The 71,746-nt window shown below is 42.1% G+C and overlaps 3 protein-coding genes, 1 long non-coding RNA gene and 2 pseudogenes across 7 annotated transcripts; 4 read left to right on the forward strand and 2 right to left on the reverse strand.

Annotated features, from left to right (window-relative positions):
* Positions 1–1,192: 1,192 nt before the first annotated feature.
* On the reverse strand, positions 1,193–3,330 carry LOC105046183 (peptide-N4-(N-acetyl-beta-glucosaminyl)asparagine amidase A-like; annotated as a pseudogene).
* Positions 3,331–4,051: 721 nt separating this feature from the next.
* LOC105046182 (probable serine acetyltransferase 1) lies at positions 4,052–6,552 on the forward strand (annotated as a pseudogene).
* Positions 6,553–18,403: 11,851 nt separating this feature from the next.
* Positions 18,404–24,171, forward strand: LOC105045874 (uncharacterized). 3 transcript variants are annotated; one of them, XR_012141679.1, is made up of 3 exons: positions 18,404–18,880; positions 20,946–21,123; positions 21,213–24,171. It is a non-coding gene; the product is annotated as an uncharacterized lncRNA (long non-coding RNA). The 3 variants fall into 3 exon arrangements; XR_012141678.1 differs by having other exon boundaries at positions 20,946–21,108; XR_012141677.1 differs by having other exon boundaries at positions 20,946–24,171.
* A 2,383-nt stretch (positions 24,172–26,554) lies between these two features.
* LOC105045873 (ubiquitin-activating enzyme E1 1) lies at positions 26,555–40,524 on the forward strand. Of its 2 annotated transcripts, none has more exons than XM_010924300.4 (7): positions 26,555–26,900; positions 27,101–27,423; positions 28,207–28,424; positions 36,298–37,092; positions 37,203–38,071; positions 38,638–39,070; positions 39,726–40,524. In XM_010924300.4, exons 2-7 carry the CDS (start codon positions 27,114–27,116, stop codon positions 40,320–40,322), a joined length of 3,222 nt encoding a protein of 1,073 aa, XP_010922602.1. In that variant the 5' UTR covers positions 26,555–26,900; positions 27,101–27,113; the 3' UTR covers positions 40,323–40,524. The 2 variants fall into 2 exon arrangements, with proteins under 2 accessions (XP_010922602.1, XP_073114567.1); XM_073258466.1 differs by having other exon boundaries at positions 27,172–27,423.
* Positions 40,525–41,317: 793 nt separating this feature from the next.
* LOC105045872 (uncharacterized) lies at positions 41,318–44,753 on the reverse strand. The gene is made up of 2 exons (XM_029264778.2): positions 43,408–44,753; positions 41,318–42,054 (listed from the first exon to the last, which is right to left on the reverse strand). The coding sequence occupies exons 1-2, from the start codon at positions 44,353–44,355 to the stop codon at positions 41,605–41,607; spliced, it is 1,398 nt and encodes a 465-aa protein (XP_029120611.2). The 5' UTR covers positions 44,356–44,753; the 3' UTR covers positions 41,318–41,604.
* Positions 44,754–45,711: 958 nt separating this feature from the next.
* Positions 45,712–46,422, forward strand: LOC105046181 (uncharacterized). The gene has a single exon (XM_010924702.1). It carries the CDS (start codon positions 45,712–45,714, stop codon positions 46,420–46,422), a length of 711 nt encoding a protein of 236 aa, XP_010923004.1.
* The last annotated feature ends 25,324 nt before the right edge of the window (positions 46,423–71,746 follow it).

The raw sequence follows: 71,746 nt of genomic DNA on the forward strand, positions 1-71,746 counted from the left end.
AAACTTTTTCGATACTGCACGATGCAATAGAAAGAAAGAAGAAATAAAATAGAAAGTAATTAAATACGTGGATCAGCCAAAAAGGACTCACCTCCATGGGGCATGCAAACTTCGCTATGAGAAAAAAAATTTTACAAGAAGAGATCTCGCCCTCAACCCTCGTACATCTAATTTCTTCTTCACAGGAAGTTGTCTCTCCTGAAAGCTCTCTCTCTTGGAAGATCTTCCTGAACCCCTGAAGCGATCATTATCCGCTGTTCAAAAGCCTCCTTGAAGCTTCTCCTCTCAGTGCCGCACCTTCTCTCTCTTCATGAGCTTTCGATTTTTCGTGCGAAGCTGTCTGTGTCCACGTACACGAGACCAACAGGCCACCTGGGTTCTTTTCCCGTGAGAAACCAAAACCACCACCGCATCTGCTCACTGTTTGTGGCCTTTTAAAGGCTTTAAACCCAATTAGAACCTCATCAGGAGTCCTAATCAGGCCCATCAAGCTTTCCAGCCATTAGATCTACATCGAAAACTACCCACGCCCTCCGATCGTATGTCGGTCCATGGAATAGTACCGTGGACCATGCGAAACATATGGAAAACGTTCATGTGGTCCACGCACCCGGTCGTGGACCATCCGGTCCATCGTGGATCAGAGAATTGGGCTGTTGAGCCCGCCACGTGCTTGAGCGTGGGCCTAGGCCAGCCCGCACCCGCGCGCTTGGGCTCTGGCCACGCCCCGCGCCTGGGCCGTGCCCCGCATCGGGCCACACGCTGCGGGCTGGGCTGCGCCCTGCTTGCCCAGCCCACACACTGGCCATGCCTGGGCCACGTGCGATCGTGCTGCCGCCGACCACCGACGGTCCTCCATCGCTTCGAATTTCGTGCCGACTTCAAATCTGTGTATCTCCTCCGTTCAAGCTCCATTTGAGGTGATCTTGATCTCGTTGGACTTCGTTTTTCGTTGCGGACCTCATTGTGAGCTCAATGTGGATCGAATCTCAAAACGTCAAATCCTAACAATTAAAAATATATAAAATATTTTTCAACACCAGATAAGATCCTCCGGCATGTAAACTGGGTCTTAAAATGATCAATAGCTAGAATAATAAAGATTTTTTATAAGAAAATGAAATTACCCTACCAAATAGTGTGAGGAATATATCTTACTAAACTACAAAACCCAAGTTCACCCAAAAAAAATACAAAACTCTGAATATATTATTTAACCTAACTTGCTAAAACAAACGATAAAATCCCACAATATGTTACACGGACCAGGTATCAAGCAAAAATGGACCCAATACAACACCAGCCCAATGACCGAGAAACCGATCTAACCCAAACCTCATAAACCCAATCATTTCTGGCTCGTAGGTTGGTTCAGCTCCAAGTCCGAGACCGACACGCATGAAGCCGTCTCCGCGTCATCTCTAACCCTTCCGCCCACCATGACCACCGTCCGGAGATAACAAGCCTTATCGTCCCTAAACTTGTAAGTAGACTTGGTGTCTCCGCTCCCCCACACGGCCACCCCCTCCTCCATCAGCGCCGACCCCTCCGACTCCTGCCGGTCCATCATCGTGCTGTACGCCACCTCCTTCCCCACCGCCACACTCGTCGTCTCCTGTAACTCATGGTACATCTTCGTCTTCTCGAACACCGACCCCCCGCCACCGTTCGAACTCATCGTCTCCATCATCAGCGGTGCCACCGTGTCCACTTGCACCCTTCCGATCACCTTGTGGTTCTTCTCCGTTCTCACGTTTGTTCTGGACTTCACCTCCATTGATGCTTGTTTTATAGATCCCTGGCGATGGACTTCCACCCGGCTCTTGAACTTTAGCCGTTGCTTAATGCTCGTGGTAATGTTCCCTTTTGATGAGCTCACCCAGCCAGAGAACCGGATGATCACCTGCCCGTCGATCGAGGACTTGCCGTCTCGCTCTCTCCAGTCGGCCTGTCGGCTTAGCTTCAGCGGTGGGACCTTGTACCGGACCAATGCACCCTCGACGCCGTCCGACCATGCATCGAGCCATAGGTGGAGGTTAGCCGACATGAGCCAGTATGGCTGGCTGTCTCTGACGGTCAGCCCGAAATGGTGCTCTGGTCCGTCGAGCAATTTCCCGACAAATGGTGTGAGGTCAAGGTCGTAGGACGGGTGGTCATAGGCGCCGATGGCGGCGACCGGCACCCAGAAGAAGGGGTTGATCGAGCCGGGGTATATGACAGGGAAGGGAACTACCGCGCCGGCAAAGCGCTTGTCGATCGTGACGACCACCTGGCGGAACCCGCCGTTCGCCTTGCTCGATGGGGACATCATGAGGCCGCCGCGAGGGCCGTTCGTGCGGAGCGGGTTGGCGTACCAGTACTCGTCGTCCCCGTGGTGGGAGACGTAGATCTCGAGCACCGCGCGGTAGGTATTGTTGGGGATTAGAACAGTGGTCAGTTGCACGTCAGATTCATTGTGGATCTTGAACCAGTAGCCGGGACCGCAGTCCCCGAGCTCATTCGAAATGGGAATGATTAAATCCGCGGGCTCTCTGTACAAACCTTTGATGGTTGGGTGAGCTGAGAGCCGCCCACTTCCTAACTGTTCGTTCGTGTGCGCATTTGTCGGTAGTTTTAGGCTCGGGTTTCGGCCGACGTCATCGGATAATGCACCACGGTAGAAGTGGAGGGAGACGTTGACGAAGTAGACGCCGGGGAGGGTGGCGTTGGAATTCTCGAGCATCATGGAGAAGGTGGTGGCGGAGCGGAGGAGGGCGGTGTAGCGGGTGACATCCTTGCGGACGTGCCAGAAGACGCCGGGGGCCATGGGGAGGGGGGTGCTGGTGCGGAGGATCTCGGCGCCGTCGACCCAGATGGCGGCGATGCGGTCCATCTGGACGTCGGAGGCGGAGGCGGAGAGCTCCATGATGACACGAGACCATGGGGCGGGGCAGTCGGGGGTGGGGAGTAGTCAACGGAGGCCGGTGGGAAGCCCAGGGTGTGGGCGAAGTCTTGCCGGAGGACGACAAGGGAGCACTTGGGGTTAACGGTGGGGACGAGGGGGGGAGAGTGGGATCCATGTACTCGAGGGTCATGTTCTGAGGGGCGGCTGGCGGTGGAGGAAAGGGGAAGCTTGTGGAGAGGGAAGGAGGTGAGGAGGTGGTGGAACAGCCCATGAACAATAGAAAGAAGAGCAGAGTGGGGATTAAGGAGTTGGCTCTGAGGTAATGGTGGTTGGAATTCATCGTTTTTGGTAAATTTTAAATTTGGAATGGAAACTAACGACTAATTTGAAGCTGTATCGTATGCCTACTCTGGCCTAGTGCCAAGGGAGGTGGGATTTTACTTATTGTGGGATTAATTCCACTTGGAAGGTGGAATGGGTGACAGAAATATTTATAGACTGGTGAATGGTAGATCATTGCCTTTGTCTCTTTGTGATGGTAAATTTCGACGAGGGAAGATGAAGAAGGCGCGAGTGCAGACGTTTAAAACGTTTCACTGTTTATTTTGGTACAGTTTTGATATTTTTATAATATAGGAAAATAGGATGAGGTTGTTTCGATTCTTCGAGGATCGTTCCTTTTCTGTTGGGAGACTTCAAACGGGACCGACGTGTTAGCGTATCCGGCTAGGAGGGCGGCGCCCGGAAGCTGCAGCGAGGAGGGGAGTGGGGTGGTGTTGTATCGTTCTTATTCTTTCCTTCGTAGCCGCACGTTTGCAGCTTTTGTTTTTTGTTTGGTGTATAACCAGAAGAGCAATTTCATAAAAAAATAACTTCTACTACATTCCAAGTAAGATTATAAATAAAGATTTTACTGCAGTATTCTTTTATAATATTTTATTATAAAAAATATTTTATATATTTTATATTATTATTTTTATATATTTTATTTTTTTAAAAAAATAATATTTTATTTTTTTTCTTTCTTCTTCCTCGTGGCCTCATTCTCCCCCTCCAAGTCGGACGCCCGTAGCTCCTCTGCCGTTGGCCTCTCTCCACCCCCGCTCCTTGCGCCAGTGGTCTCCTCCCTTCCGGTGGCTTCTACAAGCCCCCACCCCCGCCTCGCACATGCTTGCTGTTCCCACCCCCAGTGTCGATGGCTTTTGCAACCCCAACCCCCTGGCCCATATCTCGATGCTGGTGGCTTCTGCACCCCCATCGCCCCCAGCTCGCACTCCCACGGTTCTCCCACCATACAATCCTCGGGCATCAGTGGCTTCTGCAGCCTCCCGTTCCACCCCCCACCCCCTAGGGCCCCCTCTCGCTGCCTACGGCTTCTATGCACCCCCCCACCCCACGCGCTTGCGATTCCCCCATCCCCTGGCGTCAGTGGCTTGTGCGGCCCCTCGCCCCAAGTGCACCCAAGGCCAAGGTTCCCCCAACCTCCACGCCGACGGCTTCTACAACCCCTCACCCCACGCCGCCCAAGGTTCCCTTGGCCCACGACTTCGCCCCACCCACAGCTTCTTTGCTCATTACCCATGATGAAAATTTTTTGAAAAAAAAATAATTTAATTATTATATAAAAGTAATTTTATTTTTTGAAATATTTACGGTATCAGTCATGTACATGAATACTTTAACCAATTGAAATTCGAATGGTTCATGTTTAATCCAATAGCCAGAGATAGATAAACAATAAAAATATCAAAATATTCTTTAGAGCACCGTAGCAAAATCTTATAAATAAGAACTAATATTTTTGATTTTGTTCTCCTCAAAGATAGTTAATGAAACAAGATTTTTTCATTTAAGAAAAATAAGATATAAAACGGCGTTAGAAAGTATTTGGTATGATGTAATCTATCTAAGATCAAGAATAATGTGGATGGAATGATGCGATTATCATATTTAGTTACACCATAGTGATCATTATGACAGTAATTTTAAATTACCCTCACTCCTCAAATTACCCTCCAACTCAGTGATAGGATATCCATTCTCGATGTAGGAAATGCAAGATCATCACCAGACAGTGATCTAGGACTGAAATATAAAAATAAAAATACCCCTCTATTTAGTAAAATAATTAATAAATCAATATATCATTAATATATTATAACAATATTGTATACATAATATGATCTTATATTTGATATTATATATTATATTTATAGTATATATTATATGATAATGTATTATTAATTATATTATTGTTATATTATGATTCAATTATAATTTTAAATTAGGATAAAAATTTTTATTATATTTTATATTTATATAATAAAATATTTAATATATTACTTCAATTTACCTTATTTTTTTAATCAAAATAAATATTCATATTAATAAATAAAATATTATAATTATAAATTAAAAATATTATTTTTATAATAACAGCTAATATATTTTTATAGGATTAATAATTTATAAGACTGATAAATCTATTTTTATAGAATCTATTAATTACTAATATATTAATAAATATAGTAATATTTTAATTATATATGATTAATAAATATATTTTTATGAAATATATTATGCATATTTTTAATATTATATATCAGTAATCTTGAATTTTTATAGAATACCAAATAGGTTATTTATGGATATTTGAGGTTCTTTAATCACTAATTATGGTCTACCAAACATCATTATTTTGGATCACTGATGGTCAGATCATTATAGAATTTGAATCATGAGTAATTTCATTTGGATCACCAAACACCACCTTAAGTTATGTATGGTAGCCGGCAATCTATCCATATTGCTAGCAATTGAAAGCGGGCCCATTAGATTGCTGCATTTGGTATATTTTTTAGGTGACAATCAAGATTACATTGGCAATTTAGATTGCCTTCCATGAGGTAATTTAGATTGTCATTGAGAGAGATGGCTATCTAGATTATTACATTTTTAATAATTTTGCAATAGAATTTTGGGACAAAATTATCTTCATCAAAAAAATCAAACAAAACTCCTCTCTTCTTCTCGTGAGGTCGCTCCTCGGCTCTCTCTCCGCCCAACCCTTCGTCCACGTCACTGTCGTCGCTGACCTCCTTGCCGCCTGCCACTGCAACCCCGCCTGCTCCTCCTCCCACTTCCTCCTCAATTATCAAGGCTTCCTTTCTGTCTAGGCCCAACGCGTCGTCCACTTCCTCTGGCTTTAGCAACACCAGCCCCTCACCCTCGGCCTCTAGTCCCCTATTGCAGATGTCTTCACCGTCAACATCCATCCCACCACCTGCCTCGATCATGGCCTCCTCCTCGACCACGCCACTCGAACCATCATTGGTGAGACCACTGTCATTGGCAACAACATCTCCTTCCTCCACCACATCACCCTCGGTGAAATCAAGAAGGTCGTCAGTGACTGTCATCCCAAGATCGACAATGGCATCCTCATTGGTGCTGGTGCCACCATCTTCAGATGCATCCGCATCAATGAGTGCGCCAAGATTGGCACCAGATCCAATGTCCCCATGGATGTCCCATCCAAAACCACCACCATCGGCAACCCGGTCAGGCTGGTCGACAGCAAAGAGAAGCCCACCAGGCACAAGGATGTCCTAGGGGAGTCTATGGATTACACCTTCTTCATCTCTGAGTGATCCGACTATATCATCTAATCTGACATCAAAATATATCTTTTTTTTATCTTCTCATCTCATCATCAAAACCTTTATTTGTCACTCTTAACCATGACCAATTGAAAAGGTCATTCTCATATCACAAAACTTTGGACCCTGACTGATAGCCTCGCCTCCCGAATCACTTCTTTCCCTTGCCGGCTCTTCGAGTCAAAGGCCTTAGACTTATAAATTCATCGTCGACAAAAATATAATTATGAATTATAAGCGAAGTTCCATCTTTGAGTAAAAAATGGGAGATTCACGAAAAATATATTTGATAATATATAAAGTTAAACTAATTAATGTTTTTTGATGAATATATTATAATTAAAAAAAATTATGATCATCTGTCGGCAGCGGTGGCGACGAGGGGCAATGGTCTGCGACGGTGGTCGGGGTTGGCAGCTGCAGCAGGTGACAGGCGGCCAGGCACGTTGCTGCCCGGCAATCACGACTTTAGGATAATATTGAGTGTAAGTCATAGTATATGGATTTTTAATAGATTTGATTTAGAAATATTTTGAGAATTTGATTTTACATTACTGATAATTTGATTGTTATACTAAATATATCTATCAAGATTTTCAATAATTTTACTATAATATTATTTATATATATTAAATATAATAATCAATATTATTGATAATTTAATGATGGCAATCTATCCGAAGATAATTCAGATTATCTTTTAAGATTGCCCGATGATGCACCAAAGGTAATCTTAAGGTGTCATGGTGTTTATAGATATTTAATATTTTGATGGTTTCATAGAGCTATCAAAATGGACCGGTCCGATCTGACCCAACCCTAACCCATGTGGACTGTGATTATGTGGGTCGGGTCGGGCTCGGCCCACTTGTTAAAAGAGGCTGTAAAAATCTAGCCCAGCCCTAGCCCACATGGGCTGTGGGTTAGGGCCAGGCCAGCCTACTTTTTTTTTATTTTTTCTTTCTTTTTTTTCTAGGGCCAGTCTAGATCTAACAACAAGCCCCCGTGACCCCGTCCCACCACCCACCCCTCGAAGCCCTTTGGCACCACCGCCCCACCACCACCGGTGGCCCACACAAAATGTGCTCGACTGCACTCCAGCGCCGCTGCTAGCGCTCGCTCCTCCTTCTCTGTCAGTGTGTACTGGCTCCTGAAGTAGACGTACACCATCGACCACGGCGAGCATGCATCAAGCCAAGCCGCCGCCTCCTCCATCGGGATGGAGCTACGGCCACTGCACCTAGCCATAAGACAGGATGGGGAGATGGGCCCCACTGCCTAGATGCGGTGATAGGCCCGCTTTAGGTGGGTAAGGAAGGGGCCCTTGAGGACGTCGAAGGTGTTTATGGCTGTCCCCCAACTGCTTGTGGCGTTGGCGAGGAAGCCCTCCCACACGAACTCCCAATCTAGGTAGTCGATCCTGAACCGACACCAGAGACTGGGAAGGTGGTCAAAGGGGAAGATCGGCGAAGAGAGGAGGTTGGAAAGGATGGTGAGAGTGTTGGGGCCATCGCTATCCTTGTGGGGGGGCATGCGGAGCTAGACGTGGTCGGTGACGGAGACGACAAAGGCGCTGGAGGAGTAGAAGATAAGGCGAGAGACTTCGAGGTTGGCGGCAAGGTGGTTGGTCCAGCCGAGCATGAAGTCGTAGAGGAGGGTGGGTGGGGATGGGATCGGGCCCAACGGAGTACATCGAAGCTGAGGAGGGAGAGGGCATGGACGAGTGCAGCGGCGGCAGAGGCCTGGGGAGGGAGATCGCGTACGTGCTCGACACCAATGGGAAGGAGAAGGGCAAGGGGCCTGATGGAGGGGACGACGGATAGGAAGGATCGGTGGAGGGGAGGAGAAGGGTGAGGGACCTGACAGGAGGAGTCCGCCCACGGGCTGACCCGACCCTAACTCAGTTCGGCCTACGGACTGATCCGATCCTAATCCAGTTCAGCCCATGGACTACAGGGATTGGGTCAAAATGCTCACTTTCATAAATATATTAAAATTTTTCAATCTGATCCATTTCATTTTTAGAGTTGAATGGGCTGATGCATGGATCCTGATTTATTTTGGCAGTTTTAGGGTTTAGTATAAGTGTTTTTAAGGATTTTTTTTGTGAAAATACCAAGTTTACGGACGTTTCATATGGACCGCGAAGTATCCTTCGTCCTACGAGACGAGTGCAAAATGGCGACTTTCAACGGGAAAGTGGGCTCCAATTTCCAAATGAGTAACTGAGAACCCGCCGGATTAATATCAAACCCCTCCCCATTCTCGGCCCAAATCCTACCCCATTCCCTCTCCTCTGCCACGGACTCCGATGATGATCCTTCCTCTCTCCTACAACGGCTCGAGGGCTCCGACTACCGCGGTCTCCACCGGCGAGTCTCCTCCTTCCTCCACGCCTTCCACCGCGATACTTCAAATCCGACAGTTCCATAAAGAACATGTTGCGGCCAATCGCCTCGTCGTCCGATCGCCAGGGAGCGGACACCTGCAAAATGAAGTCCGCACAGATCGGAGGCGGCTCCGGCGGGGACCCTCCGACGGTCAAGTCAGAGAGGTGACTGGGCAACAGTGAAAACGAAGACAGAGAGCTCGATCGAAGAGAAAGAGAGGGAGAGAGGGAGCGAGCCTGTGGTTTTTCGGGAGTCGAGGAGTGGACTGAGCGTGATTGATCGATCCCCTTGCACTGTTGCCTTCCCCGGTTTATATAGTGGAGCACGGTATGGCGCCGTCATTAATGACGCGGACAAGTGAGGAACTGTCAACTCACTGTGGACTGTCAGAGTCGCCGTGAAAATGTCACATCACCGTGGGGGTTGTCAAATCACCAGGGTTGACAATGCCCCTGGCAGGACAATGTCCCAAGACGGCCGATTCGCATGTCGCTGTCAGAACTGACAAGATCTGGCGGCTGTACGGTGATGGGAGGAGCCGACCGACCCTAGGTCGGTGGCCCGTCGAGTGGCGTCGGGCCCCTCCGTTGGTCGGCGAGTTTTATATGAGTCGGCCATCGGAGCTCCGAGTTCAGTCGGTCGGGAGGGATACGCCCGACATATCCTCAGTCGGTGATGGGTCGTCAATTGGCCAGTGATGGCGTCTGCCAGTCGGTCCCTCCGACTGTTGGTCGGTCGGTCGGTCGGTCCCTCCGGCCATCGGTCGGTCGATCGGTCCCTCCGGCCATCGGTCGGTCGGTCGGTCCCTCCGACCATCGGTCGGTCGGTCCCTCCGGCCATCGGTCGGTCGGTCGGTCCCTCCGGCCATCGATCGAACGGTCGGCGGATATTCCCCAACAGTTGCCCCCCTCCACTCCTGAGTCGGACGGTGAGCTGGCCGGTGCTTTCGCTGGGGCAGCGACCCAGGGCGAACAGGAGTGGATTTGTCGCATGCAAGAGTCCGACCGTACCGTCAGTCTGATACGGTGTCAGGCGCCTCGTAAATGCCGAGCGATTCACTGACGTCAGACGTCTAGTCGGTGTCAGAGGTCACGTCGGCGTCGGGTGTCAGACGGTGCATCTCGTCAGCGTCAGACGTCGCGTCGGTGTCAGAAGATCGGACGCCACACGATACAGTGTCAGACGACCGAATATCCGGCACTGTCAGGCGTCCCATCGGGAATGCGAATCGGTGCGGACACATTAATGCGGGACCGTGGCTCCGCTCGCCGCGTGGCGAGGGTGGTTGGCCGGCGCCCCCCCGCATTTAATCCGGCGGTGCCGAATCCTCCGCCAACCGGCGGGCGCCACGCATTGTGCATCTGTGGGCCTTCGGTCGGTGCGGAAGTATCTCGGCCGTCGGTCGGCCCTATATATATAGGACCTCCCGGACCCATGACCCCACACTTGCCATTTTGCTGGAGAAACTCTGTCCGGGCGATTTCTCAGTCGTCGTGGGCAGAGCTTTCTTGCTTCCAGAGGAATTCATCTGGTTCGTGGTCCTCCTTTCCCATCTTCTTCTTCTTCCTCTTCTTCTTTTTTTCTCCTCCTTCTTCTTCTTCTTCTTTTCCTGTTCGGTTCTGGTGCAATGGCCGAAAATCCGACTCGGGGAGGTCGGTCGGAAAACCCGACTGACGACTCTCGGTCGACTCCGGAAGTAGAGGTCTCCTCGCTTTCGGGACCGAATGTCGATCGGCTTCGGGAGCAATATCGCATCCCGGAGCAGTTTCGGCTCTCCGCTCCAGGGGCCGGCGGTCGGGTTAACAGCCCTCCGCCCGACGATCTGGCGCTATATGTCGAAGACCTTCGCGCGGGTCTTCGACTTTCGATTCCGGAGTTCGTCCGAAATTTATTAGATTATTACGGACTCTGTCCGGCGCAACTGGCACCGAACTCCGTCCGTCTCATCATCTCTTTTGCGTTGTTGTGTCAGCTCTTGCCGACCAACCCTCGCGTCTCACTCTTTCGGGCATTCTTTGTGCTCCGACCCCACCCTAAAGCCCGAGGGTGGTGGCTCTTCAAACCCCGGAAGGGTCTTGCCTTCATCACTGGTCTTCCATCGTCCATTCATGGGTGGAAGAATCAATTTTTCTTCGTTTCCTCCTCATCTCCTTGGGGCTTCCCTTCCCGCTGGGGTGTGCCCCGAACCGAAGCCAACGACAACAGCCGGGTGGAGGCGGACGACCGGGAGGACTTCCACCGACTGAAAGACATGTCGGTCCCGAAGCAGAGGGAGCTTGTTACCGAACAAGCTCTCTATGATGCCGGCTTGAGTTTGGTCCCCCGACTAGGTATCGCCCGATCCCCCGGTCTTTCTTTTCATTCGGCTCTTGGTCCGGTCTTTAACTTTTTTGTCGGTATTGCAGGGACACCTCCAAGGATGCGGCCGACAGACGTCGAGATTCGGCGGTTTGCGACAAGGAAGAGGCCAGCATCGGGGGTCGGTCCTTCGCGCCCCCCGAAGAAACCTGCTCCAACGGCGTCGACCGTCGAGGCGTCGGCGACCGACCAGTCGGAGCCTGTAATAGCCCTCGCGGCTCCGACGGCTCACACGTAGGAGAGGCCGGCTGAGGAAGCGGCCGAGGGAACATCGGCGGCTTCGCCGGTGCGGGTGGAGCCGGATGTCGTTCGGGAAATCGAACATCGTCCGGCGGCGTCCGTTGGCACAACAGGGGGCGCCGGGTCGAACTCAAGCGTCCCCTCGCTACCGGTTCCGTCGGTCAGGGCAGCCGATCGAGGGAAAGCCCCGATGGACCCCGCAGAGGAGGCAAGATCGGGGAGCCGCTCTGTGCCGCCGAGCGCACAGTTCCCCGAGGGAGCGTCGGCGTTGGCCGACCACAACCTTGCGAGGAGGTTGTGTCAGGGGATCCTCCTCCCAGCCGATGTAGAGTCACTGAGATCTCGACAGGTGATCGAGATGCTGTCACGGTTCTATCCGACCATGGTCTAGGTAAGGTTCCTGTCGCCTTCCCTCTCTCTTAGGAATTTTTTCTTCATCCTGTGTTCCCGACGAAGCGCTTGAAATGGCAGCTAATCTTCACGATGTCGGAGCTCGAGGCTGGCTACCGGAGGTTCGGGAACGTCCGAGCGGCCTATAAGGAGAGGTCGGCAGCGGCCGAAGCAGAGAAGGCTATGCTGGTCGACCATTTACAACAGTCGGCCGATCGGGAGGCTAAGTTGGTGGACGAAGTCTCCCGGCTCAGGTCCGAACTAAAGTCGGCCAAGAAGGAGGCCAAACACAAGGGTCGGGCCGTGCATCGTCTTCGGCACGAGCGGGACGGCGCTACCGTCGAACTCCAAGGGTCCTTCCCAGTTTGGAGCCAACTTCCCCTGATCCAAGGGCTTCGAGACCTCCGCCTTCCTCAAGACCAAGTCACCAGGCCTGAAGAGCTTTGGTCTGACCTTGGCATTGTAATACCGGGCGACCCTCTGTTGGTATGAAGCCATTCGGATTTGAGCCTCGTCTCGTAGTTCGGGGAGGAGGTCCAGGTCGGCCCTCCGACCCTCGGAGTTGTCCGGCTCCTGATACCGCTCGACCCTTGAAGATGACAGTCCGATCTCGAGCGGGATCATGGCCTCCGTCCCATAGGCCAAACTGAAAGGCGATTCTCCGGTCGGAACGTGGGGTGTCGTTCGGTAAGCCCACAGAACGGAGCCCAGCTCGTCGACCCAGAGACCTTTGGCTTCGTTTAGTCGGGTCTTGAGTCCGTGGAGCAAGGTTCGGTTGGTCACCTCGACCTCGCCGTTGGACTGAGGGTGCCCGACCGAAGTCAGTCGGTGCCTGATGTGGAACCTGGCGCAGAAGTCTCTGAAGTCCTGGTTGTCGAATTGCCGTCCGTTGTCGGTGACGATGGTGTGCGGCAACCCGAACCTGAAGATGATGGATTTTTGGATAAAGTCCTCCATCTTTTGCTCGGTGATCTGCGCCAAGGGCTCGGCCTCGACCCACTTCATGAAGTAGTCGATGGCGACGACGATAAACTTCCTCTGATCCGACGCTGGAGGGAAAGGGCCGAGAATACCGACCCCCCACCGAGCGAAGGGCCATGGAGCGACAATGGGAGCAATTCGGCTGGCCGGTTGGTGTTGAATGTTGGCATACTTTTGACAAGGTTCACACCTCCGGACCAGCTCGGCCGCATCATTTTTCATGGTGGGCCAGTAGTAGCCTTGTCGCAGGACCTTGAAGGCTAGGGACTTGCCCCCCAAGTGGTTCCCGCAAATTCCTTCGTGAATCTCTCGGAGAGCATAGTCGGCGTCGGTCGGCCCCAAACACCTAAGCAAAGGGAGGGAGAACGACCTTTTGTAGAGTCGGCCGTCCATGATCACATATTGAGAGGCCGACCATCGGAGCCGCTTGGCCTCCGTGGGATCTTCGGGGCTGGTCCCGTCGGTCAGATACCGAACGATCGGGTCCATCCAACTCGGTTCGGCCACCAGCTGTTGGACCTCCTCGACCCGATCGATGCTTGATCGCCCGAGGTTTTCCACGAGCGTCCGACCCAGAGAGTCGAAAGCCGAAGTCGCCAATCTGGAAAGTGCGTCGGCACGGGCATTCTCCGACCTGGGGATGTGGGTGATTTCGAAATACCTGAGGCGTGCCACGAGATCTTTCACTTTCTGAAGGTATCTGATCATGGTCGGATCTCGTGCCTCAAATTTGCCCTTGACCTGCCCCACGATCAGCTGAGAGTCGGAGAACGTCCGGAGACTGTCGACGCCCAGCTCGTTCGCCATCCTCAAGCCAGCGAGGAGTGCTTCATATTCGGCTTGATTGTTGGAGGCCTTGAAGTCGAATCGGAGGGCGTACTCGGTGACCACCCCATCCGAATTCGTGAGTAGGAACCCGGCCCCGCTCCCCTGAGCGTTTGAGGCTCCGTCAATGTGCAGTACCCAGGTGGAGACCGGATCCGGCTCGGGGACCGCATCTCGTCCCGGGTCTCCAACTCCCGACCCTTGGTCGGTTGTCGGGCACTCGACGATGAAGTCGGCCAAGACCTGAGCTTTCAGGGCAGGCCTTGGTCGGTACTGAATGTCGAACTCACTGAGCTTCATCGCCCACTTGGCCAGTCGTCCGGACGTGTCCGGTCGGTGCAAAATTGCCCTCAGGGGCTGGTTGGTGAGCACCACTATGGCATGGGCCTGGAAGTATGGTCGAAGTCGTTGTGCGGAGACGGTCAGGGCGAAAATCATCTTTTTCGTCTCCGAATATCTGGCTTCGACGCCGTGGAGCACTTTGCTGGTGTAGTAGATGGGCTGATGAGTTCGGCACTCATTTTCCCGAACGAGCACCGAACTGATCGCCTCGGAAGATGTGACCAATTAGAGATACAAGGTCTCCCCGACCTGCGGCTTCACGAGCAACGGTGGGGAAGCCAAGTACTTCTTCAGGTCTTTGAAGGCCCGCTGGCACTCATCCGACCAAGAGAAACCGTTCGCCTGACGCAAAATCTTGAAGAACGGGAGGCACCTTTCAGCTGATCGGGAAATGAATTGGCTAAGAGCGATGATTTTTTCGTTCAGCTGTTGGACCTCCTTCTTGGTGTTCGGATGGCGCATGCCGAGGATCGCCTTTATTTTCTCAGGGTTGGCCTCGATCCCTCTCTGTGAAACGAGAAATCCGAGGAACTTCCCTGAGGTCACCCTGAAAGCACATTTGGTCGGGTTGAGCTTCATTCGATGTCGTCGCAGGGTGCAGAAGGTCTCCTCGAGATCCTGAACATGATCCGGGATCCACGCGCTCTTCACCAGCATGTCGTCCACGTACACTTCCATGTTGCACCCGATTTGGTCTTTAAAGACCTTATTGACAAGTCGCTGGTAGGTGGCGCCGGCGTTCTTCAGTCCGAAGGGCATCACCCTGTAGCAGTAGAGGCCCTTCGGGGTCATGAAGGCGGTGTGCTCCTCGTCTTCAGGCGCCATCTGGATCTGGTTGTATCCGGCGAAGGCGTCCATGAAGCTGAGCAGTCGAAATTCGGACGTCGCATCCACCAGCTGGTCGATCTTCGGAAGTGGGAAGCTATCCTTCGGACAGGCTCGGTTTAGGTCGATATAGTCGATGCAGATCCTCCACTTCCCGTTGGCTTTCTTGACCATGACAACGTTGGCGAGCCAATCGGGATACGTGGATTCCCGAATGAAGCCTGCTTCGAGTAGCTTGTCCACTTCTTCGTCGATGGCCCTCTGCCTCTCTGGGGCGAAGGACCTTTTCTTCTGCCTCACCGGCCTCATCGTTGGGTCGATGTTGAGTCGGTGAGTTATTGTTTCTGGGGGGATGCCCGACATATCTGCTGCCGACCAAGCAAATATGTCGGCATTGGCCGTCAGAAGCTCCGTCAGTCGTCGTCGTTCGGGGTCGGGCAATTGAGACCCGACCCAGACCTTCCGATCTGGATCTTCCACTATCGGGATCGCCACGAGCTGCTCGGCTGGCGAACCTCGTTCTTCCTCCTCCCGCTGGTCCATCTTGTCGATCGTCAGGGAGCCCTTTGACTCGTCATTTCGAGCGGAGATCTGGAAGCACCATCGGGCGAGCTGCTGATCCCCGCGCATCTCCCCGACCCCATTTTTAGTCAGGAACCGAACGAGAAGATGGTACATCGAGACGATCGCCTTGAGGGCGTTCAGTCCGGGTCGTCCAAGTATGGCGTTGTAGGCCGAAGGAACTTGGACGACCGTGAAAGTTAGGGAGACCGTGCTTTACCGTGGTTCGATGCCGACCGTCACGGGCAGGGTGATTTCTCCTTCTGTCGTGACGGCGTCTCCGACAAAGCCGATCAAGGGCATGGAGACCCTCTTGAGTCGGTCAGTTGACAGTCGCATTCGGAAGAAGGTCGAGTAAAATAAAATATTTGTCGAACTTTCATTATCAACAAAAATTCATTTTACATCATAATTCGCTATTGTCGCCGACACAACAACAGCATCGTCGTGGGGAGTCTGGATGCCCCGAACGTCATCCTCCGTGAAGGTGATTACGTCGTCCGGGAGCAGCCTTTTCGTCGGCTCCCCTCCCGCAGATGTCCCCGGGCCCAGCCGCTTGGAGATCATGTTGATGACTCCGGCCGTCGGCTGGTTGGTCGCCGCCTCTTCAGTCGGCTGGGGGCGTCGATCGGCAACTGGTTGGGTCGGCGGACCCTTCCGAAATTTGCCGAGGTACCCCCGGCGGATGAGAGCTTCAATCTCATCCTTCAACTGGATGCACCGCTCGGTGTCGTGGCCGTGGCTTCGATGGAACCGGCAGTACTTCCGACGGTCGAGGCCTTTTGCCTTCAGAGGCGGAGGCCGTCGCAGGTATTCTTCCCCCTCGATCTCCATTAGGATCTGCGTACGAGGAGCGGAGAGAGGAGTGTAGGAGTCATACCTGGGGCGTGCCGGCCTCGGAGTCTGTTGTCGGGGTGATTTTTGGATCCGTCGGGGTGGCGAGACCCGACTATCGGTCGGGGGCCTGCTGGGTTCGGCGGGCTCCCGACCCTTCCTCCGCTTCTCTTTCGGGCCTCTGGGCTCGGCCAAGCGTCGGTCGGACGCTCCTTCGTCCGCGTGCATATACTTGTATGCGCGCTCCAGTAGCTCGGCATATGTCCGGGGGAGGGTCTTGTTCAGAGAATAGGTGAATCGGGATGCCCTCAGGCCCCGCTTTATGGCTGAAACAGCCATGTCTTCATTGAGGTCCCGGACCTCAAGCGTGGCCGCGTTGAATCGCGCCACAAAATGTCAGAGCGTCTCGTTCTCCCCTTGCTTGAGGGAGAAAAGGCTGTCCGACGTTCGCGGCGGCTTTCGGCTGGTGCTGAAATGGGCCACGAACGAGTGCTCGAGCTGCCCGAAGGAGTGGATACTTTCCGATCGGAGACCAGAGTACCAGGCCCTGGCAGCCTTGCGGAGCGTAGCGGGGAAGCCGATGCAAAAAAGAGCGTCGGTTGCCCCTTGAATCGTCATGAGAGCTTTATAGCTCTCGAGGTGGTCGACTGGGTCGGTGGAGCCGTCGTATGGCTCCACGTGCGGCATTTTGAACCGACTGGGAATCGGCTCATCGAGGACCAGTCGGGAGAGAGGTTGGGCGGTCTGGAAGTCGACGTCGTTCGAAGACTTCTGGCCGTCCATCTGCAACTGGGCGAGTCGACGGTCGATTTCCTCGAACCGGCGCTCGTAGTCGTCCGCCCGTCGATGCTGGGAGACCCCAGGAGTGGAGTCTCCGGAAGATTCTGAGAGGGAGGCCGACGGTGTGCGCGGCCGCTTCTCTTTCCTTGCCCGTTTCAGCAGGGAAGGAGAGGGCTGCCGGGACCGTCGGTCATCACGCCAGGGTCGTTCCCCCTCTTCTCCGTGGGAGCGCTGTAGAGGGCGCTCAAGCGGAGGCGACGGGGATCGGCGCGGTCGTCGGCGGCTGCTCCTGGAAGGCATCGGTCGGGCCGCCGGCTGCCGCTGGAGGCTCTTGACTGCGTCGGTCAGTACGGTTATCTGCCGTACGATGGCCGCGATCTGGGCCTCCGTGGTCACCGCAGGGCGCAGAGAACTGGGCTCCGCCGCCGACGGTGGCGGGGAGGCTTCTTCCCGGCGGGAAGAGCGCCTCGCCGACCCGGTTATCCTCGATCGTTGAGCTCTCATCTTTGTCATCGTGTCCCCTTCCTGGCGCGCCAATCTGTTGCGGCCAATCGCCTCGTCGTCCGATCGCCGGGGAGCGGGCACCTGCAAAATGAAGTCCGCACAGACCGGAGGCGGCTCCGGCGGGGACCCTCCGACGGTCAAGTCAGAGAGGTGACTGGGCAACAGTGAAAACGAAGACAGAGAGCTCGATCGAAGAGAAAGAGAGGGAGCGAGCCTGTGGTTTTTCGGGAGTCGAGGAGTGGACTGAGCGTGATTGATCGATCCCCTTGCACTGTTGCCTTCCCCGGTTTATATAGTGGAGCACGGTATGGCGCCGTCATTAATGGCGCGGACAAGTGAGGAACTGTCAACTCACTGTGGACTGTCAGAGTCGCCGTGAAAATGTCACATCGCCGTGGGGGTTGTCAAATCACCAGGGTTGACAATGCCCCTGGCAGGACAATGTCCCAAGACGGCCGAGCCGCATGTCGCTGTCAGAACTGACAAGATCTGGCGGCTGTACGGCGATGGGAGGAGCCGACCGACCCTAGATCGGTGGCCCGCCGAGTGGCGTCGGGCCCCTCCGTTGGTCGGCGAGTTTTATATGAGTCGGCCATCGGAGCTCCGAGTTCAGTCGGTCGGGAGGGATACGCCCGACATATCCTCAGTCGGTGATGGGCCGTCAATTGGCCAGTGATGGCGTCTGTCAGTCGGTCCCTCCGGTTGTTGGTCGGTCGATCGGTCGGTCTCTCCGGCCATCGGTCGGTCGGTCGGTCCCTTCGACTATCGATCGGTCGGTCGGTCCCTCCGGCCATCGATCGAATGGTCGGCGGATATACCCCAACAGAACAAAAAAACCAAAATCTCTGCAATCGATTTGTCGGATTCCTCAACTATCTAATCAAGATCCTAGCGAACCCCGAAGTTCGCCGCCGAGTGGGAGGAGAAAGCCGGGGAACTGTTTGCTATCTACGGGCGCTACCTCCATTGCATGCGCTGCATCGCCCCTTTCTTGATCCTGAATCCCTATTAGGATCTCCAACGGAGGATTGGATTCGTCCACCGGTTGTGTGAATGAGGCGGTACGGAGAGGCCGAAGAAGGGGCTTTGGTGTTCTTGATGAGCTCCAGTCAAGAGCTCAGTGCTCCTCTGAGGAGGGAAAGAAGGGGGAAGAATGGCTGGGGATCCGGAGCCGTCGGCGGACTATGAGGACTCGGAGTTTGCTTTTGGTGTCGTGATCTTTGGTCTGCCGGATTGTGAGATGCGGAAAGACGATTAAGGATTATCGAAAGATCCTTGACCTTTGATCTGGTTGGCCCGTTGCTTAGGTATCGATGTCTCTCTCTCTTCCTGATCTTCGTCTCTCTCAAGCCCTCGAAACCATTTCTCGGGCAGCTCGAGTAGTCCGAGGAAATATCCCTGAGAGGCATTTTAAAATATTGAAACATTAATTAAGATATTAGCTGATAACAAGATTGCAATTGATGGTCAAGTTGTATTATTTCTGTGGTCAGTGGGAGAAAATTAATAATTGAAGTTGAATATTGATTTAGTCTAACATTGTTTCAGTAGTATGTTAATGGTGTTTTAGGTTTACAGCTGTACAATTTTCCAAATTGTGGTAGTATATGTGCATTTTTCTTTTCTTTTCTTTTTTTTTTAATTTGGTTATTGCATTCTGCAAGTCCCACAGAACTTCTATAATGATTTTGTAGATAACCAGATGGGCTAGGACTATAATTTTCTCCTTCCCCTCAATATTTTGCAGTGTTTCTTGTTTTTGTTGTTGCTGTTAGGAAGTCTTGAAGAGTCAATTTTGTTGGAACAAAAGATTTAGAAAGGGGGAACTCAATTTTGTCACTCAACGCTTCAGATGAAAGACCACTTTTATGGAAAAGATCACAAGTCATTCTCCTTATCAACTGATAAGCACCACATCCGTATGATTTCGATGTCAACTTTCTGTTTTGGGAAATTCAGAGAACTAGAACCATTTTTAAAATCAGAAAACAATATGGACCCGTTGGATATGGATGAAATCTTTACAAGGCTTTTATTACTCGTGCTTTTTCAGATGCGAAGTTATGGAGAAAACTTCTAGTTTCTTTGCTAGAGCACAGTGAATTATTTGTAATTTTATTCTGCTTCTTGATCAAGGCTTAATCAAAATAACTGCCCCTTTCTTTCGTGCTCCCTTTTGGCATCCGTTAGATTAGGTATGGTGATATTAATAGGATTTTTGGTTCTGTTTTCTATCAATTGGTATAAAATCAGGTTGGTTCATAACTATGGATGTCCTTTTAAAGCTATCAAGAAAAGCTTGCAATTAATCTCTTGGAGAAGATGATAGATGATACCTTTGAAAGGATCTTATTTATTTTAACAATTTTGAAAGCAACATAATTATAATCATAATCATCAAACCTTTTCCAAACTGTTTGGGATCAGCTTTTCAGATCCTCATTCACCAGGTATTCCTACTTAGGGCCTACCTTTAAAAGCAACCATGCAGACAAAGATAATATGACTGATGAACCGTCAAATAGGAAGGTTCTAATTGCTGGAGATCTACCTAGGGAAATTTATAAAGAGACTAAAACTATGAAGAGTGGATTTATATATGTGGGATATAGAGATGATACAATATGAATGTGTCATTATGGAAAATGACCCATGCTTATGAATTTATCTGACACGGATTTTTTAAGACTTTTATGGCAGAGGTTGGATTTAACATTGGTAAGTCAATGCAGATATTTGTGATAAGTAATCTCTAACATTAGTGCAAGTCCCTTGTATTTTGCAAATGAACCTAGTTTGTAAAAGTAGATTGTGTTTTTGTTGGACAAGATGTCATCAGTATAAAAAATATTATGACACCATATTGCAACCTGAAGACTGATTTGTGACATCTTTACTGAAGCCATTGGGTGGTACAATTTTCAAACTGTGGTGTAAGCTGGAACATGGGTTATATCCATGCTTGATCTTGAAGAGTCCTTAACACCTACATGACTGTGACTCTATCACCATATTCTGACTATTCTCTTTGCCATTCTTTTTTTGGGTCACCATCTATTTTGTTTTTGGGTTTTAAGTACAAAATCAGTAGATATTGCAGTGTCCGTTTTTACCACATCCTTTGGAAATCTTGATCTGTTTTGCCGGTTCTCCATCCTGTAGGCAAGCCTTTTATCAACTTCATAAAAAAGTCTTTCTTTTTGATTGAATGGAGCATCTATTATTAGTGTATATTGCTGATCATGATAGGGTTCATTAGTTATCTTGAAACAGCATTTTGTTGAGGAGCAGTCATGGATATATGTATAGTCATTTCTTATTAGGAGATACAGATTCTTGTAACAAAAAAGAATGCTTTTATTGTATTACCAGGGTTATCCATTTTGAGGCATCTGAAAAGCTTCTTGGTACACTTTCCCGGGAATTATATAATCGTACACTATATATGATGGAGCATTTCTCATTTTTTAATGAAGAGTTGCTGGATCACTTTTGCATGGAGACATCGACAACATGCCTGATATCATCACAAAAGGTTGAATTTGAAAAGGTCTCTTCTTATTTAACAGTGATTAATATGGAAAGGGTTTTTTCTCAGATTTCCTGAACTAAAATAACTTATTTTCTGATAAAATGCAGATTGCCTAGAAATTCTGTTACTTTTTTGACTCCAACTGGGAAAGGTCACATTTTCTTTTTTTGTTTGGCATTTTAATAACTGTTTTGATTCCATGGTTTGTAAATTGCAAGGTTTAGTTGCATATTCTGTCACATTGTTGTTGATTATAGTTGCCATTAAGATATTATATGACTGCAGACATGGCCGTTGCACACATTATGCTTTTCTTTTTTCTAGAAAAGTAATTATTATTGGTCTATGTTTGTTTTGCATCCATTCATTAAAATATTTTCCTCTTTGATGGGATTGGACACCGTATTGATTTTAGAATTCATTGGAAGTTCATTGTTTCCTTTATTTATTTGAGTGGCACTCTGCATTCAGTATTAGGCATTTGTTGCTGGAATACAAGTTCAATAGTGTTGCAGATCCCAGGAATTGCTAGAATGAAGAAAGTCAGCTACTTTTCCCCCTCAAGACATACTATTCACAAAATTAATATGTGATGTATATCATTTGTTGAAATTAAATATCGCATTCATGTATTAGTGATTGAGCACAACCTGAATAAAATATGTAGAATTAGATGCTTAAGGGGGCTGGACAGGGCTAATATGGAGCTTTTCCTTGCTGATCTTTTAGGTTTCAGCACTTGGGCTGGCATCAGTATAGGGTGATATACTTCTTGAGACCCATCTGATCATAAATAGATGGACTTATGTTGGAAATTTCTTACAAGTTCTCTACTAAATCAATTGGGTTTGTTTAAGTCTTTTATTTAATAACCTTCATCCAAGCTATGGGAAATTAGCTACACAAAACTGTTGTATATGGATTGTAATTGAAGTTAAAGACTTTTAGGCCATGTTTGGTTGTCAGGAATGGGAATCAGGAACCATAAAACCGTTCCTACTTCCTAGGAAACCCATTCCTGTAATCATCGTGAATGCTTTCTTTGATTCTTGTGTTTGGATAAGTCCAGGTAAAATTTAAGGAGTGAAACAGACAATACATATTTTTTTTTAAAAAAGGAATGCTTAAATCATTTCTATGGCTACTTTTTAAACAGTGAGGTCTTCTCTGTGGACCGGAGCATCTTCTTTCATTTTAACAAATGTTATTGTTAACTTGTACAGTTCATACTCTTTGGCTCAACCCATCAATTATCCCGTAATAACATTTTCACAATTAGAATTATTCATATCATGATGGCATTTAATTATGAAAGTTGGCTTGGTAGCTGACCCTGTTGGTCATTTATTTTGAGAATAAGAGTATAAGGTTTTTGCTTCCGGTAGTATCATTTCCTCCACTTAATGGATAATCATTTGCGCCCAACAGGGAATTGCATTTCATCTCAAATCTAGTTGATTGGATTTGCAACAATAACCATAAATTTCAACCACAATATGGATATATGATATATCTTCTCTATCTATCCTATTCATTGGTACTGGTCATTGATACTGGAAAATTGCTTATCAGAAAATTTTCGATTACTTTGTTCAGGAATGACATGAAACTCCTATTCCATGATAGTGAGCATGTTTGAGTCAATGCAGTCTGACCTTTGAAGCCACGTCAATAAGTTGATCTCTCTCTCTCTCTCTCTCTGAACAAAACTCTGGTTGATAATCTGATCTCAGGCTTTATCAATAAACTATTCTCAGAAGTGCATTACTTGTAAAACAAAATGTGATCGGTGTTAAATAAAACAACTGTTCGTATAAAATTGATAACCTTGATATTTTCCATCATCTTCCTTTATACTGTTCCATCACAAGCTCCATTTTTTTTTATAGCATAGAATGGGCTCTAAATGACAGGGTTGCATCTTTTCACAGCCCCTGCTCCAAACCGTGCGCAGCCACTTTTCCCATTCTTCATTTTTTCTGGATTTATGCACGGCAAGCCATGTCCAGAGCTCAGTGCCCCTGGATCTCTTACATCCTAATTAGGAAGTTCTGTTCTACAATACTTCTGTATTTATTCTTTTGAATGCACTTATGCAGATTTCAGTTTAATATTTTGGACTGTTTTAGTCCTAAAGCCAGATAGGATGGTTACGTGCTATCTCGAGTGAATTGCTGTTTTGATCCTTCTGATTTCTAGCCACAGATATAGAGGCCAACTCCAGGTTATAAGCTATATTAGTGGCACTAAATATTCCATTGGCCTTCCTTAGCCTTATTTTCCTTCTTGTTCTCTGCCATCTGCTTGTGCATGTATGCTTATGCTTGTGTTTTCTTTAGGAGACCTGAATTCTTTATCATTATTTGATATTGTTAATGGTGCAAAATATAGAAGAGTTCATTTAAGACCTGCTCGTCAGCTCTATAATTTAGTATTTATTAGGATAATGCCAGGCAGGGTTGATAAGCTTTGCTTTCAACAGAAGTGGAAGCACAAAATGATCTGCAACTCGCAATTGTCCTTAACTGCCTCCATTAGTGGTACTGCTGCTTCTGCTTCTACTCACACCAATTTGTCATGGATGAGTTGTATGGTGACTCAGGTGAGCAGTTCTGGTCAAGGAAGAAGATTGCAAGTTTAGAACACTGTGCTGCAACACTCCTAATGGGATGCAGCAGTGGATCTTTGATTCTTAAAGGGTGATATACCCCACAAGGGCCTCATCGATCTTACATATTGGCCAGTTGCCCAGCCATCGTTGCCTACCTCTGGTACGTCATGTGATGGACATGAGTTGATTCAGTTAATTATTACTTGATGCTTGGTGAAAGGATGACTCGCAGGGTTGCTCTAGTGAAGGGACAAAATTTGCATTGCTCATGGTGAAGCCTCGAGATTCCCATTCTTGACTGGAGCTGCCCTGGTGTGTTTTGGTGTACGTACACATTATAAACTAAGGTGCTTTGATATCTGGAGTTTGTATTTATTTTGTTATTCGACTTTGAAGTACATGTCATTGCTCGGTGAAGTTTGTGCAATATTTATTTGATTGTTTGTCATAGCCAATCATGGGTGTTATAAAATGTTGAAAACTTAGTTCTAGTCATTGCATTTTGGTGCAGTGATGAGAATATTTTGTACATTGGTTTGATGCATTATTTATGCATATGCATCAGTTTTCTAAACTTGCTGCATGTTGTCAGCATTATAAATTTTTAATGTTGGAGTTGCTTGTGTACCATGACAAACTATTGGCCATATCCTTTCGCATGTCTTCTCAACTCATTTATGTGCTATAGTGAAGCTTCTTTAAGAGGTTTTGCTGGCTATTGTTTCAGCAAGATGTTTTAATGGCAGGGAGAAATTGTGGAAAACAAGTTTGCCGTCTCTCTCAGCCTCCTGTAGACTCAGTACCATCTTGTGATGGCCGGCCGGCAACTTTTTACACTCCAGTTTCCTACACAAATACGTGCAAAAGGGGCCTTCATCTTGATCTCTGCTGCTGCTACTCTACAATACGAACTTCTTTTTGCTTCTGTCAATGAAGGCTGCGGATAAATCGAACCATATTTAGTAGAAGCTGAATCACACCTTTCCTCAATATATGAGCCCAGTATGAATCAAATGTGCAGCCTATTTCTTTAAAGGTGTTAGGCTCAATTTGAAGGCTTGTTCCGTTGTTGTAGATGGGCTGAGTTGGAGTCCGCTTCGCTAAAATCACCTTGCCTCGTTTTAGGCTGAAATCTCTTCTGGCCATTTCTCCCGTTCATGGTTCATTTGTGGAACTGACTTCTGCTCTACTTTAAGCCAACCAAATATCCCAAGTGGGCAGTTGATGGCTAATGTAACCACCAATGTTCAGTTATATATAACCAAACAAGTCTTGAGTGCAAGTGGCTTATGTGTGCGAGCCAGTTTTAGTTCAACAATGCAATGACAAACTATCTGTGGTTACTAATAACGTCATTTACCCATCCATTCAATGCCACCAATTTAATATGGTTGTTAGGAAGTGCAGTATATTTAGGACATCTTTGGAAACATCTATGGGAATATGCCGAGATGGGCAGACAGAGAGTGGCAGGGATGAGGAACATAGATACCAGAAGAACGAAGAGGGAGCTTGCGAGGGGTCACAGCCATGCCGCTGAAATGACCTCAGCCTTGGAAAATGATGCAGCAAATATGGTCTTGCTGCTTGTCAATATGACTAGCAGAAGCAACAATTGAATTTAGGATTTTGTGTTATTGGGCATTGGATCGGTCCAATCAAATAGCCGAGTCTTGGAGTTATGATATGCAAGGCTAAAAGAAGAAATCGTGGAGCCATTCACCAGTAAAAAGAAATCAAGGAGCCATTGTGTCAAGGTATAATTGTAAAAATCTAACGCGCACCACTAGTTTGATGAGGTATGATTTTGTAGATTAGTGTTGTTTAGCAATCCCGACACATTACCGCTACACTACTCAATTAAGCTTAACTTAACTAAGCATTAAACCCAAATTAGTTTGGTTGGTTACATGAATTTTTTTCCTTCACTTTGCTCAATGTAAGACGATATTTTCTAAAAGATGTTGAGGTATCAAGTCATTCCTCACTATTTTATCTCATATGATTTTCAAATTATCTTCGTTTCTTTCCATTCCTTTCATATATCTTAAAGTACTTATTCTTACTAGTACATTTTTTTAACTTATGTTGTACATTTTCAAAATATCTAAATCATTCTTTTCTCATTTTGTTCCTAATTAATACTTCTTTCATCTTCTTATAGATAACTTTATTTCTTATCCCATCTTTTCTTGTGTTACCATTCGCCTATCTAATATTCTCATTTCAATTACATTTATTTTGTGCATATACCGTTCTCTAACTATCTAATATAGATATCCTATATTTAACATAATATTTTAGTTGCACTCTTCATTTTATCCAATACTTTCAGCATGTGGACGATATATTCTCCGATCTCTCTTTTGTTACGAATAATCACTTCATAAATACCGAAAATGGTAGTCCTCAAAAGACTTTATAATTTTTATTTGCACTATAGTTCATGCATTCATGTTTTACTTTACTTAATCAAAACTTTTTTAAATTAAATATACTTCTTCATAATTTTAATATATCATGAAATAAATTATTAGCTGAGGTCCTTGAGGATTTCACATCCAAGAAACCGGCCTCTATGGAAGGAAAATGTCTTCTGGCCCCTTCCCCAGCTCCAAGCCACCTGGTAGAAGTCGGAACCGAATTCGCATTTCCCACCACCCCATGACCGAGCGCAGTCTAGAACCTTCCATGGACGATGACCATACTACCTTTAACCATGTAATATGATATATCAATAAAAGCATCGAAAAATTGTAAAACGATGACCATACTACCTTTTTCCTTACGCCTTCAATGAGCTTTTATGACAACATCACAAGCCTTGTATGCCATCATCTCTTCCCTCTCCCCCGCTTTCTATTTTCCATCGTCAATACCACGCTTCTATCCCATCCGTCGGCTCTTGCTATACATATGGGAGGAGCCTCGCGGATGCCAATCCAAGGGCATCCACGAAGCCCAGCTCGCACCCCATTCTCTCTCTCCCCGTCTCCCACATCTCTCCACCTCGTCTCATAAACCCTATGCGCAAGAAGGAAAGCATAAAGTAAACGGAGAAAAACGAGATCAATCGTGCGACGACGAAGAAGAGGAACAGGAAAGCTAAGAGCCTCTGATTCCCCTTCTCTCCTCCTCTTCCTTCATTTCTGCGATCTCTTGCCGCGCCGCAAGATCCCTATCGGTACGTTCTCCATCTCCTCCTCCTCCTCGCCTTCTCTTGATGGCGATCGGGTTACGATTAGGGTTAGTGTTAGGGGTTTTGGTGCCGGTTCTGCTCGGGATCCTGTCGGTGGTTCTGGCGGAGGATCACGATCTGTTGTTCTTTCGTCGTTTCTTGCTGTTTCTGATCCTTGGGGTGGGGTTTGTGGGGGTTTTGAGCAGCGTGCTGCTCTATATGCTTCCAAGAAAGAGATTTGTGGAAGCCGAGGTTGAAGACGAGGTCGCGGACGCAGGCTTGCGGAAGAAGACGAGGTCGGACTGCTTGATCTCTTCGGCTTCTAGGGCAGCGGCAGCGGAGGAGGGCAACCACAGCGGGTCAGCCAACGGTATGGACATGGAGTGCGACGCCAACGGGAGCAACCCTCCGGAGATCGACGAGGATCTCCACAGCAGGCAGCTCGCCGTCTACGGGAGGGAGACGATGCGCCGGCTTTTCGCCTCCAACGTTCTCATCTCCGGGCTTAACGGCCTCGGAGCGGAGATAGGTGAATTTGTGGATCTCTTGATATTTACTTCTTTCTTACTTTTCTTTCTTGGTATTGATCCGATTCTGGATGAAATTAGAGAACTCTATTTTGCCTAGAATCTGTTTTTTTTTTTTTAGTGATAAATATAACTGTTTGTCGATCTTCTTTATTTTAAGAATAACCTTCATTTCTTGATTGTTACCCTTAACACAATAGTTCTGATGGGGAGGCTATCCTTGTCCTTTTGTTTATTTCCGGGGTATTTTCTTTGTTGGGATATTTCTTCTTGGGCTATTGCCAGTCAGGGTTGCAATGAGAAGGGCATGATGTATAACAGTGTGGTTGATCATTTTTCTTTTTATTTGAGGAATGCTAAGATTTGCTATTACATGATGCATCATGGGGTTTCTTGCTCTCTATGATTATTACTGAGCTGGCCGCTGATTTCTATATTATGGTATTTCTCTTTCCATAATATATTTCACTTTCACTGATTTTTATATTATGGTATTTCTCTTTCCATATGCACCATTTTTGCGTAGATGTAGCTTCTATTGAGATGCTGCTTCTTTTCTGTTGGTTTTTGAGATGGATGCTTGCACCAAACCAGGGGAACTATTCTTTATCTTTTTGATAATTTTGATTTATCAAGATATTTGATCAATGTTACTATGCCTGATCATGATATTTATGACAGCAAGGTGTCAGTTGTGAATTTTGTGTCAGTTTGTGCCTAGATTTTGTTGGTTAGTGTTTGACCGGATGACATGGATTTCATCCAATATTATTGTTCTTCTGCAGCAAAGAATCTTGTTCTTGCTGGTGTGAAATCTGTGACCCTGCATGATGAAGGGAATGTAGATATGTGGGATTTATCCAGCAACTTTTTCTTCTCTGAGGGTGATGTTGGTGAGAACCGTGCTCTTGCTTGTGTCCAGAAGCTGCAAGAGCTCAACAATGCTGTTATAATTTCTACCCTAACTGAAACTTTGTCCAAAGAGCATCTCTCTAATTTCCAGGTTTGTCTCTTCCACTGTAAACTGCACTTTATATCTCTTTAGCTGTGGTTTCTGTTATAAATTACTACATATTGGTGACAAATTTCTCTGAAACTGCTACTCTGTGGTTTGCATTATCTTGATGACCATTTATGTTACCATACACATGCTGCTATCTTGCTTTTACTACAGGGAATCTGTATTTGTTGCCTACATAAACTTTAGTGGTGTCTAAACATTCTCTCTAGAAATTTTAATGGATATAACAGAAGCGTCCCATGCAATTGTTTGAAGCCTGAGGTAGCACAGAGATAGAAATGCTATTAGGTTGTAACTGTATGTATAGAAGTACTTACACATAATGTTTAGTTGAATAATCTTAAGGAACTGAACCTGGATTTTCAGAATGCATCTGGTAAGTTTTCATGATCTGTGCATCATATGACATCCTTATCCAGGTTACAATTGTGGGTGCAAATAAATTAGGTCTCCTGAATGGCTGTTTATTATGGATTGGCAAAACATTGAAATATGGAATGATTCTTGATATGAAGCGGTAGAGAACTTGTGCTAGATTTTTATTATAATAATATGATCGAACTACCTGTTACCTTTTGGAATTAAATCATGAAATTGGTGATATGCTAATTGTGTTTTAGTGATTACAACCATCCTGGTTGTCTTGATGCTTCTGGTGTTTGTGCATCTCCTGATCATTTGCTGATAGATGCAAACAATTTTGTGTATATTTGGCAATTAAGCTACAAAGAACTTCACTTAGGCTTTGTTTGGTTGAGCTTTTAAGTATCAGAAAACACTTTCTGGCATTCCAAAAGTATTTTTAGATGGTATAGTGATGTTTGGTAAAAAAATTGGAAAGCTATCTTAGTTTCGCTAGAAAGCTAAAAAAGGTCTACTTGAGAAAAGTTTCATTTTTGAAGCTTTTTTCAGAAGTACTTTTTAGCTAATGTCAAGAAGTTATTTTGATTTAAATAAATTTTTAATGATCGAAATGCTCACTAACAAATCTCATAATTACATCTTATATGATATCATATTATATTATTATACTATAAATATAATATAATAGATTAATATTATGATATATTATAAACATATAACATAATCTATTATAGTATTATTGTATTATAAAAATATAATTTGATATGGTATTATTATATTAATATAATATAATATAATCTGTTATATTATAATTTATTATTAGATTAGACTGTAACTCATATTATATTATATTACATTATATATTGCATCATAATTATAATAATATTATATCATATTATATTATAATGTTATATTAGATTATATGATAATAATATCATACAATAAAATAATATTTTAAAATATAATAAAATTTACATTATAATCATATAATATAATCTATTATAATATTATAATATTATTATAATAAAATGTAATATAATAATATTTTAAGAATATAATATAATTATCTTATAATGATATAATATATATGATATTATAATCTATTATTAGATTAGATTATAACCAATATATTATATTACATTATAAATTATATTATAATTATAATAATATTATATTATATTACAATATTATGTTACATTATATGATAGTAATATAATATAATAATATTTTAATACATAATAAAATATAATATTATATTGTATTATTCTCTACTATAGAATACCATGCAATGTCTTTTATTGTTATTTTATCATATCAAAAGTATTTTTTTATTTTAGTTACTAAACATATGTTAAAGATCCAAAGTACTTTATAAATATGGTTGGCATATAGCAAACTATTTTTTATAAACACTCTACTTTCAAAAGTTCTACTTCTCAAAAGCTCTACTTCCAAAAGTTTCAAAAGCTCTACTGTTAACAGCAATTCCAAACAGGATTTAGTCTTTTTTGGTCATTGACAAAAAGTTAAAATTGTTATTTCAACTCTATTCAAGAGTAGCTTTTTTTTTTTCCTTCAATGATGTGCTTTCTAAAATCATTTGATGGTTGGAGCGGTCGTCTCATGACTATAAAATATGACTCCATGGATTTTGAGAAATCAATGGGATTTCCATCTTTGATGGAACCATCTAGTGTGGATAATATTATAATAATAATGATATGTATTATTATTATTTTGTGAATGTCTTCTAATTTTTGATGGATATTTATGATTATCGATGATTATTTAGAATATAGACCTAAAGTGCTAAGAAGATAATCTATTTGAGTTATTTATAGCCATTGGATTTGAATTGATCAGATATATTTAATTACCAGCATTATATTATTATATTATTATTATCACCATTCTTTCTACATTGATAAATCATGTAGAAGGATCTGATATATAGGTTGGTTATATTTCTTTTAATTTGGTAGTGTTTGGACTAACTTTGGCTCATAAGTTTTCCTTTTTCTTTGCTTTTTTATAAATTTTATTTTTGTCATTTGATGTTTATCTTTTGACTGTTATACGACATACTATATTTTTAGTGTCTGCTTGTATATCCAATACAGTCTTGAATGAACCTAACATTCAACATTAGATTTAAATTAGTGAAGTCCTAGCCTTAATTCCTCCCCCCCCACCCACCCCCAAGCTTTTTGAACTCTTTGATTGGCCCTTCTTTTTTTTACAAGATTCGGCAAGAATTTACTACTGTTGGTGGTAGGCAAGAGTTGGCTTGGTTGTCATCCACAATGGATATGCTACCATGTAACCCTAATATAGTGACAAATCAACAATTGTTGTTTACTTGTTTAGGTTTGGCAAGTCTTCTATGGTAATGTGGCATAATTGTGCCTAAAGCAACTACATTAAATTACGCAAAAAGTATGCAAAGAAGTTATCTCTACAAAAGATGGTTAAATATGCTACTTGTAAGGCAGGAATTTTTACTTGAAAAGTTGTGTTAGTGAATAAGATGATATGTCGGATCGATATTGCTTGTTTACAGGAAACCAAATGTAAAGATTATGAGTCTGATATCTGTGTTGGTTATATATATATTTTTTTAATATTAAACAGTTGTAACAATTTAAATCGAATAGGAAAACTGAAGGATGAAGTGGATTAGTGATTGATTAGCAGCTATCAAGGAAGTTTTAGATGAGGATTCTTGATATAGACTAATAGCTAATTCATTGCAAGCAGGCTGTGAGAAACAACTTTGGGAGGAGATTGATGGAATGGTGCAAGGTATTGCAAAGAAAGAAAGGAGAATTTTAGATGGTGTCTTAAATGGACATGTAAGGAGGAATGAATGGTATGGGATATGTGATTGTATGTTAGATGTGGGTTTAATGATAGGAATTTAGAGGGAGATAGATTCTTGTGTTTGCAGTGGCTTATGTTTTATCTAGCAGTTGCACACATTTTAGAAGAGAAGCAAATATTTGGTAACCTTTCAGGGTTGATCGAATTTATGACAAATACAATACTTTCTTATTTGGAGAAGAAAGTTTGTCTTGCTAGATTGTAAGATGATATCAAGAAATGCTTAACTAGATGATGTAGGCTGGTAGACTTAGATGTATATACTAAATGCAAAAGAAAAAGAAAAGAAACTGATAAATGCCCAATGTAATGCCCAATGTGGTAGGACTAAAAGAGGGAAATTATCAGAGAAGAGAAATTGGAACTGGAGAATTGAGCCAATTGGACTGTGAGACTAGAAGGCCAATCATTTTGAGTAGCTAAAAATGTTCTATGTCTGTGTGTGTGTTTTTCTTTTTTTTTTTTTTTGGGGGGGGGGGTGGGTGTGGTGGGGTGCATAACAACTTGTTTGTGAAATTGTGAGGCACAAGAGACAATGTTATTGCTAATATTCGAGATGTATAATAATTATAGATTATTTGTGATACTGATTAATGGGAAAAGAACTAGATTAAATGCTAAATAGATGTTTTGAAGACATGGTCCCAATTGAGATTGATGGACAACTACAACAAAATGATTGACCTGTCATACGTAGTAAATTATATGTAACGATATGTGTCATAGAATTAGAGCTAGTTGGATGAAGTAAGACTTGCATCAAATAAAAACTCTATAGAACAAGAAGTTTTGTATGGTTTAGAATGTTGGATGGTAAAGAGGGTTTGAGAAAACAAGTTGAGCATAGTAGAAATTAAAATGCAATGATGGATATAAGGTAAAACCAGAAGAGAGATTGAGAAAGGAGTATATTATAGGAGTTGTGATGTGATGGATATAAGGTTAAAAACAGAAGAGAGATTGAGAAATGAGTATATTATAGGAGTTGTGATATGATGGATATAAGGTAAAAGCAGAAGAGAGAGATTGAGAAATGAGTATGTTATAGGAGTTGTGATAGTTGCACAACTTAAGGATAAAGTGTGTGCTGAGGAGGAGAAGATCTAGGTAACATGGATAGAGTTGTGAGAGCAAAATATGATAGGACTTGACATAACATTAGAAATGTTCCTAAATAGGAATGCATGGTGAATGAAGATTTGTAAAGTTGATCTAAGTAGTTGGAATAGCACTTGGTGGTAATACTTAGAGATATGAGAAAATCCCTTTTATAACAACCCCCTCATCATGAAGTTACAAAACAAAAATGCTAGTCCTAATGCATAATTGATCTCATGAAGTGTATAAATGCTTTTTATTCTTCTTGAGTAGTTCAATTTCCATTTTGAATTGTTGAAGAAAACAAGTTTTTACTTTCTAGTATCATTATAATTGTCATGTTTGGCTTGTGAAACTATTGCCTTAGGGAATGCATTTCCAAATCCATGATTAAACTATAGATGCTTCTCATCGATATTTTGATTCCCATGTTTTGTAATATAAATTTAATAGAAATTTTGGCAGTATTTGTCAGGAAACAAGTGAACTTGGTCAAGCTTGGTAAACCAGAATATAAAAATGCTAGAAATTAATAAGTGTGGCCTGATTTGAATCTAATTCAAAGTTGTGTTGTGAGCCTAATTTCACCAAGTCTTGAATCGAGGATTGTTTATCCTTTTGATGAAGGAGAGGGAGATGGTTGATGTTGAGAGCTTGAGGATTTTACATGTGATTTCATGGGTATAGTTTACATGAACAATTATGGTGCGAGTAGTAATGTGTCTGTTTAAGAGGTTAATTTTTGATGTTGTGAGATCTTTAGATCAAGTTTTGATTATTGATCAAGTCATCAATTGTCTTTCAATTTTTTCTTTGGTTACACATAATTCTGCTACTAGTGGTTTGAATCATGGTTTGCCAAATCGATCCGAACTGTCTAGTTCGAGATGCACCATTCTAAACTGGTGGAGAATCAGGTTAGAATGGCCTTGCTGTTTGAGAACCGGTGTGAACCTATCCAAACTGCTAAGCGATGGTTTACTTGGTTGTGTGTAGTTCAGGTTAGTTTGGGCTATCCTGCGACCAAAAACAGAGAAGGCCACAAGATACTACTCTCTTCTCTTTTCTTCAAGAGGGAAGCATGGGTTTCATGAGGAAAAATTGTCTATTATGTGTAAGATTAGGTTCATGATAAAACTTTTAAATCTTTGTGTTAATTTAAAGGCATTGAAAGAGAGATGGTCTTGATAGGCCCCATCCTCTTTTACATGATTGTTAGAGACTTTTGCAATCACTATTGTCTTTCTTTAGTTTTACATATTTATCGAGAAGCGAATAGTGCTGCTCATTGGATGGCTTTGTATGTGGTGAATCATACGGGATCTACACTTTGGACAACTTCAGATATTCTTTCGGTTCAGTTTAGTAATATTTCATTTTTTGATGCATTTTTTCTCAAATAATATAAATCATCCGATTTACCCAAAAGAAAAAAAGGGAGAGAGATGGTCTTGATCAAAATCAGTTTCCAAATTTGTAGAGAATGACAAAAGCTAGGACAAGTAGATTTTCTATATATCCCCATGAAAAGAGGATCTAGTTTGTTCATCTAGAGGAGGGCTGTTGAATACACAACCACAACATTTAATATTTGAACAAAAATCCTGCCAACCATTAATAACCTTTTTCATAAGCTATACGATGCCTTTAAGTAAAATAATTAGTGTTGCTAGTTGAACCATTAAGAAATAAATACACTTTTTGTAAATAGTGATTGGAGAAGGCAACCTCTCACATATTAGCAAGAAGAACAAAATGGACCTTAGCCATTGCCTTTTGGTATTTAGGAACCTTGGAGTCCTATAATGTTTTAACTCTTGGTAGGAATAATGGTTGTGTAAACAAAATGATAGTTTTCGTTAGACCAAATACCTCTGTAGTTGCTGCTGATTCTAAACCGGTCCATAACAATTAGAGAGAGATATAGTAGGAGTGAGACAATAACTAGACCTTTTGATGTCATGTCCATTTATGCATTGAGATAATGCATTCAATGTAAATCAATGAAATGAAGGCAAAATGTTAGAGTCAAAAGTAAGGGGAAGATGACAAAAGCCAAATGCAAGGGTTCAAGGAGGAGGCAGGGGTGCAATCGAGCCAAGCCGAGTCAAGCAGTTGGAAGCTTGAGCTCGACTCGACTCAAAATATTCGAGTTCGAAATTCGGCTTGAGATCAACCAAGCCTTGATATACCAAGCTCAAGCTTAGCTTGATGAAAAATAGGCAAAATTCGAGATTGACTCGACTTGACTCGAATATCAATTGAGCTATACTCGAGCTCGAAATCGAGCGTTAGTCTACTAATAATATATATATTATAAATAAAAATAATATTATTAAAAATATATATAAATTTGAGTTGGTTGGCGAGCTTGTGTATGCCATGAGTTTACCTTGTGATGTACTCAGTGATTTGGAAAAGTAATCATGTCTTGGCTTGGATATTTACTGCATTTTTTAAAATGTTCAACTTAATTTGAGGCTGTTTGAGTAAACTCTAATTATATTTTTAAAAATGTCAGTAGATACCTGGTTCACTTTAGCAAACTGATTGAGGAACCAAGATTCTTCATTCTAGGCTTATAGTGGCTGAATATTTGTTGTGATGATCGAAAGCATGGTGCTAGCTGGATCCTTGACATGCAGCCCTCATCCTTTCTTTTATATGTTTAGAATTATTCTTCTATTTTCTAAGTTCTTAGAAAATGTCAGCAACCATTGTTATCCTAAGTTCTTTAAGAAAGTATTAACCACTTCAAACAACAATCCAATGCAGTTGGTGTCCATTTCACCTTTTTTTTTTTGGCTTCCTCATATCCTTTTTGTGACTAACCATATATGCCTTGGAACTCCGATCATTTGGTAGCATTTATAAATGGATGGTAATAATTAATATAACAGATTATTTTCACCTTTAATATTTGGTTCTTGCGGAAGCAATTTTTGGGTCAACATGTTTAGGAAATGTGAATTGGTTTGGAGTTTGTGCTTAATATATTTGTTCCATATCATTATCAAAGAAAGCAAAATTTTTTATGTATCCACAAGTTTGACAGTAGTAAACATGAGACTTGGGGCTAGGCAGATTGTGCAGACAGCACAAACGAACACCATTATAGACTGCTAAGAAAATAGTTATAATCATCTTTTCATTATTTAGGAATAACTATCTAGATTGCTCGGACAGCACAAATGAACATCTATAGGTTGCTAGCACTGAATAGTTAGAATCATCTCTCATTATTTGGTCAGCGGGCTCTTGCAAATATGTTGCATCTAACTTCTATTTACCATATCCATCTTGTGCTTGATAATGTTGTTGGAGTCCTTCCATCACTAAACTGTTGTAATGATTATTCTGTCATTTGGAATTAAGGCATTCTATGGCCTTACGAAAATTGCAAACTACAATCTGATGCAACCATGCCATCATTTTTTTAAATTAGCATTGTTACTGAATTTTTGCATCGGAATTTATAATACATTGATAAGTCACCCATGAGCTTGTTTTGCAGGCAGTAGTTTTTACTGATATTAGCTTGGAAAAAGCAATTGAGTATGATGATTACTGTCGCAGTCAGCTGCCTCCAATTGCCTTCATTAAATCTGAAGTACGAGGCCTTTTTGGGAGTGTATTTTGTGATTTTGGTCCAGACTTCACAGTGTTTGACGTTGATGGTGAGGAACCACATACAGGTATTATTGCATCCATCAGCAATGACAATCCTGCACTTGTTTCATGTGTTGATGATGAGCGGCTCGAGTTCCAGGATGGGGATCTTGTTGTGTTTTCTGAGGTCCATGGAATGACAGAGCTAAATGATGGAAAGCCTAGAAAAGTTAAGAATGCAAGACCATATTCATTTACTCTTGAAGAAGACACAACACAGTTTGGTGCATATACTAAGGGGGGTATAGTTACACAAGTAAAGCAACCCAAGGTCCTCCAGTTCAAATCTTTAAGAGATGCTCTCAGGGATCCAGGGGATTTCCTTCTCAGTGACTTCTCCAAATTTGACCGTCCACCTTTACTACACTTAGCTTTTCAAGCATTGGATAAGTTTAGGCATGATTTGGGGCGATTTCCTGTTGCTGGATCTGAGGATGATGTTCAGAAGCTAATAGCTTTGGGTGTCCATATCAATGAAAGCTTGGGTGATGGTAAGCTGGAACAGATTGATAAGAAGCTTCTGCACCATTTTTCCCATGGTTCAAGGGCCATTTTGAATCCTATGGCTGCAATGTTTGGTGGCATTGTTGGGCAAGAAGTTGTTAAAGCCTGCTCTGGGAAATTCCATCCACTTTTCCAGGTAAAATTTCAGGCTGCTTATGTCCCTTTGTCGTGCAAGTTCACTTGTATGCTATGCAATTTGTTGTTTTTTTATTTACTTCCTAACACATGCTATGCAAATCCTGGCAGTTCTTTTATTTCGATTCAGTCGAATCCCTGCCTACTGAACCTCTGGAGCCTAGTGACTTAAAGCCAATGAACTGCCGCTATGATGCTCAAATCTCTGTGTTTGGATCAAAACTTCAAAAGAAACTTGAAGAGGCCAAAATATTCATGGTGGGTTCTGGTGCTCTTGGATGTGAATTTCTGAAGAACTTAGCATTAATGGGAGTTTGTTGCAGCCAGAAAGGGAAGCTAACCATAACAGATGATGATGTTATTGAAAAGAGTAATCTTAGCCGTCAATTTCTCTTCCGTGATTGGAATATTGGGCAGGCTAAATCCACTGTAGCTGCTTCTGCTGCCATGGCAATCAATCCAGCTCTCCATATCGAGGCTCTTCAAAACAGAGCAAGCCCAGAGACAGAAAATGTGTTTGATGATGCTTTTTGGGAGAGCTTGGATGCTGTTATTAATGCATTGGACAATGTGACTGCAAGAATGTACATTGACTCTAGGTGCTTATACTTTCAAAAGCCACTTCTGGAATCTGGAACTCTAGGTGCCAAGTGTAACACACAGATGGTCATTCCTCACTTGACTGAGAATTATGGGGCCTCCAGAGATCCACCTGAGAAACAGGCTCCTATGTGCACAGTTCACTCTTTCCCTCATAACATTGATCACTGCCTAACATGGGCCCGATCTGAGTTTGAGGGTTTGCTCGAGAAAACACCTAATGAAGTAAATACATTTCTATCCAACCCAAGTGCATATGCTTCTGCCATGAAAAGTGCAGGTGATGCACAGGCTAGGGATCTACTTGAACGTGTTCTTGAATGCCTTGACAGAGATAGATGTGAAACATTCCAAGATTGCATCTCCTGGGCACGACTGAAGTAAGGCTCCTATTCTTTTCTAGTGGAATGTTTTATCATATATTGCAATCATGCAATGAATGCCTTTGGACACAATCTTTTCATGTTTTTATGAAGAAAATGATGTCAAACTGCAGATAATGTTTTTCTTCTTTATAACAAACCACCAAATCTTTATAAAAATTTTAGCACTCAAATGAAACTTTATCTCCCAAAGGCTTGATAAATTGATACCAGATTTGAGCAGTTAGTTTATTTTATTTTATTTTATTTTATTTGCCTTGTTTGGGTTAAGAATGGCTGTTCATTTTTTACATTTTCAGCAGATTCCACTAATTCTCAGTGCCCCAAGTTTTTCAAGTCCCCATTGTTCTTCATATTCAACGCTTGCAACTCTTTTTTGTTTGCTTCATGTTTTTTTTTTTTAATTTTTTTTTTTACATTTTAAGCAGATTCCACTAATTCTCAGTGCCCTGAGTTTTTCAAGTCCCCATTATTATTCATATTCAAGGCTTGCAACCTTTTTTTGTTTGCTTCTTTTTTTTTTGTTTCTTTTACAATGTCTAGATTTTTCTGAAAATTCTCAGGTTCGAGGACTACTTTTCTAATCGGGTGAAGCAGTTAACATTTACTTTCCCTGAGGACTCAGCCACCAGCACAGGTGCGCCATTCTGGTCTGCTCCTAAACGTTTTCCAAGGCCTTTGCAGTTCTCATCTAGTGACCCCAGTCACCTCCATTTCGTGATGGCTGCTGCTATATTAAGAGCGGAGACATTTGGAATTCCCATACCTGATTGGGCCAAGAACCCAAAGAAATTGGCTGATGCTGTTGATGCGGTTATAGTCCCTGATTTTCTGCCCAAGACGGGAGTTAAAATTGTAACAGATGAGAAAGCCACTAGCCTGTCCGCTGCCTCCATTGATGATGCTGCTGTCATCAATGATCTCATTGCAAAGCTGGAAGAGTGTGCTAAGAAGCTGCCCCCTGGATTCCGGATGAACCCAATTCAGTTTGAGAAGGTTGCTTTCTATTTTCACAAAACTGCATGTCATTTTTTTTCTTGAAGCATGTCTCAAGAATCATACATATTTTGCGGTCAGAACTTGTAGAACTCGTTGAAATGGTGCTTGCTTATATAGTTGCCTTTCCAGCACTGGTTACTGCATTTTGAGTATCAGCTTTAAAATTTTCTCATTTTAATTGAATGTTTTGCTTTGCTTGACTGCCTCTAGTCTTTACTTTCATGATTAACGTTTTGTTGATATTTTCATATTTTCTAAATGATAAACAAGATCCATCAAGTTACTTCACCCTTCCAAAATTTTAGCTACAAGATATAGTCTTGCTTATTTGCATGCAATTTCTCCGTGCTTTTACAGTGCTAAAAATGGTTCTAGTAATGATCTTTTGTTATAACTTGCAAATAAGGGATTACTGGGTTTTTTCGTGGTTTAGTCATTGCACCTCTATATGCTCTCAGTTACAATAGTTCTGACTGGTCCCATCATTCATGAATTCTTAGTCATTTTATATAGATTCATATTTGTACTGTGGGAATGGTGTCGGATTTCCATGCATGATTAAGTTTCTTAAACTGATACATTAGTCTTTTATTTCATTTGGAAACTTCTTAATTGCAAATCAAATGATTTTCTTATCTGCTGAATTTTACAGGATGATGATACAAACTACCATATGGACTTCATAGCTGGTCTTGCTAATATGCGTGCACGGAACTATAGTATTCCAGAAGTTGATAAACTGAAGGCCAAGTTCATTGCTGGGAGGATTATCCCAGCCATCGCCACTTCCACGGCCATGGCAACTGGTCTTGTCTGCCTTGAGCTTTACAAGGTTCTTGCTGGTGGGCATAAGTTGGAGGACTACCGAAACACTTTTGCTAACCTTGCGCTCCCTCTGTTCTCTATGGCTGAGCCAGTGCCACCCAAGACCATTAAGCACCGGGACATGAGCTGGACAGTCTGGGATCGCTGGATCATCAAAGGTGATCTTACCCTCAGGGAGCTCCTTCGATGGCTCGAGGACAGGGGTCTAAATGCCTACAGCATCTCTTGTGGTACTTCTTTGCTTTACAATAGCATGTTTCCAAGGCACAAGGATCGGATGGACAAGAAAGTGGTTGATGTGGCAAAGGAGGTTGCTAAAGTGGAGGTGCCACCATACAGGCGCCATCTGGATGTCGTGGTGGCATGTGAGGATGATGAGGACAATGACATTGATATTCCACTAATTTCTATTTACTCTCCGTAATTTAGTCTTCCAGATCAAATGAAACCTGACATGTTAGAATCCTATTCTTGTCTGTTTAGTGTAATGTAGTTGGAGAAAATGGATGATTCTCAGTTTCTACCGACAATTGTATCCAGAACAAGGCGTGAGAACTTGTATCTCTGATATTCCCTGTAATCTTGTTTGCGTGAGTTAATATATACTCTAAACTTTCAAAGAGTCATCTTAGAATTTCTTTCCTGTTTCCTGTTGCATATCTGCTTTAGTGGCTAGATGTTGCTTATATCATGCGGTCGTGTTGGATGAATGCTTGTTGGTTTTGTTGCTGCATGATATTTTTCTGTTCCAGTGAGTTGTATACGTGCTTGCGAAATTGATTCTCATTGTGGTAAGACTATTTCGCTTGCATTTGTTTCAGGCTGGCCGTTGCGAGGCTTGTTTGCTCTTCCTGAATGTACATTTTAAGTATTTGAACGTTGTGCAATGTGTAGGCATGATATTTATGAGGAAGGATTTGATATGTTCCCACAGAGAGAGAGAGAGAGAGAGAGAGATGGAGAGGTGAAATGTCATCCGTTGTGCTTTATATTATTTCTGATCATTTCATCATGTGTTTAGAATTAGAGGCAGAGGCACCTGAAAGGCTAGCCGAGATTTAGAGTTTTGGCTGAATCTGATACTGCTATTTGAGAGGTGCTGCGGTTAGTGAATTGTCCCAAGAATCAACTGATAAGTTGGCATTTTAACAAATTTTACTAGGTTATGCATTCATAATCAATTTTAGGTGGGTGGCTGACTGTATACCGCGTCTGCGGTGGTATGTTTCGTTTTACACCTGATAGTATGGAATCGCAAGCCTATCGCGACGCGATTCTTTACAATTGCTTGTAAATATGCTGCCGTGATTTTAGTTACATCGCAAGCGATCCGAAGAGGACCTGTTAGGAGTTGTGATTTGTTTTATTTTCCAACTCTTTTTGGTCCTTCCCGGTTACGCGAAATTTTAAAATTTTCAGTTTATAATTTATATAAATTGAGCCTAGAGGTTGTACAATGTCCATATCCACTCACCCGCGAATTCGCGTTAATTCTGTGACCTTCCACATCATTCTCGGTGCACAAATGGGAATCAGCTATTCTGAGAGCTTGGTGTAAGCTTTGGTAAGTGGAATCAAATCACGAGCTGGAATGCTGGAAAACAAGTTTAATCTTTTGGAATGTACTCTGAAAAAAAACTAGCTTAGGGAATCTTTTTTAGTTTGCAGGGAGAACCACCCCCTTGCCGACCGTAGGATGCCGTATGTTAATTGCGTGAAGTTGATGAAGAAGATGATGATGCTATGCATGAGGAAGAGGTTGCTCCCCTACTGAGCAGCAGCTGTGACATGGCATCGTAGCCCATGGACGTCGCCATCAGGTAAGGAGTCGCCCCTCTCTTGGTCTTGGCATTGATGTTGGCTCCCATATCAATCAGCAGCTCCACGGTCTCCAGGTGCCCACCTTCCACCGCTAGGTGGAGCGGTGTGTGCCCCTCGATGTCCTGGCACTCCACGTCCATGCCAAATTCGATGAGCAGCGACACGATGTCCCGGTGCCCCTTGATCGCAGCAGAGTGAAGCGCGGTCATCCCATACTGGTCATGGCCGTGGATTCCGATGCGCTTCTTGAGCAAGCATTCGAGGCGCCTCAGGTCTCCTCTTCTTGATGCTGTCATGACCATCTCCCCACGTTCCAGCATCTCCACCACCTCTAGCTGCGTCGAAGCATGAACTGCTGTGTCAGCAACATTCTAAGGGAGTTCATTAATCAATTTCTAATTCTGCTTCTTAGATCTAATTCTGGACACTGATAGTGGCGACTGTAAATTTGAAGGGTTGTCGAAGCAATCTAGTTGTCGGGCTTGGTCAATTTACAGGTGTATTCTCGTCCTAATAATTTTCGAGTGGAATGGCTGCCTAAAGCCAGAAGAGAGCACCGCATTTCCTTTGGGGTATTGGGTGGGACGGTAGAGAGAGCTTATTGAGTTTAATGAAATGCACATTAATTCGCGGTACATTTTGTTGAGAGAGAGAAGACAATCGAGCATCATGTGATTTCGGATTCATCCAACACACCAGTGGTCCGATTTTCTTGTACGGAGGCAGAGAAAAGGTAAATGTGCCTTACACATAAAACCAAATGAAAAAGGAACAAAGCGAGGGAATTTGGAGAATAACTACTGTAGATACTGGGAGCTAATACGCCAAGTTTCCAACCATATCATAAAAACTGCTGAAATGGAGATCATTTTCTAGAATAAATTGTACGTCCGCTACAACCGCAACTTGTTGATATAAAATGACAAGTGAATTTTAAATTCGTAGTTCGGCACAACGAACGCATAGTTTACTTCGATTTTTGAAAGCACCTTTGAATAGAAAATTAAATCTGTGCTGGTCACAAACAAAATATCTCTCGTGCCAACGAGGAAAGATGAAATTGGTATCGTTGACGGAATTAATGCCATAGATATAAGAAATATAATATGCAGAGGGGTTAAATGCATGCCCTTCCGTGGAAATTAGTTTGGCTCACGGACGACTGCCGCATGACATCTCAGCCCAGAGATGCCCTTCCACTTCCTGGAGCGGGGTTTAGCTTAAACTTTACGGCAGGTGATTATGAGGGGATAAGACTTAAGAGAACACTAGCTGACATCAAAATAGACGAAGAACTGTAAAAAAATTACGGTTAATACTTGTTGAAACGGCGAAAGGCGGGCGCCAGGCCCTCGACCAGCAAAAAAACTATGGGCACTAATCAAAATTCTACTCTACCACTTCTATTAACTCTTTTATATCCAACGGTAAAGATTGATTGATTGATACTAACATGATTCGATGTCAAACATCTAGAACGTTTGGCAAGAAGGAAGTAAATACGTATACAAACAGTGGTCCCCTAGCCGGAGTGTGAGGTAATCCATCCAAAGCGTATAATGGTTCTATAATGTCGTTAGAAGGCAGGCTAAGAGTGCTTGTAATTTTTTTTTACCATTTGGCAGACCGTTAACTTGTCCCACGAAAAAATAACTGGTACGAGTATCGGGTGAAAGCGTTCTACTCACATGTCCCTTGTCTCGGGCCACGTCGAGCGGTGTCCGGCCCCGCGCGGTGGCGATGCCCGCGTCCGCCCGCATCTCCAGCAGCGCCGCCACCATCTCCGCGTCCCCGTTCCCCGCCGCCCGGTACAACGCCGTCCGTCCGTCCCCGCTCCTCGCGTTCTTCTCGGCCCCCCTCTCCACCAGCGTCCTCGCGCATCTCACGTGCCCCCTCCCCGCCGCCACATGCAGCGCCGTCCTCCCCTCCCCGTCTCTCGCGTCCACTCCCCACTCCTCTATCGCCCTCAAGAGCTCCCCGTACTCCCCCGCCGCCGCTGCCGCGTGCACCGCCGTCCACCCTCTCGGCGTCGCCGTCGCCGCCGCCGCCTCGCCGTTGGGTTTTTCTTTAACAGGAGGCTTGTGGGAGGGGGAGGCGGAGGGGGAGGGGGGGAGGTGGAGGCCGGAGTCGAGGAGGAGGGGGAGGAGGGAGGGGTCGGCGGACCGGAGGAGGGCGGCGGAGTCGGCCGGGGGGAGACGGGGGAGGAGGGAGGGCTGGCGGCGGAGGAGGTGGCGAACGGCGGCGGTGTCGCCGAGGGAGGCGGCGTGGCGGAGGAGGAAGGGCCCAACGTAGGCGACCTTAAGGCGGGTGTCGTGGGTGGCGTCGGCGTCGTCGAAGGCGGCGGAGAAGGAGGCTTTGATGAGGAAGCGATCGGAGGGGGAGCGGGGGAAGGTGGGAGGGGGGAGGGGCTGGGGGCGAAGAATGACTTGGAGGACGGCGGAGGAGAGCGGGGGGAGGACGCCGTTGGGAGGATTGACGTGGAACTTGTGGGGAGCCGAGGTTTGGACCTTGAAGGCCACGACCGCCGTCGGATGAAGAGACCGGAGGTGGAGGTCCGACCGGCACTTCACTCCCGGCTTGAACTCTATCACCACCTCCGTCTCCACCACCTCCACCAGCTTCTCCACCGCCGCCATTCATCCAAAAACTAAAACCCAAACCAGAGAGAGAGAAAGAGAGAAGAGGTTGGTGTGAGGAAAGGATGAGAGGGAACAGATCCTCAAATAAAATGTCAGAAATTTTGTCTGGTTGTATGAAAGATAGTGGATCGGGAATTGGCATCGGAAAAGTTTAGATGGAAAGCGGAAAAGAGAGGATGGTAACAGGACAAGGAAGTGAATTGAAAGATTCTGGGGTTAACCCTTCGGTAACAGTCTATAAGTTAACAGCAAGAACAGACAAAGATCTTTCCAGATATGGAGACTATACAAAAGACAGGATGCATGTTGCCAGCCAATCCTTTGTGGCAATTTGGATTCTTATCAACTTTTGATGGGGTAACTCAATTTCCTCCCTACGATCCAAGGCAGAATTTGAAATTCAGGAATCATTGTTTATTAAAAAAATTATTTGTCATTGTAATGCACGAGGTGGTGTTGGAAAATTATCATAAATCAACTTGTAGAAGTTGAAATTTCATTGTTCTAGAGACAATTATATTTATATAATTAGCAAATGGGCACTGTGATATCCAACCGCTTCCACCCTCCTCTCCTCCTTGATGGTTAGAGGTGCTTTTTTGCCATATAAACTTGGTAAGACCTAAGGATTGGCACCACTCTCTTCCTATTCAAAGGAATATATATTATTCAATGTTTAGTTGATGCAAAATATAGACTAGCATGAGTCATACTGTGCTATGGTCACTTCATCCTAACATAACATCATTAGTTGCCTAACTCTTGATCTTTAGTATTCAGTAATATTCTTTGTAATGGTAAGTTCCTTGAAGCTCTAACTTGTAAATTTGATGTCATTATCAATAATGCTTTTCAATATAGAATATCATTCTTCTCTTGTATGTAAATTTGAAGTGATGTGCATAAAGTTCAAATTGTTTTTCTCCATATCTCTCACTACTTTAAGTATTACTATATAGGATGAATGGAGTGTTGGATTATTTTAAACTTATCATTAAATGACTTTGGAAAACTAAAAGACCTCTTGAAAAACTAAAGGGTCTCTTGAAAATCTGAAAGGCCTCCTTGTAAAAAAGAATAGGCTTCTTGATAGATGAAGAGTTAAATACATAGAATTCTGTAAATGCTTCTTAGTATTCCATGCATGAATTTAATGTTATGGAATATAGAAAGGCATCTAGGCATCTATAAATAGGAAGGTGATTTGTCCATTGTGGTATGCGAAGCAAGTATTTTTCTTGTCATCTTTCCACCATAAGAGAAGAGTGTTTATTATTTTTATATTTGAGATTCTTCAATTCTATCATTTGGTATCAGAGCCTTGTCTTGTTGAGAAGACTGATCCTAAGGGAAATGGCTAGTGATGGTGTGCAAATACAAATCCCAAAGCTTACTAAGGAGAATTTTGGGAATTGGTGTATCCAGATGAAGTCATTGTTTGGCTCACAAGATCTATGGGAGATCGTTAATGATGGCTATACCGAGCCTACACCAGATCAAGAGAGAGGGTACAATCAAAATCAAAAGGAAGTTTTGAGGGTTACAAGGAGGAGAGACAAGAAAGCTTTGTTTCAATTGTATCAAGCCTTGGATGAGGTGACATTTGAAAGAATTGCTGAGGCAACTTCTGCAAAGCAAGCATGGGATACTCTTTCCATCATATTTAAAGAAGAAGAAAAAGTGAAGCGAATCCGACTACAACAACTACGGGGAGAATTTGAAGTCGCCACCATGAAGGAGACGGAGAATATCTTCAACTACTTTTCTCGGATATTGGTTATCGTAAACCAATTGAAGAGGAATGGAGAGAAGATAGATGATGTTCGAGTGGTGGAGAAGATACTTCGATCTTTGACACCGAGGTTTGAGCATATTGTTGTCGCTATTGAAGAAGCTAATGATGTGGATACTCTATCCATCAATGCGTTGATGGGTAAACTTCAAGTCCATGAACAAAAGAAGCAAAATAAAATTGAAGCAGTTAATACAGAGCAAATACTTCCATCAAAGGTGGACGCCAAAGATCAAAAAGGAAATGATCAAGGGCAATCTCAAGCATTTTGAGATGCTAGTAGCAACATAAGAGGTGATGGCAACAACTACCGTGGTCGTGGTCGAGGCCGTAGTCATGGTCGAGGAGGCTACAATGGTGGAAGAGGCCGAACTCCAAATTTCAACAATGGAAGAGGTGGTAGAAGAGGTGAACATGATCGAGGTAGAAGATTAAATAGAGGTCGTGACCAAGCAAGATCCAATGTTCAATACTATAATTGCCACAAATATGGGCATTATAGCTATAAGTGTTGGAACAATGAGCAAAGCAACTACTCCGAATCCAAAAATCAAGAAGGAGAGCCAACTCTTCTTTTGGCATGCCAACAAAATGGAGACTTGAAGAATGTGTGGTTTCTTGACTCAGGAGCCACAAACCACATATGTGGAAGAAAAGACCTATTCGTGGAGTTGCAAGAAGGGGTGCATGGTGATGTGAAGTTTGGGGATTTCTCCAAAGTTCCCGTCAAAGGAAGAGGCAAGAACATGATTCAACAAAAGAATGGTACGTCTGATTTTATTTTCAATGTATATTATGTGCCAGACTTGAAGAGTAATATTCTAAGTATTGGCCAACTTTTGGAGAAGGGTTATATAATTCATATGAAAGGGTCATCACTAACCTTAAGAGATTGGAATGGGAAGCTGATTGCTTGTGTCCAGATGGTGAAGAACAGGATGTTTCCTCTTCTCTTAAAGACAGATTATCAAAAATACTTGCAAGTGGATATCAAAAACCCTTCTTGACTTTGGCATCTCAGGCTTGGACATTTAAATTTTGAAAGTTTGAAATTGCTATCTAAAGATTGTATGGTGAAAGGTCTTCCGCATATATATTATCCAAATGAAGTTTGTGAAAAGTGCACACTAGCAAAGCATACAAGAGCTCCCTTCAAAGGTGGAAAGTCTTGGAAAGCAATGAGACCATTGCAGTTGGTGCATACTGATATATGTGGCCCTCTTCCAGAATCTCATGGTGGTAATAAATATTTTATAATATTTGTTGATGATTTTAGTAGAATGTTGTGGGTTTATTTTTTTAAAGAAAAGTCGGCTGCACTCTCTATATTTAAAAATTTTAAATCTTTAGTTGAAAAAAAAATGTAACTATAAAGTACAAATTTTGAGATCCGATAGAGGCAGAGAATACATGTTAAATGCTTTCAGGAACTATTGTGATGAAGGAGTTCGACATCAATTCACTGCTCCGTACTCTCCACAACAAAATGGAGTAGCCGAAAGAAAGAATCGGACCATCTTTGACATGACAAGAAGTATGTTGAAAGAGAACAACGTTCCCGAGCAATTTTGGGCTGAAGCGGTGGCATGTGCAGCCTATCTCATCAATCGAAGTCAGACAAAGTTCATCAAAGGAATGACACCAAATGAAGCTTGGAGTGGCTACAAGCCAGGAGTGAGCCACTTGAAGATTTTCGGGAGCATTGCTTATGCCCAAGTGCCACAAGAGAAGAGAAAAAAGCTTGATAATCGAAGCCAAAAGTGCATCTTCATAGGATACAGCGAGCAATCCAAAGCCTACAAGTTGTATGATCCAATGGCAAATAAGGTAATCATCAGTCGAGATGTGGTCTTCAAGGAAGATGATGTATGGGATTGGAGTGGCATAGATTCTCATACCAAATATGTACCACTTCATAATGAAGCTGAGGAGAACATAGAAGTAGAGGCTGCCCAACCAATATTATCACCAGCAAGATCATCTCCACCACCACAAGCTACACCAGCTTCTTCAAGTCATTCTATATCAACAAGAAGTCATGGAAGAAAATTTAGAAGTCTTAATGATCTTTATGATGAAACAGAAGCAGTTGAACAAGTTGATTTATATTGTTTATTTGCTGATGTTGAACCTCTAACATTTGATGAAGCAGTGTAGAAAGCTGAATGGAGAAAGGCAATGAAGGAGGAGATCCATGCCCTAGAGAAAATAATACGTGGGAGTTAACTATACTTTCAAAAGGATAAAAGACGATAGGCATTAAGTGGGTGTTACAAAGTGAAGCACACTGCTAATGGAGAAGTAGAAAGATACAAAGCTCGTCTTGTTGCCAAAGGCTACAAGCAAAAGAAGGGATTCGACTATGATGAAGTCTTTGCACCAGTTGCTCGACTTGACACCGTGAAGCTTATCTTCTCACTTGCATCTCATCATAAGTGGAAGATGTACCATATGGATGTGAAGTCAGCATTTCTCAATGGCTACCTTGAAGAAGAAGTCTATATTGAGCAACCGGAGGGTTATATCCTTAAAGGCATGGAAGATAAAGTGTATAAGTTACGAAAAGCTTTGTATGGGTTGAAGCAAGTACCCCGAGCATGGAATACACGGATCGATCATTATCTCCAAGGATACGGCTTTGTCAAGTGCCCCTATGAATATGCCACCTTTGTGAAGAAAAAAGGAGATGATATTTTGATTATATGTTCATATGTAGATGACCTTCTTGTGACAGGTAGTAGCAAGGAAATGATTTATGAATTTAAAGCAGCTATGGACAAGGAGTTCGAAATGATGGGTGGAGACTTGATGTCCTATTTTCTTGGCATCGAGGTAAAGCACAGAGAAGATGGCATCTTTATTTCTCAAGGGAGATATGCAAGAAACATTCTAAAAAAATTCAAAATGAAGAGTTGTAAGGAAGTAAACACCCCGGTGGCTTATGCAGAAAAACTTAATAAAGAAGGAGAAGGCAAGGAGGTGAACTCGACTCTCTTCAAAAGTCTTGTTGGAAGTCTTCGCTATCTCACTATAAGTCAGCCCGATATTGTTTATGGAGTTGGTTTGATTAGTAGATATATGGAGCATCCAAAGGAGTCACATTGGATGGCGGCAAAGAGGATTCTTAGATATCTTAAAGAAACTCTTGATCATGGTATGTTTTACGCTCATTCCAATGATGCAAGTATAATTGATTTTTCTGATAGTGATTGGGATGGAGATCTTAATGAATGGAAGAGCACTTCCGGTTATGTTTTTTATTTTGGTGCTAATGCTTTCTCTTGGAACTCAAAGAAGCAATCTACTGTGGCACTATCTACATGTGAGGCGGAGTATGTTGCAGCGGCATCATGTGTATGTGAGGCTATATGGTTGTGCAATTTGCTAGAAGAATTGAGTCATCCACAAAAAGAGCTTATAAAGATCAATGTTGATAACAAATATGCTATTGAGCTAGCCAAGAATCCAGTCCAACATGGAACAAGCAAACATATCGATACTAGATTTCATTTTCTTCGTGATCAAGTCAAAAAGGAATTGTGGAGGTTGTGTATTGCAAATCAAAAGAATAAGTTGCTGATATATTCACAAAATCACTCAAAAGTGAAGATTATCAAAGGCTCAGGAAGATGCTTAGAGTCATAGCACCAAGATGAACAAGTTTAAGGGGGAAATTGTTGGATTATTTTAAACTTATCATTAAATGACTTTGGAAAACTAAAAGACCTCTTGGAAAACTAAAGGGTCTCTTGGAAATCTGAAAGGCCTCATTGTAAAAAGGAATAGGCTTCTTGATAGATGAAGAGTTAAATACATAGAATTCTGTAAATACTTCTTAGTATTCCATGCATGAATTAAATATTATGGAATATAAAAAGGCATCTAGGCATTTATAGATAGGAAGGTGATTTGTCCATTAAGGTATGCGAAGCAAGTATTCTTCTTGTCATCTTTCTACCATAAAAGAAAAGTGTTTATTATTTTTATATTTGAGATTCTTCAATTCTATCATGGAGCTTATTTAGTTTATATTTAATTTAGATGAAAAAAAAATAAAAAAAAAAGTGGCCTCAAAGAGTTCACACTAATTATCGTGCTAAAAAAAAATAGATTCGAGGATCTCAACTATTTATAATTTCTTAATCATTAGCCTATTAATTCTTTCATTTCCTAGTCACGTGCATGGTACATGCCAAACCCTAGCTAGCCTTAATTTTTTTTATTTAAAAAAGGAGATGGCTGACAAGCGCACCCAAATTTTGTTGAGCCGATGAAAAGAATAAAGTTTACAAGGAGATACTTCGAAGATAATGGTGAGTGAATAGAGGACAATCTTTTTATCTGTTCCCTAACAGCTGCGAAATCTAGTCCAGAAAGCTACCTTTGATGCAATCAACGGTGGTGTTAATATTTTTGAAAATTCGGTTATTTCACTACTTCCAAATGTGCTCGATGCATGTATGCCATGGCAAGGCTGTTCCAACGCTGCTTTAGAGATCGATGGATGAAGATCATTTGCCCGATAGAGCCTTGACATTTGCATGGAGGGGATCACTAATCTTCAAGCAAGAAACTGTTGCGATACTTGGGATGTGAAAGTGCAAGAAAAGAGTATATGATTACCGGACTTCGGCAAACATTGACAGAGCACACGGGATGGTGGTGCAGGCCATCCTGTTTTGATCAAATTTTCTCTTGTAATCTTGGTCAGTAGTGGAGATTGCCGCATTCTATTCGCCCAAGCTAGGTGTTTCCTGCTATAGCCTTAATAATTCAAAAGAGATAACACGAATGGTTGCACATATAGCCTCCTAGTATGATACAATCAAGCATAGAAAACTTTATTGTCACAGAAAAACATGAAGTGAAGGGCCACTGAGACTAGGAGGCTGGCATCACAACATTGATCATAATTCAGCACTCTTCTACCATGCTTCCTTGTTTCATGCTTCTGATGTCAATTTGTTTGTTTTTTTTTTTGCTCAAAATTTGTCGGATTTTGCACCCGTGGGACTTGGATCTGCTGTTGACATTAGAGGTCTTGAATCTTAAGGTGACATCCTGCAATAACTCCAAAGAAGAAGAAGATCGATCCGCCTTCGCTTTAAGCGACGCCCAATCAAATCTGTCGCCTATCATCTACTGTTAACACGTGAGTTGGACTCTCGGACGCGTACCCACTTGTCTTAAATTGTGCATAAGCTGTCCTCTACGAAGATGGCACGCATGGCATGCTCATGGGGTCCTCAGTATCCAATGCTCACACTTCCCATTCTTAATTCCAACTGTTCTTTGTTTTGGCTCCACCGTCGACTGGAACAAGGAATAAGGTTTCCTCCTCTCCACTGCTCCGACCTTCCAAAGTTTCTCACATATATTAATTTTCTTTCATCCATTCTGAAGTGCTAATTTCTTTTTAGTAATTCAGCATGGATAGAATATAGCAGGACTGGGACAGTGAGGTTCTTCAATAATTAAAAAGTTTCAGTGACATGAGTTGGAAGCTTGCAACTTAATTTGTTTCACCTCGTAGGTCTACTGGAGGAATGAAATGGTAACTACTGTTGGCACACGTGCCACAGCAAGGGGTCGATGGGGTCGTATGGTTTGCATGCCCACCTCAGCACCACATGGTCTCTTAGGTCAGGGCTGGGCGTGGACAGGTTGCCAATTGTCATCCTTCGTTGTCTCTCTAGGTGGCCACGCATCTGCTGTTTATTTGCAGGTTAGGAATCTCTTTATGGTTCATGTCTTGTAGCATAGAGAGCTGTACATGTTCAGCATCCACCATGTTGCTCATCTGGAAATTAATGGAAAGGCTCTTATACCACAATATCTCAACTATGTCTCAAAGAAACCAGCTAAGAGCATCGTGCACGGATGCATATACGAGGTTGAAAGACTATGCGCGAAAGAACACGATCAGGTTTCCGCAAACAGCAACTGTGAACTTCACCCCCCCCAAAAAAAAAAAAAAAAAAAAAAAAAAATGATGGTTTAGTTCGCCTAATGCTGCATCTGCTGGGTTTGTTATTCGGAATCACATAGGAAGAGTTCTTTATGCCGCATCAACCCAATAATTACAAATTCTGTACTTATAGCAGAACTTATGGCTGCATGATATGGGTTGAAAACAGCTATTGATATGGTTCAGATCAGTAATAAAATTTGTTCGAAGGGGACTCAAATACAGTGGTGAAATGGATTAATGGGGAGTCTTCACATCATCTGAGCTTGAGAAACATCAAGATGACATGCCTAAATCTATCCAACTTTGCTTGTCTTCATGTTTTTCGAGAAGCAAATTAGGTGGTTGATTGTTTGGCAAATATAGCATGAATTGAACAACGTCAGAAAATATGGCTGCCAGGCTTTTCTCCACTTCTCACTCAATCCATTAGTGCAAACGCTTTCAGCATTATCTTTGTATGTATGTAACGGTGTCTTCGCTTCTTGTTACCAAAAAAAAAAAAAAAAAAAAAGGGAAAAGGAAAAACGTAAACGCAGCAGTGTCCAAAAAGAAATGGGCCTGCAGTGTATTCGATACTTTGAAGCTTTGAGCAAGACCATGGACGAGGCTTGGGCTCCGACAGTGAAAAGCCCAAAATAATTGGGCTTCGAACTTCTCAAATTGGTACTTGAAGAGAAGAAACTCTCCCAGGTCCAAACTCCCAACGAACCCAACCCCCGCCCCAAACCGTTACTTCTCCCTCCCCACTTTCTCGCCTCCTTCGTATCAGAGAGGGAGTAAGCCCGCGTGAAGAACACGCTCCCACGCCGCGCTCAAAGAGGGAGGGAGCCAAGATTATGAGCGCTATTGATGGTGCATTGGATGACAACTGATGCATTGAGAAATTTCCAAGTAAGCGTAGGTGGCATGGTATGTTTGCATTTTACAAATGTTTGTGAATATAATAATAATAATAATAATAATAATAATAATAATAATAATAATAATAATAATAATAATTATTATTATTATTATTATTATTATTATTATTATTATTTGCTTTCTGATATGAATTTACTATATTTTTTAAAGAAAAAAGTAAGCGAGGATTGCCACCCAAATTTATTAAAAAAAATAATTATAGAAAAATATTTACATAACAAAGCAAACCCTTCTCAACGACAGCGTGGGGAAACTGCAAAAACTATAGAAAGTGAAAGTCATAAAACTACATCAAATTTAGAGCTTCAAAAAGAAAGGTTATAGGGAGGAAAGGTTCAAAAAACAACAAAAGCTGTTTGTTATATCTTCTAAGAGTCTTCAACAATTTCTTCACAAGCGGCAAGACTCTTCCTCCATTTTCAGACATATTTCCATTCCTCCAAGCTTCTTTCCCAACGTTCCATGTTTGCATACTGGTAGTATTTTTGTCATGCAAATTCTAAGAGAAAACTAAGCAAACAAACCCAACAGAAGACCAATAGAAATATCTGGACTGTTTTTTGAGGAGAGAAACATCCGAACGGTTTTCGTTCGTAAGCTTAAATATTAAAAAATTCATATTTCCACCTCTCTCTCACCTATAAACAAAAAAAAAAATCTTCTTTGACTATTCATGCACCCACTTAACCATATAACTTCAATAAAATGTTTATGGAAGGGATGGAATTTGAATGCTGTGTCGGAAGCAAACCAACTGCTTGCTTGTTTCGTATACGTATGCGGTGCATGAAAAAACGAAGTGTTCCGTAATCAGTGGGAAAGATCCCCTATTCATGATCTAATAGCCTCTAGAGACATTTGATATTCTTCCATCCATGTAACGACCTTGTAAGAGTCATCCTCAATTAGTATCAAGTTCTTTGTATTTGAATTTAATGCTTATTATTTCTTTGTCCATCATTATCATGGACCATTTATGTAATACCACAAAGTTAGTTTAACTAGTACAGCAATGGACCTAAAGACCATTAGCTTACCTCATGCATATATAGCAATCTTATATTTTGAGCTCAGACTGGAACATTGTGCTATCAAGTGACCTATTCCTGTAGGTTTTAAGCACACAGCTTTTACGTTGCTGTTCTCGTCATATTGACATGCTTCGTGATTTTCATATCAGGACCTGCTGAACCATACAATTCTGACTACCATCTTGTCCTATCTTAGTTCATTGGACTGATTTATGTTTTCTATTGTTTGATTGTCTCCTTTTTTTTATTTCATCATCTAGGAGTTACTTCTCCTGGAGGAAGATGTGAAAGCTTTGGAGGAGATATATCCGCAAGATGATCAGGTAATGACTGTGATAAAAAAGACCTCTAATTTCATAGATATCATGTTTATTCTATTTATGCTACTCTGTGTTTCAATTTTTAGCAGGCAGAGACTGCTTGGGATTTAACCATGATCAGTTACATGGCATAACTTCTATTGGTATACTAGCATATATCCGTGCTTACAAATTCCACTGGTGTATTTGATCTTTCGATATTTGAAGCTCCATTATAATCTAAATTTTCCGTTGCTTTTGATCTTCAGATGTAGCCCCACTAATATTACCAATGCGAACTGCTGGTTAAAATCATGCAAACATGCAAGATGCAATATATGTTACTTGAAGTTTTGACCTTTGCTATGTTTTTTTTTTTTGGAAAAAAAAAAAAAATCCAAGAAGGCATCTTGTGGAAGGGCATAAGTCAGGTTTTGCTAGACGTGGCAACTGGGAGGAACTGAGTTATTTCTGCAGTGAGCTGAGCCAGGTCCAATGTTTGGTAAATTGTTCAGGTGTTACTGCAAGATCAGGATTTGAGGCCCAAACCTACACAATTAGAGAATATTGTCTGTCTTTGAGATCAAACTGGCCAACATTCCTATGCTACAAGTCTGGGACGGTGTCCAGATCGAATCACATTGAAGTTGAATCCATGCCCGTCAGACCAGCCCTTTTAAGAGGTCATCTTACTCTTTGTTGGGACATTACCTTAACATCAGCATTATAGGCTTCATATACTCGATTATCAGTCTTAAAAAGTTCTTAGTCTTTTTAGCATGAGAGAAGGTTGAAGTTGAATCAGGTAGCAGAAAACAAGCTTAATAATCATTTGTACAGAATTATTGAAATTGGACACTTTCTGTTCATTCATTCCTCAGCTTAGATATGCTTGATATATTAAACCCTGAATCTGTTTTGGAGTTTCCAATTAATTGACACTTTGGCAGTGTAGTAGATGTACTGTACTGTGTAATTAAAAAAAAAAAAAGAAGAAAGAAAGAAAGACTATGTTAGGCTTATGAGTTTTATGAAGTCTTAAGCTGTGCAAACTGATCGAGGTAGTATTTTATTCTTTAAAACAAATCACAATTTTTCATGTTGAATGATGTAGTCCTCTTGGAATTGTTGTTATAAGAAAAATATCATCATGTATTATACTATGAATACCTGCATCGGTCTCTGTTCTTATTCACTTCTTTCTAAGAATAATATGATTGCATTTGTTTTTTCAACTCTCTATATTTAAATTACAGCCATCCTGTTCTTCATGCACTCTTTTTCTTCCAGGTTGATCGTTTCAGTGGCTTGATTTGCATACTTTTTCATTTATTTACTGGTCAACCGTCCTATTTCCCCTTTTCTGAATGAGTTCATCAAATTAGATGATTTCTGGGGTATGCTATGCCAAGTATTCTACTTTATTTGTTTAACCTTTTTTCTTTCTTTTTGCACTCTGAAATGATCTGGCTCAATTTTAATCAGGTTTGCGGGGTACTGCAGAATCTGCATTTTTCTGATTCTACCTACTCCTTGCAGTGATTGCTGGGGCCATGATGCCTGGTTTGAAATTTGTCTTTATTACCATTCATCCAATGGAGTAATTTTTTGTCTTACAATAAATTCTCCAATTTTTTTCACGCACAGGCTGCGTAATACTCATCTTGTTTCCTGTCAAAATGATCCACTTGGTTCTAGGTGGGCTGCAACTATGATGAGTTCCTTTCTATTCAATGTGGAGCTCATTCTGCTTTCTTCCATCAGGTCTGTATATTTAGATTACTGAGTTTGCCTGTTGATCCTACTGAATAGCCGAATGTGATGTTGTGCTACCCCTATGTGTGCTTTCCGCTCAACAAAAAGGCAGAAACTGATAATCTTTCTAAAGAACATACTTATTTCCTCTTCTTAGAATTTCTAATAGTTGATTCTTAAGCATCCACTTATCTTTGGAGAACTTGAGAACTTTCTAAGTATCTCGGTTCATGGTGGATCGGGTGGTGCACAGAGGGGCACGTGGATCGAGGGGGTATTTTCTCTCGATTTCTCGCAGTCCATCATGGATCAGATGTCGTTTCTCTGATGTTTATCGTGATCTACGCATCTTCTTGTGAACCACGTCGCGATCAGACAGCCCTGGGTGCTGCCAATCACAATCCGATGATCCTGAGTGATCTTCTGGGTGCTATGGGAGTCTGTATCCTATTCTAACTTGGGTTTTAAGCCTTTACAAGGCTCTGTTTCATGAACAGGAGCTGTGGTGTGCGATTTTCTTCATCAAAACCCAGAGAGAGCGTAGAGGCGAGATGCTGACAGGAGCAGGAGCAGGGGGCTTCTAGCAGATTGTTGGACAGCGGACAACGATCGCTTCAGAGGTTCAGAGGGTCTTCCTAGAGAGAGAGCTTTTGTGAGGGAGAGCTTCCTATGAGAGAGAGATCGGGTGTACAAGAGTTGAGGATGTGATCTCCTCTTATAATTTTTTTTCTCTTTTCTCAGAGTGAAGTTTGCATGCCTTGTGGAGGCGAGTCCTTTTTTGGCTGATCCACATATTTAATTATTTTTATTTTATTTCTTCTTTCTTCCTGCTGTGACGTGTAGTATCTAAAAGGTCCTATGAGGTGGTGTCCTGGCCAGACATCCACCAACAAGTGGTATCAGAGTGAGATGGTACCAGGACGTAGATTGTAGCGGTGGTGAGCAAGATTGAAGATGGAGAAGACATGAGCAATCAAGATGAAGATCAATAAGTTTGATGGAAAGAGCAATTTCTCCTTGTGGTAAGCAAGGATGAAGGACGTGCTCATCCATCAAGAGTTGATCGATGCTCTCTTCTGCGAGAAGAAGCCGATCACCATAGAGGTGCAGGATTGGAGGCGGCTCCAGATGTAGGCGGAGAGTACAATCCGCATGCATCTAGCAGATGAGGTGGTGATCTATGTGCTTGGTGAGATTTCTCTGACGGTACTGTGGTCGAAGCTCGAAAAATTGTATATGACGAAATCTCTCACCAACACTCTTTTCTTTTGGAGGCAGTTCTACCAATTACGGATGACTGAGGGATAGAGCATGCAGAAGCATCTCAGCCACTTTTAGAAGATCCTCACCGACCTCCTCAGCGTTGGCGAGAAAGTTGAGGAGAAGACTAGGGCGCTGGTCTTGCTAGCGTCGCTTTTCCCTTTGTATGAGTTTTTGGTGACTGCTCTTTTAGTGGAGAAGAGTATCATCAAGATGGATGAGGTCATCGCGGTGATTCTCCAGAATGAGATTCTCAGGAGGGAGAACCCAGCTTCGAGCTCAGATAGCGGTAGCTCAGCTTTGGTGGTTTTTGGAGGAGCAGAAAGTGGTAGACGGAGTGACAGGAGATCATGATGAGGGCGGTTCAAGTCCAAGATGAGGGACTTGAGCAAGACCAGATGTTATCGATGTAACGAGTTGGGGTATCTAGCCAGAGATTGCTCTCAACTCAGAGATCGGATGATGGCTACTGTAACGACGGCCAGTAGCGATTCAGAAGAAGATGTCCTAAAGATATCTGATGAGGTATCTACTTTTTTCCAGCAATAGATTTTAGATTCTACATGCACCTATCATATATGTTGCAGAGAGGAGTAGTTTGACCCTTGGAGAGCAGCGAGAGTACTATTTATCTACCGGATGGATCGAGCTATACGATCAGAGGCATCGGGATGGTCAGTTGGAGGATACATGATGGTGTAGTGAGGAGATTAAGGGAGATCCGATATATATTCAATTTCAGGCGGAATCTTATTTCACTGAGCAAACTGGATTCGAGAGGATATAGGACGGTAGCTGATGGAGAAATCTTGAAGGTGCTATGTGGTGATAGAATTATTCTGAAGAAAAAGAAGAAGATGAGAGGACATTACTATCTGGTGAGGAGTCCAGTGCGAGGTGGAGCTTCAGGAGTCTAGAGGAGCCCAGAGTGAGATGGAGCTTCAGGTGGAGGTGGATCGGGCATGAGACGCGAGACTTAGGAGGATGAAAGATGATATCGCAAGATGAGATTTTTATTGCCGTAGGATGATACCCCAAGTAGGTCTCAAGTCAGGAGGAGCACAGCATACGATGAAGATGGAATCGAGTGGTCTGGCTCAACTCTCATATCTGTCCATCCATGATCAGCAGGCGATTGTCCTAGGGCATGGGGGTGAGGAGATCTAGAAGCTCTCAGAGTTAGAAAGAGGTCGAATGTCGAGTCGAAATGAAGATCGTTAGGATTTGATGTCTTGAGATTTGATCTGCATTGAGCCCACATGAGGTCCACGATGACGAACGAAGTCCAACGAGCTCAAGATCACCTCAAACAGAGTCCGGATGATCGAGATATGCTCGATTGAAGATGGCATTCAATCTGGAGCGGTGGAGGACCGACGGCGACCGGTGGTGGGCTGGCGGAGGCGACGGTGGGGCAGCCGTGGGCAGCAGCATGGGGCTCGACTGCGGAAGCATGTCCCAATGTGCAGAGTGCATCCCAGGCCCAGGCGCTCGCATGGGGTGCGGCCCAAGCCCATGCGCATGTTTGCGGGAGTGGCCCAGGCCCACATGCACGCGTACGCAAGTTCAGCGGCCTGGTATCTCGATCCACGGTGGACCAGACGGTGCATAGAGGGGCATGTGGATCGAAGGGGCATTTCCCCTCAATTTCTCACGGTCCATCATGGACCGGATGTCGTTTTGCTGATGTTTCTCATGGTCTACGTGCCTTCTCGTGGACCACGTCACGATCGGACGTCCTTGGGAGCTGTCGGTCACGATCTGACGATTCTGGGTGATCTTTTAGGTGCTGTAGGAGTCTATATCCTATTCTAACTTGGGTTTTAGGCCTTTATAAGGCTCTATTTTGTGAGCAGGAGCCGTGGTGTGCAGTTTTCTTCATCAGAACCTAGAGAGAGCGTAGAGGCGAGATGCTGACAGGAGTAGAGGCAGGGGCTTCTAGCAAATTATCAGACAGCAGACAGCAGTCACTTTATGGGTTCAGAGAGTCTTCCTAGAGAGAGCTTTTGTGAGGGAGAACTTCCTGTGAGGAAGAGATCAGGTGTATAAAGATTGAGGATGTGATATCCTCTTGTAATTTTTTTTCTTTTCTCATAGTGAAGTTTGCATGTCCTGTGGAGACGAGTTTTTTTTTGGCTGATCCACGTATTTGATTGTAATATCCTGTCTAAAGCCCCTTAAGCCCACCCAAGTTGGCCCAATTAGCCCACAGAAAAAAAAACAGAGAACGAAGACTCCCGTTGGGAGTCTTTTTCTTCCTCGTATCCGATCAGGAGAAGAACTCCCAGGGCCATCGAAAAACCTTGGGAAGAACCCTATAAATCCCCTTTCTCCCCCTCCCTAGCCAGCCATGACAAGCATTGAGATCTCCCCCTTCTTCTTCTCAAAATTTTCTGTTGAATCTGCTGATCCTGTTCTCGTGTGCGTCTCAATTTCTTACTGGAGACCTCACCAGAATCGAAGGTAAACCCCGACCCTTCTTCCTCTCTTCCTTCTCTTCCTTCCTATGGCTTCGTGCATCCTCATCAGCCGTCGGATTTGTCAGAAAACCCACAAAACCTTGCGGCTCTGATGTGCTCTGTTTGGCCGAACTATTTTTCACTCTTTTTCGACCACCGACGTTGTCGTTTGCGACGTCTCTCCTTTAGGATAGGACCCTCACCCCTTTACCTATCTTTTTTGAAGGTTTTGGCCGCCGGTGACCGGTCAATGATTGGAAAATAAAAGAAAAGGGGTGGATCCCCTATTTTTTGAATTTTTTCTAAATCCCCCACCGGCTAAGCCTTACTGCTGGTGATCTCTTGTTCTCCATTGTCGGCCGTCACTGTCGAACCTCCGACCATGCTGTCGCACCTCGCCGGAGCATGAGCCACTAAGTCCCCTCGGTCCCTTCTCTGTTTGGCTAGGAAGAGAAAGAAGAAAAGAAAAGAAAGAAGAAGAAGAAAAGAAAAGGAAAAGAAAAGAAAGAAAGAAAGAAAAGAAAAGAAAAAGAGAGAGAGAGAGAGGATTTTCTCTCTCCTCTCTCCCCTTTTCTCCCTCTTTTCCTCTCTTCTCTCTTCACTCTCTCTTTATTTTCTCTCTTTAAAATTTTCTTTCTCCTCCTTTCTCTCTCTAAGAAAGACTTGTAGATCATGTTTCGGGCCATCTTTTCTCCTTCTAAGGACCTATGATCCCGAATCGATTTAGTGCCGAGGGGGTTTATTGGACTGGTCATCCAGTCAATCATTTTCTTTTATTATTTGATTTTATTGAATATATAGAATGAAATTTGATTATGATTTAATATTTTAAATAAGATTATCTGATTCATTTAAGGAAGATTAAAGATCTAAGATGATTGAGGTAAGTGGATCTTATGCTCTTTATTTATTTTTAAATAATTATATTTTCATGTAAAGAATTGCTGTTGATGAAATCATATTTTTTATAAAATAAGGATCAGCATATGTGATATGAAAGCATATTTTATTATGAGCATTGATTCTCTAAATGTGTTTTATGAAAATAGTATGATTATGAAGCATGAATTTTATTATTATTTTTATCTATGTATATATATATTTTAAGAAAAAGATATAAAAATTTTAAAGGCTCTCAGATAGCTATGAACAAAATCTTTCGAGAAGATCGACATCCGAAGCTAGCATCCACACGAAACATGGCCTCGTCAATGGATATAAAATTAGCATACAAAATAAGAACTCTATTGATTAAGAAATATGACCCTGTCATGGGTATAATAGTGATCTTAGCACGAATGTCTGTGAGCAATATTTTGAAATATGATACAAATACATGACAAGAATGATTTATGATTCATGTTTATGAAATATTCATGATTTATACATACATGATTGATTTATGACTTATTTTATTATATGTTCTATAAAATATTTTATTTTGTATTATCTGTTATTTTTTAAATATTGTATTATCATGAAAAAACTTATGTTTGATTTGGTAAGGAAGCACAAGTTCTACTTACTGGGCTAATGTAGCTTATATTCTTTTTATCTTATTTTTTTTATACAGAGAAATAAGGCTAGGATCGGTGAAGAGAATCCAGGCTTGGGGATCGGTGAAGCAAGCTTAAAAATTTTATAGTAAAAATTTAGTTTATGTTTATGGATTGTAGCTATTATAAATTTTTAGACTTGGGTTATTATTTACTTTTGGATTTAGATTCTCTGAACGAGTTTTGATTTAATTAAATATTTGAATTGAGGTTTATTATTATTATTATTTATGATGTATCTATTACTATATTTAAGAAGATGAATATTGGCTTCGTGTTATCATGGACTGTACCCCTCAATAGTATGGCCGTGTTATGTCCCAAATTTGGGGTGTGACATTTTATAGTATCAGAGGTATAGGTTTAATCATGAGTAGAACTTAAAATCTTGTAGTGGATAGTTAGATTACGTATAGTTAGATTCTGACTTAATTAAATAAAGAAGGATAAAATTTTATTAACTATACTATTGTCATGTTATAAAAATGCAATAATGTTAAATTTGACTAGGAAATTATGAACGACAGGAAGGACGAAACCTTAGCGAATATGGCTGCTAGGACAGAAGGAGCAAGATTGACGTCACGGGGAGCTGCCAATCAACCGGTTGAGCGGGCTCTTGATGCACCGGCCACTTAGACAGACATTACTGGTGTATGTCAGGTATTGGTCTAGCTTATTCAGTAGCAGCAGCAATAGGCACAAACTGCTCCTCGACCTACCTCATCTATGGAGTTATACTATAAGAGATTCAGAAGGCTCAACCCATCACTATTTGAAGGTGGACCTGATCCTATAGTTGCAGAGACATGGATTCGAGAGATAAAGAAGATATTTGATGCCTTGCAGTACCTTGAAAATGTGAATGTCAGATTAGCCGTACCTATGTTAAAAGAAAATACTGAGTTCTGGTGGACCGCAATACAAGCTGCCTATGGGAATAATAATGACCAGCTCACTTGAGAAGAATTCAAAGAGATATTTTATGATCAGTACTTCTCTGGGATAATGAGATTATTTCTGTCTTTAAAGCAAAAGGATGATATGACAATGTTGGAATATGGCAACAAATTTAACGAGCTAGACCGCTTCTGCCCCCAGCTTATGAAGTTCGAAAGGAGCAAAGCCAATCGATTTGAACAAGGTCTAAGCAATGGAATTCGGTCTCATCTGTCTTCTTATATTTTCAATGACTACAAGGACGTGCTGGAGCAAGCTTTGAAGGTGGAGTCAGAATTACAAAGATCAGATGTGGAAAGAGGAGATAGAAAGAGATCAAGATCAGCAGAAAATTCAAAGGATCAGCAAAAAATTTTTAAAAATAATAACTCTGATAAGAAAAAAGAATCTACATTCTGCTCATATTGTAGAAAAAATCATAATGGATCTTGTCTCAAGAAGATAAAAGCATACTTCTTATGTAGCGAGAAAGGACATATGGCTCGTGATTGCCCAAATAAGAAAAAGGATGGCTCTTAACCTACCAGACTAGCTAACCAAAAATAGAAAGGAAATGCACGAGTGTTTGCTTTAACCCAATAAGAGGCCAACGCAAGTGATCAAGTGATGACAGGTACTATCCTAGTCAATTTCATACATGCTCGTGTGCTATTCGATTCCAGTTCTTCTCACTCTTTTATATCTCTTAAGTTTGCTACTTCTTTGAATTGTATGCCTGATGAATTGATTGAGTCATTATATGTTAGCACACCTCTTAAGAACATTACTATTGCTAACATTATTTTTAAGAATTGCATAATCCAAATAGGAGAAAGAGATTAGTAGTAGATCTGATTCAATTAAATATGCATGATTTTGATATTATTCTTGAGATGAACTGGTTATCTTCATACCATGCTCATATTGATTATTTTGAAAAAAGTGTGGTATTTAAAATTTCTGGTGAACCGCAGTTCTTCTTTCAAAGCGAAGCTCATAATGTGGAACCCAAATAGTTGAAGCCTTCTTTAAGTATTATCTCAATTATGAATGCAAGGAAGGCTTTAAGAAAAGGATGCAAGACATTTTTGGCCCGTGTAGTGGATGCCGAGAAGGAGAAGATAAAGTTGGACGATATTCCAATTGTTAAAAAATTTTCTGATATTTTTCCAGATGAACTACCTAGATTGCCTCCAGATCGTGAGGTTGAATTCAAAATTGATATCACACAAGGGATCGGACCTATATCAAAACTTCATTATCGGATGGCTTCCGTGGAATTATGTGAATTAAAGGATCAACTACAAGAATTTTTGGACAAAAAGTTTGTCCGGCTAGGTACATCACCCTGGGGAGCTCCTATGTTATTTGTGAAAAAGAAAGATAGGAGCATGCTTATACATTGACTATCGGGAGTTGAACAAGGTAACCATGAAGAATAAATATCCTCTTCCTCGAATAGATGACTTATTTGATCAATTGCAAGGTGCACAAGTTTTTTCCAAAATTGATCTACGATATCAGATTATTATCAACTAAGAATTAGAGATGAAGATGTGCCTAAGACTACATTCAGAACCAGGTATGACCAATATGAATTTTTAGTAATGTCTTTTGGACTAACCAATGCACCGACTGCTTTTATGGATATGATGAACAGGATTTTCAAACCGTATCTAGATCAATTCATTGTTGTTTTTATTGATGATATTCTAGTTTATTCTAAAAGTATAGAGGAACATAAAAGATATTTAAGGATTATGTTACAAATATTGAGAGAAGAGAAGCTCTTCGCCAAGCTCAGTAAGTGTGAGTTCTGGTTGGATAGTGTCATCTTCTTCGGCCATGTAATATCTAAGGAAGGAATCTCAGTCGACCCAAAGAAGATAGAAGCTATGGTGAATTGGCCTCGTCCGACTAATGTGATAGAAGTTAGAAGCTTCTTAGGCTTGGTTGGTTATTATAGAAGATTCATCGAGGAATTTTTTCAAATTATAATTTTTCTAACCCGCTTGACCCAGAAATGAATAAAATTTGAGTGGAGCAGTGAATATGAGCAGAGTTTTCAAGATCTGAAGCAACGATTGATATCTACCCTAGTTTTTACTTTACCTTCTAGTAATGGAGGATTTGTCATTTATAGTGATGCTTCCAAGAAGGGGTTAGACTGTGTATTGATCCAAAACGATAAGGTGATAGCCTATGCTTCTTGATAACTAAAACCCTATAAGCAAAACTACCTGACACACGATTTGGAGTTAGGAGCTATAATTTTTACCTTGAAGATTTGGCGACATTATTTATATGGGGAATCATGTGAAATTTTTACTGATCATAAGAGCTTAAAGTACTTATTTACTCAAAAAGAGCTGAATATGAGGCAAAGAAGGTGGCTTGAACTATTAAAGGACTATGATCTAAATATTAAATATCATCCTGAAAAAGCTAATGTGGTGGCAGATACACTTAGTAGGAAATCTACAGTAAAAGTGACGGCTTTGCTTGCTATTCAGCAACAAATTTTGAGGGATCTTGAAGATTTGCAAATTGAAGTGATCTGTACTGATGTTAAGAATGTGTTAGCCAATTTAATGGTATAATCAGTATTGATTGAATGGATAAAAGTGGCCCAACAGAATGATATTTGTTTGTGTCAGCTCAAAAAGAACATGGAGAAAGGGTTACGACCTGAGCTTAGGCTTCATACAGATGGTACTCTATATTTTGGGAACAGATTATGTATACCTGGAGATCCCGATTTAAAGAAAAAAATTTTGAAGTCCATAAATCTCGTTTCTCCATTCATCCTAGTGGTACAAAGATGTATAGAGATTTAAAACAATATTTCTGATGGAATGAAATGAAGCAGGAGATAGCTCAGTTTGTATCTCGATGCTTGGTATGCCAGCAAGTGAAAGTCGAACATCAAAGAACTGTTGGTTTGCTAAAACTATTAGAGATACCAGAATGGAAATGGGAGCATATTACGATAGATTTCATCGTAGGACTTCCAAGGACAGCGAGGAAAAATGATGCTGTGTAGGTGATTGTTGATCGGCTTACTAAATCAGCTCATTTCCTATCCTTCCGAGATGGTACTCCACTTGATAAGTTAGCACGGATGTATATTGATGGAATAGTGCACCTGCATGGTGTTTCAGTAAGCATTGTGTTTGATCGAGATCCACGATTTGTATCCAGATTTTGGAAAAGCTTTCAAGATGCTATGGAGTTTGAATTGAGGCTTAGTACTTCTTTCCATCCCCAGACCGATGGCCAATCTGAAAGGACAATTCAAACTCTTGAGGATATGTTGAGAGCTTGTGCTTTCAATTTTAGAGGACATTGGGATAATCACGTGACTCTAATAGAATTTGCTTATAATAACAGTTTTCATTCTAGTATCAAGATGGCACCCTATGAAGTCTTATATAAAAGAAAGTGTAGATCTCCTTTGTATTGAGATGACGTGGGTGAAAAGAAATTATTGGATCTTGAGTTAGTTCAAGATGCTAGAGAAAAAATTTATCAGATCAAGGAAAGACTTAAGGCAGCACAAGATAGATAGAAGAGTTGGGCTGATAGAAAGAGAAGAGAACTGAAATTTCAGGTTGGCGAACATATTTTCTTAAAAATATCACCTACAAAGGGGGTCATGAGGTTTGGGAGACATGGCAAGCTGAGTCCACGATATATTAGACTTTTTAAAATTTTGAGCAAAGTAGGAGATGTTGCTTACGAACTAGCTTTACCATCAGAATTGTCAAAAGTACATAATGTCTTTCATGTTTTACTACTGAGGAAGTTTGTACCTGATCCGAATAACGTGGTAAAGTATGAGCCATTGCAAGTTCATGAAGACTTAACCTATAAAGAGTTTTTCCTCCGAATTATTGATCGAAAAGAGCAAGTCCTAAGGCGGCGCATCACTCCATATGTGAAGATTCATTAGAGTAATCATGAAGAGAGAGAGGCTACTTGGGAGCTTGAAGATGATATGAAGTCAAGATATCCTCACTTATTTGATAATGAAGGTATGCTAAGTTTTGAGGATGAATTTTTTTTTAAAAGGAGTAGAATGTAATATCCTATCTAAAGCCCCTTAAGCGCACCCATGTTGGCCCAATTAGCCCACAGAAAAAAAAAAAAAAGAAACAGAGAACGAAGACTCCCGTTGGGAGTCTTCTTCTTCCCCATATCCGACCAGGAGAAGAACTCCCAGAGCCATCGAAAAATCTTGGGAAGAACCCTATAAATCCCCTCTCTCCCCTTCCATAGCCAGTCACAACAAGCATTGAGATCTCCCCCTTCTTCCTCTCAAAATTTTTCGTTGAATCTGTCGACCCTGTTCTCGTGTTCTCCTCAATTTCTTGTTGGAGACCTCATCGGAGTCGAAGGTAAACCCCGATTCTCCTTCCTCTCTTCCTTCTCCTCCTTCCCATGGCTTCGTGCACCCTCGTCGGCCGTCGGGTTTGTCGGAAAACCCACAAAACCTTGCGGCTCTGATGTGCTCTGTTTGGCTGAACTATTTTCCTCTCTTTTCTGGCCACCGGTGCTGTCGTTTGCGGTGTCTCTTCCCTAGGATAGGATCCTCACCCCTCTACCTATCTTTCTCGAAGGTCTTGGCCGCCGGTGACCGGCCAATGATTGAAAAACAAAAGAAAAGTAGCGGGTCTCCTGTTTTTTGAATTTTTTCTAAATCCCCCACCGGCCGAGCTTTGCTGCCGACGATCTTTTGCTCTCCACTGTCGGCCGCTACTGTCGGATCTCCGATCGTACCGCTACACTTCGTCAGAGCATGAGCCACTAAGTCCCCTCGATCCCTCCTCTGTTCGGCCAGGAAGAGAAAGGAGAAAAGAAGAGAAAGAAGAAGAAGAAGAAAAGAAAAGGAAAAGAAAAAAAAAGAAAGAAAGAAAAGAAAAAAAGAAAAGAAAAGAAAAAAAGAGAGAGGATTTTCTCTCTCCTCTCTCCCCCTTTCTCTCTCTTTTCCTCTCTTCTTTCTTCACTTTCTCTCTCTACTTTTTCTCTCTAATATTTTCTCTCTCCTCCTTTCTCTCTCTAAAAAAGACTTGTAGATCATGTATCGGGCCATCTTTTTTCCTTCTAAGGATCTATGATCCTGAATCGATTTAGTGTCCGGGAGGTTTATCGGACTGGTCATCTAGTCAATCATTTTTTTTATTATTTGACTTTATTGAATATATGGAATAAAATTTAATCTTGATTTAATATTTTAAATAAAATTATCTAATTCATTTAAGGAAGACTAAAGATCTAAGATGATTGAGGTAAGTGGATATTATGCTCCTTATTTATTTTTAAATAATTATATTTTTATACAAAGAATTACTGTTGATGAAATTATATTTTTCATAAAATACGGATCAGCATATGTGATATGAAAAAGCACATTTTATTATGAGCATTGGTTCCATGAATGTGTTTTATGAAAATAGTATGATTATGAAGCATGAATTTCATTATTTTTCCCATCTATGTATATATATGTTTTAAAAAAAAGATATAAGTATTTCAAAGGCTCTCAGATAGCTACGAATGAATCTCTTCGGAAAGGTCGACATTCGGAGCTAGCATCCACACAAAATATGGCCCCGCCAACGGATATAAAATTGGCATACGAAATAAAACTCTGTCGATTAAGAAATATGGCCCTGTCACGGGTATAATAGTGATCTTAGCACGAATGTCTGTGAGCAATATTTTGAAACATGATACGAATACATGAAAAGAATGATTTATGATTCATGTTTATGAAATATTCATGATTTATACATGTATGATTGGTTTATGACTTATTTTATTATATGTTCTATGAAATACTTTATTTTATATTATCTATTATTTTCTAAAGATTACATTATCGTGGAAAAACTTATGCTGGATCCGGTAAGGAAGCACAAGTTCTACTTACTGAGTTAATGTAGCTCATATTCTTTTCATCTTCTTTTTCTTGTATAGAGAAATAAGGCTAGGATCGGTGAAAAGAATTCAGGTTTGGGAATCTGTGAAGCAAGCTTGAAAATTTTGTAGTGAAAATTTAGTTTATGTTTATGGATTGTAGCTATTATAAATTTTTAGACTTGGGTTATTATTTTCTTTTGGATTTAGATGCTCTGAGCTAGTTTTGGTTTAATTAAACATTTGAATTGAGTTTTATTATTATTTTTATTTATGATGCACCTATTATTATATTTAAGAAGATGAATATTGGCTTCGTGTTATCATAGGATGTACCCTTCGATAGCATGGCCGTGTTATATCCCAGATTTGGGACGCGACATTGATTGTTTCTATTTTATTTCTTCTTTCTTCCTACTACAATGCGCAGTATTGAAAAGGTCCTGAGAGATGGTGTCCTGACCAGACATCCACTAACGAAAGATATAGATGCAACCAAGGATTGAGTTGAACGTGGCGCAAAGATATCTTGCTTACAGATAGCTGAAGACTGTTATCTTAATAGTCAATCTCCTACAGAGATATCATTATTACTGACCTGCTCGATGAAAGGAAATGGACAGGCATCAACCATTATATTGGCCAGCTGGCCGCTAGCTTTACTGGAACTTCCAATACAATGACCTTGCAATTCAAAAGAACAAACCCATTCTTTTCAAACATTTAGCTCTGTTGAATCTTTTCTTTTTTCCCAAAAAAAAAAAAATTGCTGTCTAAGCATGAGTATTCGATCTGGTTACAAGGGTCCTGAGGCCTGACATAATGAACTCTCCTGCATCATTTGCTTTCCACTGATATTTTTCTTTCTTCTTCATTTTTTTTAGAAAAAAAATAAAAAATTGAGAGGGAAGGGGGAACCCATCCAAAACTTTATACCGCTATTTGATTTTAAGTAGCATGAAAGTGGAGAAGCATGACAATGCTAGAAATTCTGGAGATCTTTCCTTTGTTTTCCATATGTCATCTTGTTAGGTAATCGACATTCTCAGAAGGGTCCATACTTCAAGTATGATTGATGGTAGTTGGTGACTTCCTTTGCAGCGTGGTTCAGTTCTGTGCATCAGCTTTTGGTTACCATGCACATGCCACTGCTGCTCAGGAGATATTTGGCCAGACATTGCTGTCTTTTTGCAAATCAAATTCTGTACAAGTCAGTCAAAATTTGTCGCTTTAGTTAATGACTCTATCATGAACAAATAGAAAAAGGTGACTTAGTTCTCTACAGGAGAATGCAAACATAATCTAGACTCCTAATTGAATTTGTTTTATATGTCTTCCACAGGGTATAATGTGTTCCAATGTTTATTTGTTTTTTCAGCAATACTCAGTTTCATCTACTATGCGGCAATTGTAAGTTTTAACATCGGACTTTCTTCGAAAAAGAACTGTACAATTTAGTTTCTATGAAGCTTGCTGTACCATTGTTGTATCACCTTAGGGTTGGAAAAGGCAAAATCCTAGTGCTTGGTTTCAGCTTTCTGAGTGAAACTTGTGCTGGTGGACAATGGCCGGTCTGATTCAGTTTATTGACTGGTTCATCATGCAGGAGTGGTATAAGATTTTAAGTTACTTGAACCCTTCCACTAAAACTTCCCAATTACCAGAAAAATGCAAGCCAGGGCTTGAGGATTTCAATTCTCAGAGTGTCAGGCATCCTAGTGAGCGATGTTGGAGTTGATCTTGAATTCAGCTAGTGTATTAATAGCCGGCTAACCATTTTACATAAAATTCTGTTATTTGAATTGACAGAAAAAAAAAATTTTTTTTTTTGAAAAATCAAATATAAACTACATTTCCTTCTTTAAATTCCATGTGTCCCCAAATTTTGTCTGTTATCCTGCATGCTTCATCTATACATCTCTAACATAGCAGGATGATTGAGAGAAGTGCAGTAGCTGGTTTTAAGAAAAGTCTTTTTGAAATTTCCTTGCCCACTTTAGATCTGTAGAGCAGAATTAAGATTATTTCTTACAGGTAAGCTCATCTTTGATGTCTGTGGGATATTTCATATATGGAAGGAAGATGCAGCACAGTGCTTGAAATAGTATATCTCAATGCAGTACAAGTTACAAAAAACCATTACCATGGTAATTGTTGTATCCTTTGGATCTTGTATTTGGAAGATCAACAACCCCTCCAATTCTTTTTACTTGTGTTTCCCACCTATGCATATGATATCATATTAGCAGGAATAGGGTACTATGGATGTGATTGCACTGTCCATATCTCCTCCTCAAAAAATCTTAATTGGGAACCGAATCATGTGTTCGATTTCCTCTTGAACAACAACTTGCCTGTTCAGTCACCTTACTTCATCATCAAATTTTACCTTTTCCTTTTCTTCACATCTAAGATAGAAATAGTAAAACAACAAGAGCAGCAAAATAGAAAAAGATAGACTATGATTATTTACCTACTATTTCTTACTCTTGGAAAGCATGGTGGATAGCAGACAAGCACCTATAAATTCTTACTGTTTTCCAAGCCAACCTTCAAATCTCCTTAGAGATCACAATCATTTAACTAATACCTCTACTTTTTGATATGAAGCCATTGGTGTCATGCCATTTACAATTTTTCCTTTAATTTATCTTCACTTGGGATCCACATCACACATCGCTATCATGATGTGCATGTCCCAACCAGAGACATGCAGTAAACATGTCAGGGTTGGACCAAAGTATACGGACAATCGTTATCATGAACACATGCGTCGCACATGCTGCATGACAAGGTTGCATTCATTAATTCCATGAAACATTTTCCACGTACAGAGTTAATAGTAAAGTAGAGGTTAGGTTTTCATGAGAATTTATATGCTATTGTCCTCAAAGATATCCCTCTCCATGCACCCTAGTTTTATCACGAAATGCTTTGAACTCAAAGAAAGCGCCGCCGTTAAAATTGATGTAACAATTGTTCATTCACTGCGATCAATGTAAAGTCCCTTGTGTATGGATTTTCTTGGAACGATCTAAAGTCCAATCAAATCAACAGAAATTGGTCATACGAACCACAAGGCTAGCATTCATGTGAGTGGAGACAACTAGGCCCCTCCCTCTTTATGGACCAAGCGATGTAATCTGGGAAAGGACTGTATCCCTTGATCTCTGTAGGATACAATATAATAGTCAACATTGTGCAAAAAAATCCATTACTCTTTTGTGTGAAAGATGCAAACCGAACTCATGTAAACTAGTTTACTTGGCAAAGGCATACAGCGCCAAGTGCATTTAAATGTTTCATGATCTGAATGATTTTTCGATGGATCTTATTGGCTTGTTAAACTAAAAAAGTATAAAAAAATATTGAAAATAAATTTTGGGATTATCTTTGGGACTTTCGTTTTGTTAATTCATTAAATAAGGAGGTTATAATCGTCATCACATCCAAATGAGAATTGTCACTTTCATGGAAGTCCTGCTT

The sequence above is a fragment of the Elaeis guineensis genome, chromosome 5 (genome assembly GCF_000442705.2).
Source record: "Elaeis guineensis isolate ETL-2024a chromosome 5, EG11, whole genome shotgun sequence".
Classification (NCBI taxonomy): domain Eukaryota; kingdom Viridiplantae; phylum Streptophyta; class Magnoliopsida; order Arecales; family Arecaceae; genus Elaeis; species Elaeis guineensis.

Bases quoted from the DNA above. Each gene is read 5' to 3' on its own strand.
- LOC105045872 (XM_029264778.2), bottom strand. From the start codon at position 44,355: ATGGCGGCGGTGGAGAAGCTGGTGGAGGTGGTGGAGACGGAGGTGGTG. The intron at 42,055-43,407 runs GTGAGTAGAACG...GCTTCGACGCAG, and splicing joins TGGCCCGAGACAAGGGACAT to CTAGAGGTGGTGGAGATGCT.
- LOC105045873 (XM_010924300.4), top strand. From the start codon at position 27,114: ATGCTTCCAAGAAAGAGATTTGTGGAAGCCGAGGTTGAAGACGAGGTC. The intron at 28,425-36,297 runs GTTTGTCTCTTC...CTTGTTTTGCAG, and splicing joins AGCATCTCTCTAATTTCCAG to GCAGTAGTTTTTACTGATAT. The intron at 39,071-39,725 runs GTTGCTTTCTAT...TGAATTTTACAG, and splicing joins ACCCAATTCAGTTTGAGAAG to GATGATGATACAAACTACCA.
- LOC105046181 (XM_010924702.1), top strand. From the start codon at position 45,712: ATGGCTAGTGATGGTGTGCAAATACAAATCCCAAAGCTTACTAAGGAG.